The sequence below is a fragment of the Alnus glutinosa genome, chromosome 2 (assembly GCF_958979055.1).
Source record: "Alnus glutinosa chromosome 2, dhAlnGlut1.1, whole genome shotgun sequence".
In the NCBI taxonomy this organism is placed as follows: domain Eukaryota; kingdom Viridiplantae; phylum Streptophyta; class Magnoliopsida; order Fagales; family Betulaceae; genus Alnus; species Alnus glutinosa.
The window spans coordinates 32,389,821-32,450,768 of record NC_084887.1 but is presented as its reverse complement, the minus strand read 5'-3'; the positions used below and the strand labels follow the sequence as shown (position 1 = coordinate 32,450,768).

At 37.0% G+C, this 60,948-nt stretch overlaps 4 protein-coding genes across 4 annotated transcripts; 2 read left to right on the top strand and 2 right to left on the bottom strand.

The window, feature by feature from the left end:
- Positions 1-3,219: 3,219 nt before the first annotated feature.
- Positions 3,220-35,575, top strand: LOC133859533 (auxin transport protein BIG). The gene is made up of 14 exons (XM_062294957.1): positions 3,220-3,611; positions 3,934-4,040; positions 9,356-9,521; positions 9,618-15,703; positions 16,659-17,276; positions 17,413-17,593; positions 19,632-19,863; positions 19,951-24,507; positions 24,591-24,813; positions 29,998-30,399; positions 30,739-30,882; positions 32,051-33,076; positions 33,677-34,180; positions 34,543-35,575. The coding sequence occupies exons 1-14, from the start codon at positions 3,353-3,355 to the stop codon at positions 35,377-35,379; spliced, it is 15,342 nt and encodes a 5,113-aa protein (XP_062150941.1). The 5' UTR covers positions 3,220-3,352; the 3' UTR covers positions 35,380-35,575.
- A 1,313-nt stretch (positions 35,576-36,888) lies between these two features.
- LOC133861055 (uncharacterized) lies at positions 36,889-39,416 on the bottom strand. The gene is made up of 4 exons (XM_062296752.1): positions 39,205-39,416; positions 38,985-39,092; positions 37,525-37,608; positions 36,889-37,295 (listed from the first exon to the last, which is right to left on the bottom strand). The coding sequence occupies exons 1-4, from the start codon at positions 39,336-39,338 to the stop codon at positions 37,064-37,066; spliced, it is 558 nt and encodes a 185-aa protein (XP_062152736.1). The 5' UTR covers positions 39,339-39,416; the 3' UTR covers positions 36,889-37,063.
- Positions 39,417-45,423: 6,007 nt separating this feature from the next.
- LOC133859531 (rhamnogalacturonan I rhamnosyltransferase 1) lies at positions 45,424-49,201 on the top strand. The gene is made up of 8 exons (XM_062294955.1): positions 45,424-46,476; positions 46,793-46,860; positions 47,001-47,089; positions 47,170-47,335; positions 47,419-47,708; positions 47,809-48,013; positions 48,105-48,262; positions 48,609-49,201. Exons 1-8 carry the CDS (start codon positions 46,158-46,160, stop codon positions 48,853-48,855), a joined length of 1,542 nt encoding a protein of 513 aa, XP_062150939.1. The 5' UTR covers positions 45,424-46,157; the 3' UTR covers positions 48,856-49,201.
- Positions 49,202-52,283: 3,082 nt separating this feature from the next.
- On the bottom strand, positions 52,284-58,260 carry LOC133859530 (transcription factor BIM2). The gene is made up of 7 exons (XM_062294954.1): positions 58,048-58,260; positions 57,870-57,966; positions 56,357-56,426; positions 56,154-56,249; positions 54,785-55,218; positions 52,982-53,111; positions 52,284-52,710 (listed from the first exon to the last, which is right to left on the bottom strand). The coding sequence occupies exons 1-7, from the start codon at positions 58,130-58,132 to the stop codon at positions 52,600-52,602; spliced, it is 1,023 nt and encodes a 340-aa protein (XP_062150938.1). The 5' UTR covers positions 58,133-58,260; the 3' UTR covers positions 52,284-52,599.
- Positions 58,261-60,948: the final 2,688 nt, after the last annotated feature.

Sequence of the window (60,948 nt, the reverse complement as noted above, 5' to 3'; positions counted from 1 at the left end):
AACAGAGGAGATGGAAACTCTTGGAGCAAATGTCGCTGAGTATTACCAATTCATTAGTATGCCATGTCATGTCATTCACAAATTTTGGAACTCGTCACAGTTAGCTTTAGAGTTTTACAATTGGGTTGGAGAGAAGAAGAGATTTTCACGCTCACTGGAATCTTGTTGCACTGTAATTCAGTTGTTGGTCGACTCAAAGAGATTTGATGATGCCTTGGAGGTTTTGAGCAGGTATTTTGATAGTGGTTATTAACCGCCTACCATTATCTTTAAAACTGTTAACCGCCATCTTTAGGCGGTTAGTGATTTTTTATAACCGCATTCAAAAGTGGTTATACAGTTAGCGGTTATGGTGTTGTTATAACCACCCTATTTGTACAAGCTTACCCTTAAGCAATTGTGAAGGGCAAGTCACTGCAGCTTGGAGTGGTGATTTTTCTTCTCTTATTCTTCAACGCAATTATCATTTTTCATATAAAGGAAATTGTTTCAGTTATGCAGGTTTGAAACAGACTCTATGGCTGGCTTATAATATATCTTCTTAAAACAGATTGTACATAAAGAAAACAGCTGCAGCTTTGTGCCTTACATGATCAGTGAAGAATGAAGATAAACTGGAATTTAGTAACATTTTGGAGGCAGTAAAGGTAATAGTCTATGATGAATGGGGGGATGACACATTCTATTTTCTCCTTCTCTTTTCATCGATCTAGGCTTTGGGAAACTAGACCCTCTGAAACAATTTTAGAGAAAGTCTCGCAACTTTGGAGCACAATTTATGTTATGGTTGTTTCGACGTAAAATATTTTTGGTATATTTTGGTGTTTGATGTGACCGAAAATAATAGTTAAATCGAAAATATTTTTAGTTTATGCTCCGTTTGTTTCGAAGTAAAATGATTTCTAAAAAATGATTTCAGCATTTTATGGTGTTTAGTAGGGGCGAAAATAATGGTTAACGAAAATTATTTTTAGTTTGCCCGTAAAAATTTATTTAATTTTTATAATTTATGGTTTTAAAAACTGTAAATCGTTTTCCGAAATTAAACACTTTGTCCTTATACGCACGTTTGATATCCGATCGTCGGAATCCAATCAGCGTCGGAGTCTAGCTACATCCGGCCTCTGGAATCTTGCCGGCACCAGCAAGATTTTGGCGATGGTCAGAAGTCTGCTGGATCCTGCCAAAATGGCCAGTATTCGGCTGGATTTGGCCAAAATGGCCGGGATTCGGTTAGATTTGACCGAATCTGTAGGAGTCCGGCCAAACCAACTCGCCAGAATCTGGCAGGGCGACAGGATGTTGCCGGATTCTGGTGGCAGTTGCATTTTTGCTTTCGTATTTTTTTTTCATGCGAGCCAAACGCCGGAAAATATTTTTGAGAAAATCATTTTTTTGAAATGATTTCGTCGAAAATATTTTACGACGGAAATCATTTTACGTCGAAAACAAATTGAGCATTAACCAAAAAAACTTCTTTAGTTTCGGAAAATAGTTTACATTTTTAGAGTAATGCTAGAATCATTGTTTTATTCTCTCAATGTTAATATGGCTTTTAAAATTATCATTTGATTAAATTCAATAATGATTCATTCCAAATTTAATAGTAATTTTAAAAGTTACATTAACATTGGGTGAATAAAAAAATTGTCTTTAACATTACTCATTTTTTTAACATTTGTTTGTAACCTTGAAATAGTATAGAAAACATTTTCTAGCGTTAAGCTCGCACGAAAAATTACCAATTTTTTTTATATGTTCATATAATCATATTGACCAATAAATAACAACTTTCATTTGCAATATATATATATATATATATATATATATATATATATATTACTAACAAAAGTTATCACGGTAAATGCAAAAGAATAACCAAAGCGCTGCAATTAGTACATGCTAAAACTACTCCGCAACGGCTACGTTCACTAACAATAACAACGATACCGTGCCAATAAACTAAGAATAATGCTCTATATCATATTTTTATCTTTCAACAATATTGAGTATTGAACTTTGGAAACAATTTGGGGACAAATTTATCGAGGGCCCAAACGGCCCTTAGACCAGGATGGGCTTGTCCGAGGAAAGGGCCTAAAACCATTGGCCCATCCGGTCCCACACCTAAGCCCAATGACTTTTGGCAGGAATACTTTAGAGGAAGAGCACGATAGGAAATCCCTACCCCAGCCATGTCACTGTAGTAGCTCACTAAATGACAAGGCTACCCTAAAAAAAAAAAGAATATTTGTTGTTTATCTACTACTTACACCCATGCAAATTGTGGGAATTTCGTACCGGCAAAATGTCCTCCAACACTGAGGGGGCACTACATGGGCAGACTGTTAAGGCAAAGAATCTTCCAACACTATAAAGAGAGCGGCAACCACTATAGCAAGTATTCCTTAATTATTTTTCATCACTTTTACGTTCGACTTTCTCTTCCCTATTCATAACTATTTACTGACTTAGGTTAAACATCAGATGTGTCCCCTATCGGCACACCCAACAAGCCATCTCGCTTACCCTTTCTTCATTTTGCGAGCACCCTCAATTGATCTTTTGGCATGCGTTCAACTATACTGACAGGATCTACATACATTTAAAAGAGGTGCTCAAAAAATACTATGTAATGTATGTGGGATTTCTTTAAAATTGATTGGGAAAGCATTATAGTTTTGGGAGTGAAAACTCTAAAAGGGAAAAGGGTTGAGAGTTGTAACATGCAAGGTTGCTTGAAGCTGTTGTGTATCATATTCGGATGCAAAGAAATCATATAATTCTTGGAGGGCAAGTTCGTTCAAAAGAGAATATATTGAAGATCATGATATCATATCATGGGATATGAAGGTTAGAGTTGTTTCCAAAAAAATGTGTTTAAAGATTATGGTTTGAATAGGGTTAAGTATTGGGATAAGATCATAGCTTAATGGATAGTTTATTCATTAAAAAAAAAAAAAAAAGGAAAAAAAGAAAAGAAGAACGAAAACCTCCAACCATGACTCACTGGGGTCTTTTGGTTCTCACTTCCTACATTTACTTTACAGAGGAAAAAAAGGTTCAAAAAGAAAAGAAAAACAAAATCCACCTCAAGAATCACTTTTACTTGCAAGAAAAGCAAAACCCACTTTTTTGTTTTGGAGTATAGGCCCCAAAAGAAAGAAATTCCCTTCCACCGCCTCGACTCATTTTCCATTTTCCTATAACACCCCCCCCCCCCCCCTCCATTCTCCACACTTCCAAACCCACACACAGACATATATTACACACACTCGCTATTTCTCTCGTAATCAAAGCTCGCATGCACTAATCCGTTTCAAAATTCTCACTCTCGATCGTCTCGCTCCTCATGGCGGAGAACGAGAGCCTCTTCTTCGCCAACCTCGCCGATGCTCTCTTCGTCGGCTCCAAGCCCCTCTCGCCCGCCGATCTTCTCCAGAAGCTACGCTCCGAGGACTCCATCAGACCGGCGCTCGAGAAGTTCTACTTGATCCTTAAACGCGGCATCGAGGCCGCCCAGTCGGGGCTCCAATCGTGGAACGAGTCTCAGATTCAAGCTGCTTGTGCGATTGCGTCTGCGATCGCCTCCGCTTCTCGATCTTTGTCATGTAAGTTTCTCTTTTGTCATTTCTCGATAATTGGTTTTGCTTTAGTTGTTGTAGCTGTTTTTGATTTGGTTAGCCTCTCTAGAATGTACTTTTCTTTTCGAGAACGACCGGTATAACGGTTTATAATTCAGGAAGTGAGAAAAGTACTTTAGATGCTACACAGAATCAGTTTCTCTTTTGTAATTTTCATCATATTCCGTTTTTTTGGGCTCTTGCTTTGATTTTCTGAGACAAGGTTATGCTAGTAAAGTGGAAGAACTTTTCATTTGAAGCTTTTTTTTTTTGGTTGCTGTGTTTTTTTCCGGTTTGATTGAATGAATAGTGGAGCAAGCTGAACCATTAATAGTTGCGGTCGTTCAACAATCACTGGAGTTCGCTATATCTTTTTTGGAAAAATCAGAATTCAATGGCGATGATTCAAGTATACAGGTTTGTGTGGCTTATTAGGCAATTCACATGAGAATGAGCTTATAAGTTTTTTATGCTTCTTCTTGTAATATGTCTGTTCTCTTTTAAGATTTTCAATGTTGGCTTTATGTAAAAGTTGTGTAATTAGGCTTTATGTAATAGTTGGCTTTACTTCTGGAAATGGACTATTTAATAAATTGTACATACCTTGAAGTTCGTTTAAAAAATGCTTCTTATATTTGATTTGATGCGAATCATTTTAGTGTATATTTTAGAGGGTTAAGTGACACTTTTATGAACTCTGATATGTATTTATCAATCTGCTATTAATTAATTGACTTTCTAATTCCGTTGTGCCATAAGGTATGTGTTGTGCGGTTTGTCAAGTACTTTGAGGGCTGTGCTCTACTGCCAGTGGTTTTCTGGATTATCGTGCATATTGTCTACTTACATGCATTCATTGCCTCTGATGCTGCATATGGTGAAAAAAACCAAAACAACCTTGTCATTTTTCATGGATTTATTTGGAAACATTTGCACATTAGGCTCATATTTCTTATATAGTAATGAACAGATTGGATAATTTGTGGTTTTCTTTTTCACATCCATAGGCATACATGTTTCCCTTATTATGTAGGATATTATTTCTCATGAAGGTTCATCACAACAATTGGAAAATACAATAATCTCTATATTTGGTGTGGATTTATTCATTAGAATCTCATTCAATATGTTCTCATGGCTTAATTACTTGAAGACCACCATGGGAAACTCATGGTAGAGAGACTTTTGAGATGTCGGTAGCCAACTTGTTCTGAATAGAGATGTTTTGCAATTTGTCAATTATTCACATGATAGTAAGGGCTTTAGTCTTGGTGGCTTTTCCATCAGGTCTAAGGTTCAAATCTTCTTGGGTGTAAACAATTCATTGGGGCTAGCCCGCCAACGAAGCTAAAGTATTACTTGATTCTTGTGGAGGGGGCGCTTTGCCTTGGAGGGGTTCCTCGTCATAAAAATAAAAATAAAAAAAAATTATTGAGCTTGTTTAGCCTTGTACTTTGCTTATTGGCCTAACAATAATAAGTGTTAGAAAGTTGAAAATTGAATCTTATTACCTGTTTTAGTTTCAGAGAAGTGACATTGGTTTCTCATTAGTGTATGAAAATTGTAGTTTTAGTAAGCCGTTTAGGTAAGCTAGTAGTATTTTTTTTTTGGATTCTATGAAGTACTTACATCAGGAATAAAGATTTGCAATATTAGATATTTGTCATGAACCACATCAATAGAGATGCACGTAAATTTTAACATATTCAAATTAAAAAAAAAAAAAAAAGAGGGAAAAAAGAACCACTAGTTATGTCATTGTATCAGCAAAGCTTTTCTCTGTTACACCTTTCTGGGTATTGCAGATTGTAATTCTAATCTTTATTCATATCCTACATTAAGGGGCTCTTAGAATAGTTCCCTGTTATGTTTGTGCTATCCCTACTGAACTACTGAAAGTGGCCTCATGAAGTAAATGTTTTTTAGTTACAATTACAATAGTGTTGGGCATTCACGATTGAGTTTACTTGGTTGTGTGGCTTGCTTGCATGATAGACTTTGGACGGTTTTGTTGTTTCTTAAGTAATTAAGCTATTGTTGTGTGGAGTTAGGCTATGGGTTAGAGGCCAACATTGGGCTCAACTAGGCCTGAATAAAAATACCTTGGGAAATTTGGAGCCCATGGCTCAGCACAACCTGATTATGTTGTTACAGAATTTCCACCTGTTCGAGACAACAGATGTCTAAAATCTCCAAATCAAGTTGCTTTTACAATAACTTAATATTGAGTTTGACTGTAGCCTATTGTGTCGTTCTATAAATTAAGTGACCATGTTTAATCAGAACTATGTATGGAAAGATGATAGCTAGACTTTCAGGACCCTTTACAAACACAGACACTCGCCCTTTTTTTTTTTTTTTGATAAATAATGTCTTATCCTTAAAAAAGCGCAGGGGGGCGCAACCCTAGTACGCATGAAGTATATAAACCCCTAAAAGTAGGAAACAAAAGAGCATGAAATTAAAACTCCGCAAAAGTAACACTACTCAAGCTATGATGAGCAGAGACCCATAAAAATAAAGTATTAAGCATAGTTCGACGCAACTCTAACATCGGGGTTTCTACATCTTCAAAGTGTCGAGCATTTCTCTCATGCCAGACCCCACATCACACATAAAGGAACCTGCTTTCAAATCTGCTTAACTTGACCATGACCCAACGAATTGCCTGAACTACTCAACAAATCTAGTACCCGTCGCGGCATAACCCACTGCACCCCAAACAAAATACGAAAATAGCTCCATATATCCCGTGCGACATTACAGTGAAGTCATAGGTGGTCAATGGATCCCCCACTCTTCTTACACATACAACACCACTACTATATTTTGCTTACGTAGATCGTCATGTGTCGAGATCTTTCCTAAGGCTGTTGTCCACCCAAAAAACGACACCTGCGACGGAGCCTTAACACGCCAAATACTCTTCCAAGGAAATGAAGAACCCTCTTGACTATCTAAAGCTTTATAAAATGACTTCACTTCAAAATACCCTCTCTTAGAGAGGTTCCAAACTTTTTTTTTGATAAGTAATTTAAAATTCAATAAAAAAGCGCAGAGGGGCGCAACCCTAATACACGGGAAGTATACAAGAGAGCCCCTAAACAGGAGGAACAACTAATAAATTAAGAAAGTCTACAAAAGTAGAAACACCTAAGTGGCAAAGATGGGGAGCTATCCATAGAAAGGTTCCAAACTACCCTATAATACTAAACAAAACTAGATGACAAAGCTTTCGCTGAGTATCTCCACACCAACAATCATACCAAAACAGTATATTAAACCCATCCCCCACCTCAAATCACACAAACTTATAAAAAGCATCCCACCCTTTCTGATATGTTTCAACACACTCACACCATAAGTCCCCACAACCTCTGATGAACACCAACCACCCCTCAATCACTGATCTCCATAAAGCCTACCGCTCCAAAGCATACCCCCGCATCCACTTCCCCAATAAAGCTTGATTAAATTGAATCAAATTTTGAACTCCCAAACCACCTACCTCCAGTGGAGTACAAATTGTGTGTCAATTTACTAAATGAAATTTTACCTCATCCCCAATGCCACTCCATAAAAAGTCCCGTTGAAGTCTCTCAAGTCTAAGAGCCACACTCACAGGAACGGGGAACAACGAAAAATAATACGTAGGAATATTGGAGAGAGTAATTTTAATCAGAGTCAACTGACCCTCCTTAGACAAATATAATTTCTTCCAACAAGCTAACCGACGTTTCACTTTGTCAATACTCCATTCCAAATAGAAGTAGCTTTAAAAGACGCTCCCAACGGCAAACCCAAATAAGTTATCGGCAGAGACAACTCGACACCCAAGGATGTGTGCCAAATTATCAACATCTTCCACCTCGCCTATGGGAACAAGTTCTGATTTTCCTAAATTGATCCTCAACCCTTAGGCGGCCTCAAAGCATAAGAAAATACACTGCAAATTTCATACATGTTCTGCCTCTGCACCACAAAAAATTAAAGTGTCATCAACAAACACCTGCAACGTCTATTCCCTTCGTTCTTGCTGAAATTCACAGCAATCTCATAGTCTCTCCAAAGCTTCCATTCATCTTCTATAAATCTTATCCGCTTTATTCTCACCACCTTCCTAGCAAGACAGATCCCTAGTTTGGAAAGATCTCCTGTATGAAATTATGGGTTGGAACCTATTGTATGATGGCTGTAAATAAGAACAATTGGGTGAACTGACTTATAAAAAAAAAAAAAAAAAATTATTGTGTGAACTTGATAATTCCACACTGTAATGTCAATCACATTTTTGGACAGTGGAAAAGCATTTAGGAGTATTTTGAGAAGAGGGATGCTATTGGATAGTTCGACCTGGGGACTACCAACATTGCATACACAAGCACATACTTTGCAAGCAATGCCTGCATCAAACTCAAAATGTATTCGACCCCAGAAACATTTGATTCTTAAGGATATTGAATAGTTTCAGGTAAATGATTTGCATGGGATAAGGTAGCAGCTGTAACAGAAACTGAATAGGCAACAGTCATCCAAGTAGTTTTGTGGGTTCACATTTTATTTTCACTTGATCATTACGTAACTTCAGCCTGGAAGCCTGACTACCGCCATTTTCCCTGAATTTGAGATGTTATTTGTTGACAACACCTTCTAACTTATGCTCAAAGGTCTACCGAATGAGAATTATGTCCACCATATGGGTTATCGGTGGCCATGTATGCCGTGGGCTGCATGGTGCAGCATGTTTTTGGCTGGTTTGCATGGGATCGATATCCACCTTCCAACCGAAACTGGTGCATCAGCCACAACACGCACTAGAAGTGTTTGGAGGTTGGGCACACAAGCACACTGCACGAGACGAGAGAGAGAGAGAGAGAGAGAGAGAGAGAGAGAGAGAGAGAGAGAGAGAGAGAGAGAGAGAGAGAGAGAGAGAGTATCCCTTGGATATATTCTGTTGTTATGTATTTATTTATTTATTTTCATTGCCTGGTGTGTATAAGCTTATATAGAGGATGATATTTAATTTTTGTGTGTGTGTGTGTGTGTGTGTGTGTGTGAGAGAGAGAGAGAGAGAGAGAGAGAGAGAGAGAGAGAGAGAGAGAGAGAGATTATCCCTCGGATATATTCTGTTATGTATTTTTTTTTTCATTGCCTGATGAGAGAGAGAGAGAGAGAGAGAGAGAGAGTATCCCTTGGATATATTCTGTTGTTATGTATTTATTTATTTATTTTCATTGCCTGGTGTGTATAAGCTTATATAGAGGATGATATTTAATTTTTGTGTGTGTGTGTGTGTGTGAGAGAGAGAGAGAGAGAGAGAGAGAGAGAGATTATCCCTCGGATATATTCTGTTATGTATTTTTTTTTTTCATTGCCTGATGTCTATAAGCTTATATAGAGGATGATATTTAATTTCTCTCTCACAGATGATCATTTTCATTGTACTGTTTAAATATATTGTGCAGTTACCTGAGCATGTGTGTATTCGGCGCATAGTCCGGGTCGTATGTCATTTGCTGATTTTTTACTTTCATGTTCGTTTATCTCCTCTAATTAGGGGCTCTTTTGTATACTTCATGTGTACTAGAGTTGCGCCCCTTTGCACTTTTTAATGAAATTATTACTTATCAAAAAAAAAATGTGTGTATCCTTTCTTTTCTTCATTCCTTTTAAATTGCTTAAATGGTGATAATTACTGTTATCTGTGGTCTAATTTTTGTTTATTTTTTCAGAATAAATTGGTACAACTTTTGGAGATAGCATTGGCTGATGGAATGGATAAAGTATCCGACTTATTGCAGCCTTCTTCTGTAAATTGCCTGATAGACTTGTTGCCGATGGTTGCCGATTACTGTGTTGACATTGATTTGCATAATCACAGTAAATGCAGTCTTCAAGGTATCTATTGTTGTCAACTCACGATCTCTTGCGGTCATGTTATCTTGTGATTTACTTTCTATTATTGACATGCTTTTCATACTTTTGTATTAAAAGGGATCAGTTGCTCTGTGGGAGGGAAACCATTGGATCAGCTTCATATGACATTGGCTTCTGAGTGCATACAACCTGATAGGCCAACCTCCGGCTCCAATGCACATGCTTTCCACCAAGATTTGAATAAGTTGATTTTTCTATCCCAGCATTGGGCTATTGCTCATGTGGGATGCATTCCACGTCTGATTTTGCTCTGCAAAGAACTGATTGCAATACCAGATATGTTTGATGAGAAGATGGTAGGTGCAGATTTCAGTAAGAGACTCTCATTCAGTTTGAGGATCTTAAAGTTACTTGGAAGTCTTACTAAGGACATTCCTTATGTTGAATATGATGCTCAACATATGCAAGCGGTTGCTTCCTTTGTGGATGTATTGCCTAGTTTGTTTAGACCTGGATTTGAATTTGTAAATAGCCATGCTGCTGTTGAGGGTAGTTTTGAGAGCTTGATTCTGTTGCTATTGGAAGAGTTTCTTCAGCTTGTCCAGGTTATTTTTTGCAACAGGAGCGTTTATCAGAATATTCAAGCATGTATAGTAGCTTCTATGTTGGACAATTTGGATTCTTCTGTATGGAGATACAACAAGTCTGCTGCTAACGTGAAGCCACCCCTAGCTTTCTTCCCTTGCAGCACTCTTTACATTTTAAAACTCATTCATGATCTCAAGAGACAAACACATAAGGCTCTCAATTGGGAGGAGTTTGAGAAAGGAATTAGTGGCAGTTCTGATTTGCTGATTGATTCCCCTTATTGTCATGTTCATTTCGAGAAGGTTCCGTTACTTAAGAGGTGCACAGTTGAAGAGCTATTTAAAATGATACTCCCCTCATCAAATCAGTGGGTGGACAATCTAATGCATCTCATTTTTTTCCTTCATTCTGAAGGGGTAAAATTAAAGCCTAAAGTGGAGAGATCATCTTCCAGTTGTGCGAAAACTAGTTCCACATCTGAACTTGAAAATTCAGTTTGCAATGAGGATGAAGCCCTTTTCGGCAACCTTTTTTCTGAGAGTGGTCGCTCTGTGGGATCTACAGATGGATATGATCAACCACCTGTTGTTATCAGTTCTAGTTCTGGTCATAGCAACATGCCAATTCAAGCTGCTACAGAAATGTTGAGCTTTCTTGAAGCAAACATATTCTCTCCTGAATGGCTTCCATCTGTTTATGAGGATGGCTGCAAACAGATCAGGAGGGACCATATTGATGTCTTGCTTTCCTTACTTAATTGTCAGGGCTGTTGCTCTGAGGACAGGATTTCTGATAGCAGTGGCAGTTTACATGAAGAGAAGAAAAATGGGAGTATCCATGAACTTTGTTTTGAACTGTTACACAACCTTCTCACACGCCATGCTTTGTCTGATTCCCTTGAAGAGTACCTTGTTGAGAAAATTCTGAATGTTGGAAATGATATATTTGTTTACAATGATCAGACTCTGACCTTACTAGCTCACACTCTTTTCTGTAGGGTGGGTTTGGCTGGTAGCCTGTTCAGAAACCAGATATACAAAGGATTTGTGGGTTTTGTTGTTGAGAAGGCAAAAGCTATTTGTTTTAAATGTCCCAGCCTCAAGGAGCTTCTTGGGACCCTTCCCTCTGTTTTTCATATTGAGATTCTTCTGATGGCATTCCACTTATCTTCTGAAGGAGAGAAGACAACACTGGTAAACTTAATATTTACCTCCCTTAGAACAATTGATGTTCCAACTTCAGGTTTTAACAGCACACAGTTGTCATGCTGGGCTTTAATAGTTTCAAGGTTGATTTTAGTGCTTCGGCATATGATATTTAATCCACATACTTGTCCTTCATCATTACTTCTGGATTTGCGATCCAAGCTGAGGGAAGCCCCCCTTTCTGTATCTCGTCTGCCTAGTATCATGAATGATCATATATCGTCTTGGGCGTCAGTTGTAGTAAATAATTTGGCTGGTGCATATGTTGAAGAGCCTCTGGTCAGTAGCTTGATCAATCAACTGATTGATATTTCAGCCCCTACTACTTCACTATACCGCAATGATCAGGCTATTGATGGCTTATGCTTGAAATGGAATGATATTTTTTCTACCCTCTCAAGGATTCTAGGCTTCTGGAAAGGTAAAAAGGCTGCAGCAATTGAAGATCTTATTGTTGAAAGATATGTCTTTGCGCTTTGTTGGGATTACCCTACCATGGCCACTGCATCAGACAAGCTGCTTCCATTGTGGACTGGCCCCCAGGATCTGGACTTATCTGATATGGTGCAGTTTTTCTTCTTCACCCACTCATTTTTAGGGCAGTGTGGCGCCGTTGGTCGGGGCACTAACTTCCCTGGAGTAGTAGTTGGCCTGCTGCAGCAATTGTCTGCTGTACCCATACCAGAAGAAATCGAGGAACTAGGTTGGGTTTTCTTCAGAAATGGATCATGGCTGTCCCTGTTGCTTTCCATACTTAATGTTGGTATCTGGAGATATTGCATGAAAAATACAATTCCTGGTGCAAGTCCAATAGGGACAGAAAACCTATCTAGGGACAATGAGTATATCACTGTTGCTGAAGGCCTGATTTGCTCCATTGTCGAAGCTGGTCAAGTTGAAATGCTGATCAGGCTGCTGACTTCCATGTTGCACAGATTTTTGCAGACCCATCAGAAAGCTTTCCTAGCTACGCTTGATAGCGGCCTGAACAGTGCTAATATGTTCTCACCTCTATTGCTTCTCAAGCATTCTGGATTTGACAAATGTGTTCAAGATGATCTCCTTGAAAAGGGTTGGACCAATTCTTTGCAGCTGGTGCCTGTTCTTGATCTCTTATTGAAGTTGGATGCTACTGTTGATAAAAGAGCTGTAGGAATTTTATCCAGGGCTTATTGGGAATCTATGTTGCATGGTTTTCCCTTTAATCTACAAAGTCCCAGTGGAATCCTTCTTTCTTGTGTTCTTAGCATAAGAGGGATCATTTACATACTAGATGGGCTGATCAGAATAAAAGATGCAAGAGGAAATATCCTCCTGGAGACTGAGCTACTTGGCCAGATTCTTGATACAGTAATGACTGTCAAGTTTGATAGGATCTTTGAAAGCATTCATGGGAAATGTGAGGCTATTTATCGCAGCTTAAATGTGGGCTTGGAAGGGTCAGATATTTCTATCTTATTTCTAATGAAGCACATGGAAGGTTTTCTAAGGGACATCAATGCCAGAGGAGTAGGTGATAGCACTATTCATGAATTGATAATTACCAAGGCTATTGATACCATAGATAGCCTCAGGAAAGACCCCTCAAAGTCTGTCATTTTCCAATTTTATCTTGGTGCAGATGTGTCGGAACAGTTGAAGGATTTTTGTGGGTTGCAAAGCGGTGATTTGTTGGTTTTGGTTGACTCGCTGGATGACTGTTGCTCTGAATCAGTTAATGTAAAGGTTCTTTCTTTCTTTGTTGATCTCTTATCAGGAGAGTTGTGTCCTGGTCTTAAACAAAAGATACAAAATAAGTTCCTTGGCATGGATTTACTTCTCTTGTCTAAATGGTTGGAGAAAAGGCTTCTAGGTTGCATTGTTGAGGCTTCAGGTGGGGCCAACTGTGCGAAAGGAAGTTCTGTTTCTCTCAGAGAATCAACCATGAATTTTATCCTGTGTCTTGTATCCTCGCCTTCTTTGTTGCAATCGAAAGAACTGCAAAGTCATATTTTTGAAGCTTTGCTAGTTTCACTTGATACTGCATTTTTGCTATTTGATATTCATGTAGCGAAGTCCTACTTTCATCTTGTTGTGCAACTTTCAAGAGGAGAGGCGTCAATGAAATCACTTTTAGAAAGGGCAGTAATGCTGATGGAGAAGCTGGCTGGTGATGAATGTTTGCTTCCAGGGCTGAAGTTTCTGTTTGGTTTTCTTGGAACTGTCTTGATGGATTGTGGATCTGGTAAGAATACCCCAGAAAGATCTACTGGAAAGTCATTGTCTAGCAATACTCTTGGGATGGGATCTGTGGCTTCTAGGCTGGTAGGATCAAGGAGGAATTCTGAGACACTTGTTCTTTCTGCTGATCAAGAAGGGGGATCCACATCTCTTGAATGTGATGCAACCTCTGTGGATGAAGATGAGGATGATGGAACCTCTGATGGTGAGGTGGCTAGCATAGACAAGGATGAGGAAGAGGATAGTAACAGTGAAAGGGCCCTTGCTTCTAAAGTATGCACATTTACATCCAGTGGCAGCAATTTCATGGAGCAGCATTGGTACTTTTGTTATACATGTGATCTGACTGTATCAAAAGGTTGCTGCTCTGTCTGTGCAAAAGTTTGCCATCGTGGTCATCGTGTTGTTTATTCTCGCTCAAGTAGGTTCTTTTGTGATTGTGGAGCTGGGGGTGTTAGGGGTAGTAGTTGTCAGTGCTTGAAGCCTCGCAAATTCACTGGAAGTAGTACTACTCCTGCTCGTGGTTCTAGTAATTTTCAATCTTTCATACCCTTTACCGAGGATGGAGATCAGCTGCCTGACAGTGATTCAGATTTTGATGAAGATATTAATACAGATGGTGATAACTCCCTCGGGCCATCTATTCCAAGAGAGCTTCAAGATAGGATTCCACAGCTACTGGAGGAACTTGACATAGAGGGTCGGGTACTTGACCTCTGCTCCTCATCGTTGCCTTCTATAATTAGCAGAAGAGACTCAAACCTCTCAAAAGATAAGAAAATCAATTTGGGTGAGGATAAAGTGCTTTCTTATGGTGTTGATATCTTGCAATTGAAGAAGGCATACAAAAGCGGGTCATTGGACTTAAAAATAAAGGCAGATTATTCAAATTCCAAGGAACTTAAATCACATTTAGCAAGTGGTTCTCTTGTCAAATCCTTGCTCAGTGTCAGTATTCGAGGTCGACTTGCTGTTGGAGAAGGTGACAAAGTTGCTATCTTTGATGTTGGGCAGTTAATTGGACAAGCCACCATTGCACCTGTGACAGCAGACAAGACGAATGTTAAGCCCCTCTCTAGGAATGCTGTTCGCTTTGAAATTGTCCATCTTGCTTTCAATTCAGTCATAGAGAACTATCTTTCCGTAGCTGGTTATGAAGATTGCCAGGTCCTCACTTTGAACCCTCGTGGCGAAGTGACTGACCGTCTTGCCATTGAACTAGCACTGCAAGGCGCGTATATCAGGCGGGTCGATTGGGTTCCAGGTTCTCAGGTGCAGTTGATGGTGGTTACCAACAGGTTTGTCAAAATATATGACCTATCAAAGGACAACATCAGTCCCATGCACTACTGCACATTGCAAGATGACATTATTGTAGATGCTACCCTATATTTGGCTTCCCAGGGGAGGATGTTTCTTATTGTTCTTTCAGAATGTGGCAGCTTATTTTGGCTAGAGTTGTCAGTGGAAGGTAATGTTGGAGCCACGCCTCTGAAGGAAATTATTCGTGTTCAGGATAAAGAAATTCATGCTAAAGGCTCCTCTTTGTTCTTTTCATCAATGTATAAATTACTTTTCATATCCTATCAAGATGGCACAACCTTGATAGGTCGGCTGAGTACCAATGCAACATCTCTAACTGAGATATCTTCAGTATTTGAGGAGCAAGATGGTGAGCTGCGGCCTGCTGGACTTCATCGGTGGAAGGAGTTTCTGGCTGGCAGCGGATTATTTGTTTGCTTCTCTAGTTTGAAATCAAACTCTGCACTGGCTGTATCCATGGGAGCTCATGAATTAATTGCACAAAACCTTCGGCATGCGGTGAGCTCAACCTCACCCATAGTTGGGGTAAATGCTTACAAGCCTTTATCCAAAGACAAAATCCATTGTCTTGTTCTACATGACGATGGCAGCCTTCAAATATACTCACATGTCCCTGTTGGAGTTGATGCTGGTGCAAATGTGGCATCAGAGAAAGTTAAAAAATTGGGTTCTGGTATCCTCAACAATAAAGCTTATTCTGGTGTAAATCCTGAATTCCCACTTGATTTTTTTGAGAAAGCAGTGTGCATTACAGCAGATGTGAAATTAGGCGGTGATGCCATCAGAAATGGTGATTCTGAAGCAGCAAAGCAGACCTTGGCATCTGAGGACGGCTTTCTAGAAAGCCCCAGCCCTGCAGGATTTAAGGTATTGTTTCTTTACAGTCTATTTATTGTGTTGTCTGTCTGCCCTCTTTCCATCTATGGTTTTGGCATTAGCTTCTTTCTCTCTCTCTCCGTCTGTCTCTCTCTCTTGGTCTGAGGATTTAGTTTTTTTATTGGGTTAATTGCACTTTTCCTCCCTACTATAGGATCATTTACAATGTTTTCCCTGAACTTTAAAACTTGACAATCAACCCCCTAATTTTAGACTATTTTGCAATTAATGTCCTACTGCTCTAATTGGTTTTAACCTTAACGATTAAGGCAGCATATCTCTCTCTCATGAGTAAATCATCCACAGCCCTTGCCAAATGAGAGATATTCCCCTCCCACACAAGACTCAAATATTTGCCTCCTAAATGACTCTCTCTCTCTCTCCACAAAAGACCATGCCCGCTCATACCCTTTGCCAAGGCCCAAGGCCTCTACCATTGATTTGATTAAATTCTCGAGTACCCAATTCCAAAAACATATGTGGTTGGTTATAAATTCCTAATAAGCATCTTGAAATATCTCTCAATTTTCTTATTGACATAATAATGTTGTTTACTTACCAAATAAAAAAAAGTTGGAGGAAGGGATAGAAGCCTCTGTTGAGTTGGCGTCCTAGAACCTCTCTAGTTCCTTTGGAGAACGGGTTGGGGGAAGGGAGATTAGATGGTCAGATTTCAAAGGTTGCTATTAGTTCTTACTTATCAAAAAGAATTGACATATCTACCTAGTACCTGTGTTCTGTACTCTTATTAGTCCTTCATAAGCATGGGCAGTGGCTTAATCATAATTGTATGATGAGGATACAATTATTGGTTTATGTCTGGATCTTGTCCCTTGTCTGCACTGTAACATTTTGGTGGATTTTTAGTGGCATTCTTGTTTGATTTATTTGTATGTCCTCAGTTCTATCTTAAATGTCTCTAATTGTAATGCTCCTGTTGTCACAGATATCTGTCCTCAATTCAAACCCTGATATAGTCATGGTTGGTTTTCGTGTGCATGTGGGTAATACTTCAGCAAACCACATTCCTTCTGAGATTACTATCTTCCAGAGGGTTGTTAAATTAGATGAGGGCATGCGTTCTTGGTATGATATACCATTTACTGTGGCTGAATCACTCCTTGCTGATGAAGAGTTTACAATCACTGTTGGACCAACCTTTAATGGCTCTGCACTGCCAAGAATAGACTCATTCGAAGTATATGGTCGAGCTAAAGATGAGTTTGGTTGGAAAGAGAAAATGGATGCAGTTCTGGATATGGAAGCTCGTGTGCTTGGTTCCAATTCCTCACTTGCAGTATCCGGGAAAAAGCGCCGGTCAATGCAGTCTGCTTCTATTCAGGAGCAGGTCATAGCAGATGGTCTTAAGCTTTTATCTAGATTTTATTCATTGTGTAGGTCGCAAGGATGCTCAAAAGTTGAGGAAGTAAAACTGGAGCTGAGCAAACTCAAGTGCAAGCAGTTACTAGAAACAATATTTGAAAGTGACAGGGAACCCTTGGTGCAGGCTGCTGCTTGCTGTGTCTTGCAGGCTGTATTCCATAAAAAAGAGATATACTATCAAGTATGTACTCAATTCCATTGTATTATGTGTTTATTAGCTTTCCCCCTCCCCCCTCTTTTTGTGAGGCTTGGTGTTAATGTTCTCATATTTATTTGCACATGAGCACCGTTCAATCTAACTGAAGCTTTTCACTTAGGTCAAGGACACCATGCATCTCCTTGGGGTGGTGAAATCAGCCGCTGCACTTTCTTCAAGGCTTGCAGTTGGTAGTACTGCAGGAAGGTGGATTATTGAAGAATTTACAGCCCAGATGCGTGCAGTCTCTAAGATTGCATTGCAGCGTCGGTCTAATTTGGCTACTTTTCTGGAGATGAATGGTATTGTTACATTCCCTAATTCACCATGTGTTAACATGTCTTAGTGTTCCTTTTCTATTTGTTTATGTTCCTGACACTTGAACTAGATATTTGCTAAAAAAAATTCATCACGGTTATGGTATATATTACCTAAATTTAGCATGGGTGCTGAATCCAGTGGTGAGCAGTCATTGGGTTGCTGATCTTAAAAAGGGAAAATTGTGGGACAAGGATTGAAATGGAGAGGAGTCATTTCACGGTTAAGATTTTATTTTGTTTCATCCAATGGTATATACGATGTCATATCATTAAAATTTTTTAAATGATGTGATGATATATTCATCACGTGGCATCCTGTACACCGTTAGATGAAAGAAAATAAATTATGGTGGTGTACTAGTTGTGAAATGGTTTTTGCCTAGTGAAATTGTTTTAGAATGGAGTCAATGAACTCATGTATATTTCTACTAGCTCTTTGCCTTCCCTTTTCAATTTTTCTTGATAGAGAAAGCACTACCACATTGAGCTCAAGGTGCATGACTGCCTTCTAATTAGCATCTTTGCTGTAGATTTTATCTGTCATTTTGAATTGGAATTTCTCGGTGCCTAGTGTTTCAGTTGAATAATATTGGTTGGCTTGCGTGAACGTGTGTTAAGGAGCCTAGTAAAATTATCTTCTTCTTTTTTTTTTTTTTTTAAAAAAAAAAATCCAAAATCTTGCAATGAACTGGCTTTTACTTGTGTGTTCTCTTATGCTTTTTTTGTTCTTTTTTTTCTTTTCTGAAACTAAAAGGACAATTTATTTCATTGTGGGGAATCAGGTTAGGACCCTCTTGTGCATTTTACCATTTTCACTTTAAGACCCCAGTTTTCAATTTGATAGATTCGAGACCCAAGTTTAGGTTCATTCTAAATTCGAAACCTCTAAAAAAATTTCTGTCAAACAGGCAACAAAAATAGATGTAAAAATATAATTATGCTCCTCTAATAAAAAATTTAGAAAAAAACACCTAATGGAGGGGCAGTTGACGATCACCTTCTAACTTAGAGAGGGGGGAGGGGGGTCTCACGGCCACCCTCCTACTAAGGGGGTGGCTTGCGGACGCCTCATGAGTCAGGGGTGGTTGCCCTTAGTTAAGGGGTCTCAGTCAGCCACCCCTCCTGTAAGGAGCTGGTTCTCTTTCTCTTTTTTTTTTTTGGGTTTTTATTAGAGAGGTATTGTATTTTTCACTTCCATTTTTTTTATACCTATTGGACTGGAAAGCTGATGGGTCTCGAATTTAGGATGGGCCTAAACTTTTTTTTTTTGGATAAGTAAAGTATAATCAAAAAGCGCAAAGGGGCGCAACCCTTTTACGAAAGCAAAGGATGGGCCTAAACTGCCTAAACTTAGGTCTCAAATATATCAAATTGAAAAATGGAGTCTTGAAATCAAAATGACAAAAAGCACATGGGGTCCTGACTTGATTTCCCTTTCTCTTAAAATTTCAATCACCTTGTTCATTGCTTTTTTGAACTTTTTGGTGCAAAGATGTTAAACTGGGCAATGATGATGATGTCAATTTGTTGAATTCTATGGCTGCTGCTGATACATGCATCAATTTTGATGGTGGACCATTAGTCCCAAAAACTTCAGTTGTTTAGAAAGTAGATCAACAATATAGATCAAGCATACCACACTAGGGGTCCGCTTGGTACAGATTTTTGAGGGCAAAAACACATTTTAAAATGAAATCATGGGAAATCTGGTGTTTGGCAGCCAAGTTCAAAAGGTCATTTTTGCAAAATTTTTGTCTCTAAAGTGTGTTTTGTTTAGGTGGGGAGGGAGATGGTTTTCCGAAATTAGTTTCTTGTCCAAAGTTTTTAAAAAATTGCTTCTTCACTAGACTATGATGTTTATTCAGTTAAATATGTTGTTTGGAGTTTTGAGGTGGTTATCACTTCCATCTTGTATAATTGATCAATTGGTGCACTATGTTCTAAAGGGTAGAGAAAGCTTTGTTTGTTGATTGGTTTTGGATTGAGTTGATATAAGCTGCTGTTCCTATCATTGATACAGGTTCTGAAGTCGTGGATGGGCTTATGCAAGTCTTATGGGGAATCTTGGAATTAGAGCAGCCTGACACACAAACTATGAACAATATTGTCATATCTTCTGTGGAACTCATTTATTGTTATGCTGAATGCCTAGCTTTACATGGAAAGGATACAGGACGATCTGTGGCACCTGCTGTTGTATTACTCAAGAAACTTATGTTTTTGCCCAATGAGGCAGTTCAGACCTCCAGCAGGTACTTATTCATTTTTGCTGCGTCGTCTGGTGTCTGAATTGTGTTTTGTTTTTCAGCTACTTAGATATCCTTGACTGTCTTTTTCAGCTTAGCCATATCTTCAAGGTTGCTTCAGGTTCCGTTTCCCAAGCAAACCATGTTAGCTACAGATGATGCAGTGGAAAATACAGTATCTGCTCCTATACCTTCTGACACAACTGGTGTAAATACTCAAGTCATGATTGAGGAAGATTCCATCACTTCTTCTGTTCAGTACTGTTGTGATGGTTGCACCACTGTTCCTATACTTAGGCGAAGGTGGCATTGTACTATTTGTCCTGATTTTGATTTATGTGAGGCATGTTATGAAGTATTAGATGCAGATCGGCTTCCTCCACCACACTCTCGAGATCATCCTATGACAGAAATTCCAATTGAAATTGATTCAATAGGAGGAGATGGCCATGAGTTTCACTTCACAGCAGATGATGCAAGTGATACAAGCTTGTTGCCAGTTACTGCAGAAGCCAGTGGTCAGAATTCTGCTCCATCAATCCATGTCTTGGAGCCCAATGAATCTGGAGAGTTTTCTGCTTCAGTGACTGATCCAGTTTCAATTTCTGCTTCGAAACGGGCTGTAAATTCTTTCCTTCTTTCTGAACTTCTTGATCAGCTGAAAGGATGGATGGAGACTACCTCTGGGGTTCGGGCAATCCCTGTTATGCAATTCTTCTACAGACTATCATCTGCTGTGGGTGGACCTTTTATTGACAGTTCAAAGCCCAAAAGCCTGGATCTAGAGAAATTGATTAAATGGTTCTTGGATGAGATTAATCTCAACAAACCTTTTAATGCCAAATCCCGCTCTACTTTTGGGGAAGTTGCAATCCTTGTCTTCATGTTCTTCACATTGATGCTCCGAAACTGGCACCAGCCTGGCAGTGATGGTTCTATTCCAAAATCAGCTGGAACTGTAGAAAAACACGACAAGAGTGTTATTCAGATTCCACCCTCCACTTCAGCTGCTGCTCAATCTTCCCTGGATGATCAGGACAAAGATGATTTCATGTCACAGCTTCTTCGAGCCTGTGATTCTCTTAGGCAACAAAGTTTTATCAACTATCTAATGGACATACTACAGCAGCTTGTGCATGTTTTTAAGTCCCCTTCAGTTAATTATGAAAGTGCACACGGTTTGGGCCCTGGTTCTGGATGTGGGTCTCTACTAACAGTACGTAGGGATTTACCAGCAGGTAATTTCTCTCCTTTCTTTTCAGATTCATATGCTAAAGCCCATCGGACGGACATCTTTATGGACTACCATAGACTACTGTTAGAGAATGCTTTCCGACTGGTATACACCTTGGTGCGACCAGAAAAACAAGACAAGACTGGTGAGAAAGAGAAGGTTTGCAAGGCTTCATATGGTAAGGATTTGAAGCTGGATGGATATCAGGATGTTCTCTGCAGTTACATTAACAATCCTCATACATCTTTTGTAAGAAGATATGCAAGGAGGCTTTTCCTGCATCTTTGTGGAAGCAAAACTCACTACTACAGTGTTAGAGACTCTTGGCAGTTCTCCAGTGAAGTGAAGAAACTCTTTAAACACAGAAACAAATCTGGTGGTTTTCAAAACCCTGTCTCATATGAGAGAAGTGTTAAGATTGTGAAGTGCCTTTCTACTATGGCTGAGGTAGCTGCTGCACGGCCTCGGAACTGGCAGAAATACTGTTTGAGGCATGGAGATGTTTTACCCTTCCTGATGAATGGAATATTTTATTTTGGAGAGGAGTCAGTTGTTCAGACATTAAAACTCTTAAATTTGGCCTTCTATACAGGAAAGGATATTGGCAATTGTTTACAGAAAACTGAAGCAGGGGAGACAGGAATAAGTTCAAACAAATCAGGTACTCAATCCCTGGATTCAAAGAAGAAAAAGAAAGGTGAAGATGGAACTGAATCTGGATCAGAGAAGTCCTGTTTAGATATGGAGCCAGTGTTAGATATCTTCACCGACAAGGGTGGTGATGTCTTGAGGCAGTTCGTAGATAGTTTTCTACTGGAATGGAATTCAAGCTCCGTGCGTGCAGAGGCCAAGTGTGTTCTTTATGGTGTCTGGCATCATGGGAAGCAGTCATTCAAGGAAACCTTGTTAACCGCTCTCCTGCAGAAATTCAAACTCTTGCCAATGTATGGTCAGAATATTGTTGAATACACAGAACTTGTCACATGGTTGCTGGGGAAAGTCCCTGATATTGGCTCCAAGCCACAGAATGCCGAACTTGTGGATCGATGCTTAACCCCTGACATTATTAGATGCATCTTTGAGACACTTCATTCACAAAACGAGCTATTGGCTAATCATCCAAATTCCCGCATATACATCACTTTAAGTGCTTTAGTGGAATTTGATGGGTACTATCTTGAGAGTGAACCTTGTGTGGCCTGCAGCTCACCTGAAGTACCTTACAGCAGGATGAAGCTAGAAAGTCTGAAATCCGAGACGAAGTTTACTGACAATCGAATCATTGTGAAATGCACAGGGAGTTACACCATCCAGACCGTGACCATGAATGTTCATGATGCTCGGAAGTCTAAATCAGTGAAAGTTTTGAACCTGTACTACAATAATCGGCCTGTTGCTGACTTATCAGAATTGAAAAATAATTGGTCACTGTGGAAGCGTGCAAAGAGTTGTCATCTTGCTTTCAATCAGAATGAGCTAAAAGTAGAGTTCCCCATTCCAATCACTGCTTGCAACTTCATGATCGAGCTTGATTCTTTCTATGAAAACCTACAGGCCTTATCCCTTGAACCCTTGCAATGCCCACGTTGCAGTCGACCTGTCACTGATAAGCATGGGATATGTGGCAATTGCCATGAGAATGCGTATCAATGTAGGCAATGCCGCAATATCAATTATGAGAATCTGGATTCTTTTCTATGCAATGAGTGTGGGTACAGCAAATATGGCCGTTTTGAGTTCAATTTCATGGCAAAGCCAAGTTTCACATTTGATAACATGGAGAATGATGAAGATATGAAGAGGGGTTTATCAGCTATAGAATCTGAATCAGAAAATGCTCATAGGCGATATCAGCAACTCTTGGGCTTCAAGAAGCCCTTGCTTAAGATTGTGTCAAGCATTGGTGAGAATGAGATGGACTCGCAACAGAAAGACTCTGTGCAGCAAATGATGGTCTCTCTGCCCGGACCTTCATGCAAGATAAACCGTAAAATTGCTCTTCTCGGTGTCCTGTATGGTGAGAAGTGTAAAGCAGCTTTTGATTCTGTTAGTAAAAGTGTTCAGACACTGCAAGGGTTACGTCGGGTTTTGATGAGTTATTTGCACCAGAAAAATTCTGATAATGGAGTTGCTGCTTCAAGATTTGTGGTGTCCAGGTCTCCGAATAATTGTTATGGCTGTGCAACTACATTTGTGACACAGTGCCTTGAAGTATTACAGGTGCTATCGAAGAATGCGAGTTCCAAGAAACAACTTGTTGCATCTGGCATCTTATCTGAGTTGTTTGAAAATAACATTCATCAAGGTCCTAAAACTGCCCGTGTCCAAGCCAGGGCAGTACTTTGTGCTTTCTCTGAGGGTGATGTAAATGCGGTGACTGAGTTGAACGGTCTCATACAGAAGAAAGTCATGTATTGCCTTGAACATCATCGCTCGATGGACATTGCTCTGGCTACGCGTGAGGAGTTGTTATTGCTTTCAGAAGTGTGTTCTCTGGCTGATGAGTTCTGGGAATCAAGATTACGTGTTGTTTTTCAACTGTTATTTTCTTCTATTAAATTGGGTGCCAAACATCCTGCGATATCTGAGCATGTAATTCTTCCTTGTCTGAGGATTATATCTCAGGCATGTACTCCTCCAAAACCTGATACAGCAGACAAAGAGCAAGGTAGTGGAAAATCTGCTCCTGCTTTGCAGACAAAGGATGAAAGTAACCCTAATGTATCTGGGTCTGTGAGTGGTGTTTTCAGTGGGAGCAAGTCTCAGCCAGAGTCACTGGAAAGGAACTGGGATGCTTCCCATAAGACTCAGGATATCCAATTACTGAGCTATTCTGAGTGGGAGAAGGGAGCAACTTATCTTGATTTTGTTAGAAGGCAATACAAGGTGTCTCAGGCAGTCAAAGGTGCGGGCCAAAGGTCTCGGCCCCAAAAACATGATTATCTGGCTCTTAAATATGCACTAAGGTGGAAACGACGTGCTTGTAAGATGGCTAAGGGTGACTTATCAGCATTTGAACTCGGGTCATGGGTTACAGAACTTGTTTTGAGTGCTTGCTCACAATCAATAAGGTCAGAAATGTGCATGCTGATGAGCTTGCTATGTGCCCAGAGTGCATCGAGAAGATATCGATTGTTGAACTTACTAGTGTCTCTGTTGCCGGCAACACTGTCTGCTGGGGAAAGTGCTGCTGAGTATTTTGAGTTGCTCTTCAAGATGATAGAGTCAGAAGATGCCCGTCTGTTTTTGACCGTGCGTGGATGCGTACGTACAATATGTAAATTAGTTACCCAAGAAGTGGGTAATATAGAGTCTCTGGAAAGGAGCCTGCATATTGACATTTCACAAGGATTTATTCTTCACAAGCTTATAGAGCTCCTTGCAAAATTTTTAGAGGTTCCCAATATTAGATCCAGGTATATCATCTTCCATACAGTTTTTGTTTTTGCTAAACTCGTTTCCTTCTTTAATATCTAATAAAAATTGATCTTGGTGCCAGATTCATGCAAGACAATCTGCTCTCTGAAATCCTTGAAGCGCTTATTGTCATTCGTGGCTTGATAGTGCAGAAAACAAAGTTGATTAGTGATTGCAACCGGCTTTTAAAAGATCTTTTAGACAGCCTTCTGCTTGAAAGTAATGAAAACAAACGACAGTTCATCCGGGCCTGTATATGTGGTTTGCAAAACCACAGAGAGGAGCGAAAAGGACGAACTTGTTTGGTATGGATGACATACTTATTCTATACTCCGTTTATTTTGTTCCTTTTAGCTACTGCTGTATTATTACAAGCTCATAACCGGCGCTGTGCGCGAAATTCTTCATTATAATTTAATTTCAAAATTTAAAAACATATTCGTCGTACTTTTCATTATAGGTTAAAAAAGGCATGTAAAAAAAACTATCACACATCTTTCAATAAAAAGACATTAAAGGTTAAGACCCTTAATTTTATTTTAATCCATTAAAAAAAACTTGTTAAAACTTTGTTCCCATATGTGTAGTTTATAATGAAATGAAGTATAAAGAAAAAAAATAGCAAGAATAAAATCTAAATTCTGATTATTAAAGCATTAATAGAAATTTAAACTTGTTAAAACTTTGTTCCCATATGTGTAGTTTATAATGAAAATAAGTATAAAGAAAAAAAAAATAGCAAGAATAAAATCTAAATTTTGATTATTAAAGCATTAATTTGTGATGATGTTTGTGTGATACCTATTAAATTTCAATACAAATAAAACTAATAAAATTCTGAACATTAAAAAAGTAATACAAAGCAAAATAAACAGAACTTTTTTTTTTTTTTTTTAATGAATACAAAATCTTTCACTGAACATTTAATGCAATCAAATAAATCCTCTCACATCACATTCAATGCTTAATCAAATAAATTTTTGCCTTATTTTGCTTTCAAAAGCAAAGAAAACACTTCCAAAAAAAAAATATAAGTGAATCATACAAACGAAAAAAAAAATACCATTAAACATTCAAATGAATTAAAAAAACAAGTCCCTTTATCTTATTTTTAGTTTAAAATGAAAAGGACTATAAAGGAAAAAAAGCAAGAAGAAAACTTGTAGATTATGATTATCAAAACATTAATAAAAAATTAGCAGGAGTCTCTAATATTTTTGGTGTGATACTATTACATTTTGATACAAATAAAACCCATATAATTATGGACATTTTAAAAAAATACATAGCAAACTAAACAAAATATTTTTTTATGAATATAAAATAAAACAAAATCTTTTGTTAAACATTTAACGCAATCAAATAAACCTTACAATAGGTTCAATGCTTAATATCTCTTGAATGTTCGAAAGTATTTATGATCATTTTACGCACAACAATCAAATAAATTTCTGCCTTGTTTTGTTTTCAGAAGCAAAAAAAAAAAAACTTTCAACAAATGCTTGAAAATCGAGTAAATCATACAAACAAAAACAAAAATAATGTTTTTACTTATGGAGACTTTTTAAAATTATTCTATGTTCGTCCCTTTTAGGGATTTTCTTGTATACTTCTCGTGTATAAGGGTTGCACCCCTCTGCGCTTATTTTTATAAATTGCAATTACTTATTAATATATATATATATATATATATATATATATATATATATATATATATAGTTTAATTCATATTATTTTTTTATATTTTTTTGATAAGTAAGAAAGATTTTATTAAAAAAGCGTAAGGCGCCCCTAAGTACACAGGGAGTATACACATGAACAACCAAACCAGCCCACAAAAAAAAACCTAAACAAACCCACAACGACCTAAGCTCTTAAACCTGAAATGCACAAGGAGCACTCAAAGCTATAGCACGTGAGCCTTTCCTTTCCTCCGCCTAGAGGGCACGCTTGCATCACGTAGGAACAACCTAGCTTGCCCGCAAAAAGAAACCCAAACAAACCCACAAGGACCTCAGCCCTTAAACTCGAAATCCACAATGAGCACTCAATTCTACAGCACCTGAGGCTTTCCTTCACCTAGAGGGCACATTTGTATTGTCGTAGTTAATGGAGCTTTTCAGATTCAACATCTCTCTCCTCCCTTTGATCTTAAGACGCACACTCTTTTTAACTCGATGGAAATCCTCTTCAATGGCATCCAAAATTGAGAAGGACGGATCTTCATCCTCAACACCATCCGACACCCAATCCAAGGGCATGTCGAGAGGACAGACACTCAAGGAGTAAGGGGAGTTTCCATCCTACCCAACCCAAACCTCATCGCCTTGATCCCACACCATAATCTCCCCAGACAGGCCAAAACCTACCAGCCAATTCTGAGATTGGATCAAGCCGTCCGACCTGAAATTCACACCCTTTTCAACGATTGGAGAGGCGCAACCACCCAAAGGGGAGGGACCACTCGAGAGAAAGAAGCCTCGCCGAAGAAAGCTAGACGAAGGAGACTTACCGACCACTCCCCCACCTGTCTTCGGCGAGGACTGGACCACGATCCCTCCCAAAGCCTAAGAAGAAGCACCCAAAGACGGCGTCGTCGGAGCATTGAGAGCTATCACAACCTCGTCAAACAAAGAAGAATCCATCTGAGCACCTTTGCCTACCTTCGATCTCCGGTGATATCTCGGCACCGATTTGGACTCGAACGAGTAGATGGGGGTCCCACACTCTGACATTACCCAAAGAGAAAAGCTGAGTCTTTCTCCCAACGCAGCCGCCCTGAAAGCAGAGGCATTGAAGGAATTTGACCCAACTTCAGATAAGTCAAGTGCCGGAGAAAACCCCTTAGAATCCAAATCCGAGCACCCAAAGGGGACACTCACTTTTTCTAGAGGTGGAGCATAGGCAGACGAGGCTATCGCAGAAGGGGACCCAGAAAACGCCGAAACAGGACCAGAGATCGTCGGCAACGACATACCTAGAAACACAGAGGCTTGCACGGGAGAGGAGGTGTACATAGAGGAATCCGGAGCAAAAGAATATGATCGAGACCCTGCCGGCAACAGAAGAGAATGCGCAACTTCTATCGCCCATTTTGCAAATCCCTCGGAAACAATCGAAGAGAGATCAGCAGGCAACGGTGTGTTCAAAGCAAGAGTCGGTGCCTTTAGGAGGAAAGCACAGTGGCCTCGCAGGAGCATCTTCAGCACCTTTAGGCATCTTAGAACTTATCGGAACAAACAACCTGCCACCCATGTCAACCGCCGTCATCACCTCCGGCTGTTGAAGACTTGATGCAGACCCAGAACCCAATGAGAGCTCAAAACTTGCTTCAGGATCCAGAGGGAGCCCTTGACCCGTAACCTCAGTCCACTTCTTAGATTTGGGCTTCGTCATAACCCGGCCCAGACAGAAACCTTTAAAATTGAAAGTGGGTTTTAGACCCAGCCCTAAAGCAAACGAACAACCCATATAAATTAGAACATGTTAGAATCTTTGTTCCCATATAAGTAATTTATAATAAAAAAAGAATAGCAAAAAGAAAACATGGTTTAATCTAATTATCAAAGCATTAATAAAAAATTAGCAAGAATTAATGATATTGTTGGTGTGATATCTAGTAGATTTAAGTACAAATAAAACCCTTATAATATAGAACAAACTAAACAAAATATTTTTTTATGAATACAAAATAAAACAAAATCTTTCATTAAACATTTAACGCAATCAAATAAATCTCCACATCATGTTTAATGCTTAATATCTCTTTGGTGTTTTGAAAGTATTTATATTCTTTTTATGCACAACAATCAAATAAATTTTTGCCTTGCTATGCTTTCAAAAGTAGAAAAACACTTTAAAAAAATGGCTGAAAATTTAGTAAATTGCATAAACGAAAAAAATAAATAAATAAATTATTCCGGTAAAACATAAGAGCCTTTATCTTAGTTTAATCCATATACATCAAAACATGCTTAAATCTTTGTTCCTATAGGTATACATGGTTTGAAATGAAAAGTATAAAGAAAGAAACTAGCAAGAAAGATACATGATTTAATCTAATTATCTAAGCATTAATACAAAATTAGTTGGAATCTCTTAGTGTGATACCTATTATATTTCAATGCAAATAAAACGCAAATAATTCTGAACATTAGAAAAAAAAAAATACAGAGAAAAATAAAACAATTTTTTTAATGAAAATTTATTCTCATAGGTATACATGGTTGAAAACGGAAAGTATAAAGAAAAAAAAATTGCAAGAAGATTATTTGGATTCTAATTATAATAGTGAATAGAACACAAAGATACAAAAAAAGCAACAAAGTTTTTGATTAAATAGAAACCCCAGACTGAATCAACGCCAAATTCAACCTCCACAAATCAAAACAAAACAAAAAAAAAAATTGAAAAAGAAAAAAGAAAGCAAAGTCCTTAAAAATAAAATAAAATTATGTACTTCGACACTCTGTTCTTCTCTTGAATGTCACTGCTGAATGCTCTTGATTTCAGAATTCAAAATCTTTCAAACCCTAAAGAGAGAGAGAGAGGTAGAAATAACAAATATAAGAGAGTAATGACTTTTCAGCTTACTTGTACGGTTTCTTTCTTTACTGTTTTGTTATACGTTGAGGAATTACTAATGTCTTATTTTTTAAAAATTAATGCATGCAATACCTATATGGTCAATTATAGATAGTTAATGTAGTATGTTTTAAATTTTAAATTTTGTCTTTGTATAGTTTTGGAGAGTAGTAGATTCTGAAACCATAATATGGTAAATTAAAATTTTGAACTTGATAAAATACCATATAAATTTTGGAGAAAAAAAAAAAATCTTGCCACCTAGAATTGATGTATGCAATACCTATTTGGTCGAATATGGGTAGTTAATGTAGTATGTTTTTAATTTTAATTTTAAAAAAAAAAAAAAAAAAAAACTCATTGCTCATGCTATAATGACACTTAATGCTATACTGCGAAAAAGTCATTTTTTGGGTCTCTTGAAGATTCACATCCATGACATTTTCATTAAAACACAATAAATTTATTAAAATCATTACAAAACCGGTTCAACTTTTAAAATTCACCGGTTTTTTTACTTAAAAGACCGGTTCAATATTTAAAAATTATGGGTTCACGCCATGTGTCATAATTCTATGCTAACTCTAAGTTAGAACTCTGCTTATATATATATATATATATGATTTTTTAACATCTTCCGTAAGATATAGAAAATTTTGAAATCATTGAAGTACTAATATGTCTGTTTCCGATCTATTTGAACTTAATTTTGAGACTCGTTTTGCGCCCTACCTCAATTCAGATAAATAACTTCTTGGATGAATGATGGATAATCGAATAGATCATACAACTTTAGTGTTTGGTACTTTTTTATTATTTGTTTTATTTATGAGTATGTAGCTTAAGTGTTTGTATCATGTTGATGTGATTTCCCATTTCTGAATTATTTTCACCTGCATGTGCAGTTTATCTTAGAGCAGCTCTGCAATCTGATCTGCCCATCCAAACCAGAGCCTATGTATCTGTTGGTTCTTAACAAGGCACACACGCAGGAAGAGTTCATCAGGGGATCAATGACTAAGAATCCTTATTCCAGTGCTGAGATTGGTCCATTGATGCGTGATGTTAAGAATAAAATTTGCCATCAGTTGGATCTGTTGGGTCTTCTTGAAGATGATTATGGCATGGAGTTGCTAGTTGCTGGGAATATCATCTCTCTTGATTTGAGCATTGCTCAAGTTTATGAGCTAGTATGGAGAAAGTCAAGTCAATCTTCAAGCTCTTTGGCTAACACTACCTTGTTATCTCCTAGTGCTGCTACTTCAGCCAAAGATTGTCCACCTATGACTGTGACTTACCGTCTTCAGGTTTGTTGATACTATCTTTTAATTTATGATTCTCAGCACATAGCTTGGTTTATCAACAAGTGTGGTCCCAAAGAACAAAAGAACTCCCTTTTTACCTTTTATCTGTGTATTGGTTTGCTGTGTACGGTTTCTGCCCATGGAATCTGTGTCTTGAGATCCATCCAATGCATTTTTTGTTCACATCTACCATTCGTGCTTTGTAAAATGATCACGATATTTTGATGTTCAGAAGCTTTTACTAAATTTATTGCTGAAGGATTGTGTGTGAGGATAGTGGATGCTAAATGTTCGTGTCTGTTATTGTTCTAGTAACATTTATGTTAGTGATATTATTGGCAGGGATTAGATGGTGAAGCAACTGAACCTATGATTAAAGAATTGGAGGAAGATAGAGAAGAGTCACAAGATCCGGAGGTTGAGTTTGCCATAGCAGCTGCAGTTCGTGATTATGATGGCCTTGAAATTATTTTGGGCATGATCCAGGTGCGTAGGCAGCTTCTTTACTGTCTTAAGTTTACTCTAAAATTATATTATCTTGAAATGATGAAAATTTTATTATGTTGAAATTCAACAATATATTAACAAGGTCATTTTTGTTTGGGCACACTATGGAATTTTTGGCTGAAGATTATGAGATAAATTATTGCATTATTACTGCCCATAGCAATGTTGGTTGGTTAAATTTTTTTTTTTTAATTTTATTTTAAAAAAGGCTGGATAATGCGGAACTAAAGAGAAGGCTCCAAGGTGCATGGACATTGTATAAGCATTTAACCTCTAATAGATAATTATTTATCTATGAAATGAAATGTTTGTCAAAATGGTATCACAAAGTAAATCCACCATAGTCTTCGTTTTGTAAATTTATATATTTATAAATAGAAATTGTACGTGGAAAATAGTTTGTATTATCTTAAAAGAAGCAAAGGTTCTTTTCTTAATAATAAGAATTTCCAAGACGAACTATTATAGGGGATTTATTGAAACCATTGAATTTGGAATATGGTAAAGTAGCTCCTGGTTGGGGAACTACTCCTTTGATGGTTATCACAATGGCTCTATTTGCGATATTCCTATCTATTATTTTGAAGATTGATAATTCTTCCATTTTAGTGGACGGAATTTCAATGAATTAGATTCACAAGAACTACTAAATAGCTTTTCAATACAAAACAAAGTTAAGTATTTAGGTCGTTTTCAGCCCATTCTATTTTTTGGTAGTATTTCACCGTATGGAAGGTGCAATTTGCATGACTTTCTGATAGGAATATAGACTCAATACTTACCAAAAAGAACATAAATAAATTCCAGTCAACAAATTTCCTAGGTTGCTGTTTTTTTTTTTCTTTGAATTGTATTCTTTCAAGTTGTGGTAATGCCATGTTATAAACACATATTTACATATATTAATATAGCAGGTCTGCACTCGGTTAGATGAATGTTTATTGTGTGCTTCTAGTCATTCTCTTATCAGATTCCAATAGCCACTTGCCATTTGACCTGACCATATTGTAGCTTGTAAAAGTGGATTAAATATCTTTCTTCGCAATTTTGTTCCACTTCAGTTGCCTTTAAATGCTTTTCTTTGTTATGTAAGAGAAGACCATTCCTGACTGCTATCAAGGCATCTGACTTTTATATAAATGTTCAGCGTTTGCGAGATGATTTTAAGTCCAATCAAGAGCAGTTGGTTGCAGTTCTTAATCTCCTCATGCTTTGTTGCAAAATAAGAGAGAACAGGCGTGCTGCGTTGAGACTAGGAGCTTTAGGTCTACTTCTTGAAACAGCAAGGCGTGCCTTCTCTGTGGAGGCCATGGAGCCAGCTGAAGGAATACTTTTGATAGTGGAAAGTCTGACGTTGGAAGCAAACGAAAGCGACAACATTAGCATTACTCAGAGTGCTCTTACTGTCACTAGCGAAGAAACTGGCACAGGTGAACAGGCTAAGAAAATAGTTCTCATGTTCCTGGAAAGGCTGTCACATCCTTTAGGCCTTAAGAAATCAAACAAACAGCAGAGGAACACTGAGATGGTTGCACGAATCCTGCCCTACTTGACATATGGTGAACCTGCCGCAATGGATGCACTTGTCCAGCATTTTAGTCCTTACTTGCAAGACTGGGGTGAATTTGACCGGTTGCAGCAACAACACCAAGACAATCCTAAAGATGAGAGCACTGCTCAGCAAGCTGCCAAGCAGAGGTTTACCCTCGAAAATTTTGTTAGAGTTTCAGAGTCGCTTAAGACAAGCTCCTGTGGAGAGAGACTAAAGGACATTATCCTAGAAAAGGGTATTACTGGTGTTGCAATCAGACATCTGACCAATAGTTTCGCAGTTGCAGGGCAGGCTGGCTTTAAATCCAGCCCAGAATGGGCAATGGGTTTAAAACTGCCTTCTGTACCACTTATATTGTCTATGCTGAAGGGCTTGTCAATGGGGCATTTGGCCACCCAAAGGTGTATTGATGAGGGTGGAATCTTACCGCTGCTTCATGCTCTGGAAGGAGTCCCTGGAGAAAATGAAGTTGGGGCAAGGGCTGAAAACTTGTTAGACACACTATCTAATAAGGAGGGAAAAGGAGATGGGTTTTTGGAGGAGAAGGTGCATAGGTTGCGGAATGCAACAAGGGATGAAATGAGGCGTCGAGCTTTGAGGAAGAGAGAGGAGTTGCTTCAGGTACTTTCCCATTGAACCCACTGCATAACTTCTGCTTTTATATGTATATTCGCTGAATTCAATAGCTTTTGTTTATTAATATTCAGTGGCCTGGGTGCTTATAGGAATGTATCCTGGGTGCTTTAATTTTGTTGTAAACCATTTTTGGAATTTTACTTTCTTTGTCTCAGATTGATTGGTTTGTGTGTCTTCTTATATTATTTGTATGGCCTTTTAAGTTTTGCCGTTTTGGGAAATAATTGTTCTCTGATGCATGCTTATACATTTAAACGATAAAATAGATGATGAGTATCTAGTTTGGAGAGATGAGGTCTGATTAGGTTTGGTTACTGAAGCTCTAATTGAAGTTTATATACATTTCTTACTACGGATTGTTGAAAATCTCTCTCAAACCCCCCCTCCTTTTTCTCTTCTCTTTCCCCCCAATCCCCCATGCATGATTAGTCTTTTCCTTTTTTATGTTTCCCTCCACAGTTTCCCTAGTATTGAGCCATTTGAAGCCAAAAAGACATTAAATTGCATCATGATGCAGCGTTGTCGTTTCCAATAAAATGAAGTAATAGTGTTGAAAACTAATAATCTTTTTGATAATTGGAACAGGGGCTTGGAATGCGACGGGAACTAGCTTCAGATGGCGGTGAGCGAATTGTTGTTGCTCGGCCAGTCCTTGAAGGTCTGGAAGACATGGAGGAGGAGGAAGATGGGTTGGCATGCATGGTTTGCCGAGAAGGCTACAGTTTGAGGCCTACTGACTTGCTGGGTGTTTACTCATACAGCAAGCGGGTGAACCTAGGTGTTAGCCCTTCAGGAAGTTCACGTGGGGAGTACGTTTACACAACTGTCAGCTACTTCAATATCATTCATTTCCAATGTCATCAGGAAGCCAAACGAGCAGATGCTGCTCTGAAGAATCCTAAGAAAGAGTGGGACGGTGCAACCCTTAGGAATAATGAATCCCTTTGCAATTCCTTATTCCCTGTGAGAGGTCCTTCTGTTCCTCTACCACAGTATATTCGCTTTGTTGACCAGTTCTGGGACAACCTCAATGCTCTTGGACGTGCTGATGGAAGCAGGCTCCGGCTGTTGACATATGACATTGTTCTGGTACATCACTATCCTTTGCTTGTCTCTTACCCCTTTTCTCTACTTTATTATGTTTATGTTGTGTTTGGATTGCAATTAAAAGCCTGCACCCACAATTGCTAACTGAGATAGAGTTCTGCGTTTGAGTACTCTTTTAAAGTACATACAAGTACCCACAAGTTTAAATATGGATCATATCTAAGATTCTCTTGATACAAAGTAAGCTGAAATAAATTTTTATTTTTAGTATTACTATATTTTTATGGATGTAAATAATGAATTAAGAAGGTACTATATTTTTATGGATGTAAATATGGTGTGGTTCTGTAACTTGAATTTTCTACATGTATTTACTAGATTTTCATTGATTTTCTGTCATGTAGATGCTAGCTCGATTTGCAACAGGGGCGTCATTCAGTGCAGAAAGCAGAGGTGGAGGAAGCGAGAGCAACTCCAGATTTCTTCCTTTCATGTTCCAAATGGCTCATCACCTTCTTGATCAGGGAAGCCCCTCTCAGCGTCGGAGCATGGCCAAAACTGTCTCAGCATATTTAACCTCTTCCTCCATGGATTCCCGGCCCCCTACTCCATCTGGAACACAACCTTCTGTGGGGACTGAAGAAACTGTCCAATTCATGATGGTGAATTCACTCCTGTCGGAGTCTTATGAATCCTGGTTGCAGCATCGATGTGCCTTCTTGCAGCGTGGAGTTTATCATCAATACATGCAGCACACTCATGGCCGGTCAGCATCTCGAGGCTCATCCAGTTCAACAGCCATGGTCAGAACGGACCCCGGAAGCCCTAGCAGAAGCCCTAGTACTGAGTCGGAGAGTCCTGATGATGTATTATCTATCATTAAACCAATGCTTGTCTATACTGGTTTGATCGAGCAGCTGCAGCGTTTCTTCAAAGTAAAAAAATCAGCAAATGGAGCGTCTGTTAGAGCAGAAGGAACTTCTGTAGCCTCTGAAGGGGAAGGCGAGAGTGGAAGCTTGGAAGGCTGGGAGGTGGTGATGAAAGAGAAACTACTGAATGTAAAGGAGATGGTAGGTTTTTCCAAGGAGTTGCTGGCATGGCTCGATGATATGAATTCTGCAAGTGATGTGCAGGAGGCCTTTGACATCATCGGTGTTTTAGCTGATGTGTTATCATCTGGTGAGTTTAAGCAGTGCGAGGACTTTGTCCATTCTGCAATTAATGCGGCGGGGAAAAGCTAAAGGTCATACTAAATCAGGGGCATTTTATGTGTTTTACCAACTTCCCCCATTTTGATACGTCATAATTACACTAATGCCTGTTCTATCCTCTTGAGTGAAGGGGTGAGACTTTAAAAAATCATGTCTAGTTTCAGTCTGTATAACATGTATTGCTCCTTATTAATGAAAATGAAATTGTTTTCCCCCCAAAAAAACTGTCCTCAATTGAATGAATTTTCACTTTAGGTTGATTTGGTATATGTAATTATGGCCAAAATAAATATTTGTCCTAAAATGATCACCAAATACATTTGAAAATATGATTTTTTTTAACATATAAACAACATCTTCAGCAAGCAATATACATGATGATCAGTAATCATAAAAAAAAAAAAAAAAGGAAGAAAAATTTCCACCAAATATTGCCTCATTAGCCACATGTGAAGACAATAATTGACAAACCATTCTCTGGAGGATTTCTGAGAACGAGAGAAGTTTTAAGAGCACTCAAGTCAAAATGGTTTATGTAAATTTTTATGCAAAATAGCTAATCAAAACCTACTTTTACGAACTTAGCTAACCACCTTTCAAGACCTTATTTTAACAGCTTATCTAAACTCCTCTATTTTGTTAAAATAATAAATTTTAAAATATTTTATTCATTTTAATTAAAAACTTATCTCTACCAAAAAAACAAAAAATAAAACTCTTATCACTAGCAGTATAATCACCGCCTTATTCTCCATTATCACCAACACAGTATCACCGAAAAAGCGTCACAAGAAACCAAATAACAATCATGAATCACAGGATTTAAGAAGAATGGGTCAATTTTTTAGTATTGAAGAAGTTATGAGCCAAATATCACTTCAAACTAAAAAACTGTGAAAAAAAAAGTTGTATTCTGCTTTGATGAAATAAACTACCAGTGCATTGACTTTATATATAAGAAATAAACCCCTCCATTTTCCCTTACAGCATTGTATTTTTTTTTACTATCATTTTGACATTTTTCCTACGATCATATTTTACAATTATTATTTCGTTAAAACGATCATTTTTCTAACACAATAATTTTTTAACGGTCATTTTTCTAACTGTCATTAAAGTTCACTACTATTCTGCACCATGCTATAGAAAGAATTGCAATCTTTGAACTGTTTATACTATAGTGACCAAGTTCAACTAAAACTAATATCATCAATGAAATTGAAAAAAGTTGTTAATGCAATATGAGTTTTTTCTTTTTTTCTTTCTTAGCTTTTTTTTTTTTTTTTTTTTTAAGTAAAAAATAACAACTAAACAATTATAATCGCAAGCAACCGTGAGAAAGAAAAAAGAAAAAAGAAATAAAATAAAATAAAGGGAAAGAGAGAGGAGAGAGGCCCATAAGAATATTAAAAAAAAAAATGCATTTGTAAATATTGTAACTTCACATGTGATTATTAGCAATTCGTATGTTCAATTCACATGTGAAGTTACACTATTCACAAATCCAAAGACAATTCTATTTTGATTTTTAGTAGATAATGGGACGGATAACTTCTGTGATTTTGCTTAGCTATTCTAGCTACAAGTGAGAAATACATAATCCATTGGGAATGCTCTAATCCCCATCTTTGCTACATTATATATGAATCAATATAAAACCATTCACTTCATCCACCCAAAAGGAGAAGGGAAAAAAACGAAACAGAGAATACGCTCAGGTCATCGCATCATAGTCGTCCAACTGATCATTGTATTGCAGCACCTTTCTCTTGATCTTGGATGAATCTACCCACGTAACGAAGTCTTCCATATTCCTCGTTACAAGGAATGCTGGGTCGGTAACTGTCTCTGGACCCACTCGTATATGTCCCTGCTCTATGTATGTGACAGCTTCTTTCAAGTGTTCACAAAACTTCAACCGCACCAAAACAGTTGAGAGCCTGCGTCTGCAAGGAGGACAAATGCACAGAATAAATGTCCCTTATCTATACCAATGAAGGAAGAGGCTTTGCACCGACATGAAAAGCAATATTTTTTATTTTTTATTTTTTTTTAAAAGATTTGCTATATATTCATTGTGGTGCATAAAATATGCAACGTTTTGCTTCTTTGAGAGAGTTGTCCTGTTAGAGCACTGTAAGAAAGAGAGATTTATTTGTGAAGGTTTTGCTTTACCTACAGAAGGATGACACGGTTATGCGTTCACAAACTTTTAAAGCATCAATATTTTGCTTCGATGGTATTACACCCATGTTGTACCTGTCATTGACAAAAACACACAGTAAATATACATAACTCTTCAATAATGAATGACAGTTGAAATGACAACAGTATTACCGTCCAAATAAGGATTTAGTTTTCACTGCTCTCTTACATACCATACCCTTGGAACAAGCATAAAAATAGTCTACAAGACCCGAAATATTCATATGGGAGTTCAATAACTTTTTCGTTTTTTTAAGATTGCTAAGTTATACACCAACACAGTGGGTTTTGAACCCACAACCACACCCTCCATTCTCTTCTTACGGGGGAAGAGTCTTCATTTTGGCTAGAGCTCATTCGCAAATTAGAGTTCAAAATGAAAGCCTCAATCTAGCCACATGGCAATGGAATCACATCCTGATCTGTCATCTATAGACAATGGCTGTCAGTCCCTAAGAGTTTCTAGGCTAAATATGCCATATATCAACACATATCAGTTTTAAAGACCCCAGTTCCATTGCCTCAAAATCTGTGATGAAGTAAAGAAGGTATTTTAAAAATTGGAGGAAAGATCTTGCTTAGACGGCTCAAGACACCTGCATTAGAAACGGGAAGATCAAGATTCCTATAAACATTGCGGGTAGGTGACCATTCTGCCTTATGACCTGAAGCTGCATGGTGCAGAAAATGTATGAAAAATCCCCAGAAGATGACAGAATAGAAGTTGATCGCCCAGCTAAAGAGATGCCTTCATAGATGTTGAGTAAGTAGCCTTTCAACAGAGAATTTTTAAATAAGAAGTTCTAGACACATTCCCTTCAACTAAACACAAAAAAATTCCAAGTACATTTGCACTTACTGATCACAAGAATAGGATTTGCAAACTTTTACTCTGCAAATTGGGGATCCACAGACCCCCAACCTAGTGGACAAAGCCTTTGACCATTAAAAAATTTCCCGGGGGATAATTATAAGTATTTATGTAAACACGGGATGTTGAAGCACATATAACTATTTAAAATCAACAACTTCACAACTGTTCTAATTCTTCTTCTTTCTTTTTTTTTTGGTGAACAAATTACGTCAATAAATTCGCAGTGATTAGGCTAATCAACTGCTCAAACTTATAAGTGGGAAACGTATAAAACTTCTTTCTGGGCAACTTAACCAACGATGTGGGCTACAAGATGCAAACTTATATATCAAAATATTCCAAAAATATGGGTTAATTTTGATATGGGGCCAAATCAGGAATTTGGATCCTCTCCATTTGATTCTCTCCATTTAGCACCTTCCAATGGCTAATATACTTAAACAAAACTTAAAATCTTAAAAATTATCAACATTGCTATTATCATTTTCTTTTCTTGGTTCTTTTTCCCTTACTTACTGGTAGAGCTTAAAAAAAAAAAAAAAACGAACAAACTCACAGCTTTTCGAGCAGCATATCAGTCATTTGAATCCGAAAAGGTTCTTTCGAGTCCATCCTCATCAAAATGCTCACTAGCTTCTGCACCATTCGGCACAAACCCGCATACCTATTCCCAAAAACAAAAATTAAAGAACTAGCTGAAAACCATGAAATAAGCAAAGAACAATTTGTGGGTTTTGAATAGAAAAGTGAGAACTTCAAAAAAGAAAGGAGGGTACTTCTTGTAATCGTCACGGCCAGTGACATGGTAGCGTTGCATAACAAAGGCCTCTCTGTGACCATGTTCATTCTTCCACTCCAAAAAATCAACCTTCTTCAGTAGCTTCTTCTCATGAAATTTTAGCTTCCTCATGCTGTCCAACACAATTTTTTCTAAAACCCTAGGAGGAGGTAAATGCTTTTAGATGTCAAAACAATACCTTTTGTTTCGCTGAGATTCTGACAATAATGGGTTTCGTTTTTTTTTTTTTTTACTATTTGAAGTGGGGTTGAGATAGAGGCCCATGGGCCATGGCAGCCCGGTGCAAGAATGTAAGGTATGTCTTCAATTTCCTACTGGGATTGGGCCTGGCCGGTTTTACTGATTGGGCTCGGATAAGCATGCGAATTACAATATCAATTCGTATTCGCATATCAAATTTGAATCATGTCAATGCATGATTATAACATTATATACGTCAAATCTAACCCATCAATTTTATATTGAGTTCATGTAGAGTTTACAAGTTGTGCTAAAAATTGTCAAACTTAAATATCATGTCTGGTTTAGGCCGTATCGAGACATTAGTATAAAACTATATAAATCAATTCTAACCCGATTCACTTAATTAAACGGGTCAGATCTTCAACCTTAATCCATTAATCTTGTATTAAATTCGTATCAAATTTATAATTCGTGTAAAAAAATTACGAGCTAGATAATAATGTGAATACAGTTTCTGTATGCCATGGGATGCGTATTTGGTTATAAGTTGTATGAATGGCGAGGCGACATTACCCTATCCATCACCTAATTGAATATGATGCTACGAAAGCCAGGGTGGTACGTCTCCGCTCTCGCTGCGATATCATATCATATCAGATGTGCAATACATGAGTGGATGAATATTTACGATGACAGCTGTGACCTGTGACAGAACATGGGATTTCCCCGTCAACAGAGGAATACCCTCACCGCCAGGGCAGACTGCCCATGTGACAGTTAAGAGGCCCTGCAAAATTTTCGCTAGACTTTACTATTTTTGTGTCCTTTGTCTCAGGCTTTTGATTGGTCGATCCCGTGATACTACCACAAAAATGCCTTCTTGGCTTTGGCTGTGCTATTTTTATGGATTCGCTTGTCATTTATCACATTACTTATAAATAATTAAATTTATTTTTCAAATTTTACTGTTTAATAAATTATCATTCTTATAAGTTCGGGTGTGGAGTTCAAAGGCGAAATTTATTCAAAATAAATAAGTGAAGCTTTTTCCCCCAGTATTACCTGCCACTTTTTTCCAACGCCTCTGCCCCAGTGCCCGCCATCAAAAGTTGCTTGATAAATGCTCTAAAGCTGCCTAAAAGAAAGGCAGAATGAGGGCTTTAGAATTTAGATAATCTTAAAAGCCATACCCAAAGCTGTGTCTCACATGCATGCCATGGCCCCCAAAAGTCTTGAAAATAGAATTTAAACCCCTTTTAGCTTGTACACACTCCACAATCAAGCCTTCCCAACAAAAAAAAAATTAAAATTAAAATAGCATTTGACCCCCCATTATTCTGTGAAAATAGATAATGGATCTCCAATCCAAACGAAACTTTTCTATTAATCACTTAATTCTCCAAATACACAATTGAGTGGATATATTGTTCTTAATTAGTAATTAACATACTCAACTTAAAGCTTGCATATTGAACCTGTTCTTAAAAGTAATTTCCTGATCTAATTATTTCAATGGAAATGAATAGATAAAAACATTTAACTAGTAATTAGTACACCTGATAAAAAAAAAAAAAATTAAGAGAAACTTTTCTTTATATTAATTAGACATATCTCTTATCAAATTCCTATCAACCACACCAAAAGAACTTGCACCTTTTTTTTTTCTTTTTTTTTTTTTGATTTAGCATTTGGTCCCCCCTTTTTTTTTTTAAGTAGACTACTATACGACTGTTATACAACTAAAATGACGTGACAGTGAAAATCCACCTTTAAAACCGCAAAGACTTTGTAAAAAGAAAATTAATAGTTAACTTTCGATACCACGTCATTCTAGTTGTATAACAATCGTATAGAAGTCTACTAATTAAATAACATTACTTTTACCTCTATCATATTTGGATAAGTTTGATTTCAACTATGCTCATATATATGGGCTTTAAGAACTATACTTGTCAGAAAGAATCTTGATTGGCTGAAATTTTCTTTGCCCAATAAAAGTTAAGATATTGTAAACTTGACCTCGTGACTCGTATCTTTGATAAACATGTCAATAAAATCAAGGCTAATGATTCTCCGTGAGCTCATATTGCCTTTATTGGCTTTTTTAAGTGGCATTAGTCTTCCGTAATTGTAGAACACCCCTTTCCTTTCACATTCTATTTCAAGATGCAAATTGTACGTTCCAAAACCACTTCCATCTAATAGCTACTTCCAGGACTACAGAAAATAAGTAAGATTGGTGTGTTAAACGATGCTTGAAATTAGGGCCGGCAATTCGTCTTCGTGTTTGTGTGTCGGGTTTAAGTCGTCGTGTCGAGGCATCGTTAATTTCGCATTGAATTTGTAAACAGTGTCAAAAAATTGTCGGTCCTATTTAAACCATAGCCTACCCACCAGAATTAACGGCTAAAAATCACAACGCCAAAAGCATACCCAACTTCTTAAAATCACTAATTAAGACCCATGAATTAGGCTAATTTTCTAAGCAAATAATGATATGTAGAGCTAGCTACTTTGACAAACAAACACAAGTTGTGTGCAATATTAATTAAACCTCTTAACTTTAATTCATGCCTCTATAAAGTTTTTGCAGTGTTGCCGGCCGTTGGCTGGATAGAAATCCGTACTTCTGCTCATTATTCTACCTCTTAATAGTTAGAGTCTAATTTTTTATGCACAATTAATGTATTTCAATTATTGATGGGATCATAAAGATGGAGAATGAGAGGTAAAAAGTGAAGTACAATCAGATACATTTAATAGGAATATATCACAATCGAAATCCACCCAACAGACACATATAGAGAGTCGATAGACAAGAGAGATCGAGCTGTAAAAATGGTGATGCTTTTCTGATATCTTTCATGGTTGTTGTGGATGTGAACTTGAAACAGTATTGCTTATCTTTTCACGACATAAATAGCTTATCTCTGTATCGCTCTCAAATGGAAATATCATCTTCCTCAATGGAATATGCTTTCCTTCAATTTTTTTCTCTCATTTTTTTTGTCTTTAACCCTAGTGATCATATCATGAAACAGGTTCAAGTTAATTATGGCATATTATTTATTACGTAATAGGACAAATCAGTGGAAGGTGCACGAGTTTAATTACAGTAAACCTCCAATAATTCATATTCCATAACTTAATAAATGAAATTTAAACAAACGAGTTGGTTCCAAGGCTTTTAATTAATTCATATTCTCTTGTATTAATTTCTTACTTCATACTATTTTGAAATACTCTCTTCTATTTTTATAGACTAGAATATATTACATGCTTAACAAAAATAATTTTAAATCTATATTTTGTTTAATGAAGTTTTATATAAATGAGAAATTAGCTTATAATCTACAGCATACAAATTTATAGAAATAAAACGAGTAGAGTTAGAACCCAAAAGGTCTCTTCCCTTCAAAAATTGGCCTCAATTTTTTTTTTTTTTTGACATGTCCACACAAGAAGGGTTGGAGGGATTCGAACTAGTGATCTCCGCTTCATGAGGCGTGATTCCCAATCGATTAAGCTACCTATCAGGAAAAATTGGCCTCAAATTTAATTTTTCCTTTTGGGTTTAACCAGATACTTTAGAGTTACATATATTAACTTTTTTAAAAAAAGAAGAAGGTAGATGGGCTATTTCGATAAACATATGTTTGTGAATGAATACTATTATATACTATATTTTTATCTTATAATAATAATGTGGCAATACTTTGTCATTATTATTATTATTATTATTATTATAATGAAGGCCATGAGAGGGGTTCTTTGTCGGTTGATGCTAAGTGCCACCGTTTATGAAATTTGGAAGGCTCGTAATGCTATTCGGCATGGAGGACAGATCAAAACTGAAGAACAGATATTGAAATTTATGATCTGGGAAGTCCAGTATAGAGTTTCGGGGAAGAGAAATTTTAAGAAGAATCTGGAAAATATTAGTTTGTGTTTGAACTGGAACATTGATGTTAATGTTTTGGTTTAATCAGGTTGTTAGTTGGTAGATGAGTTTACAGAGGTTTCCTCTGTTTTGTTTGTGGTTTAATTGGTTTTGTCGGTGTTTGTACAGTACTATTCTTTTTGTTAATATCAATTTCTACTTATTCATAAAAAAAAAAATAATAATAATAATAATAATGTGGCAATTTTAACTTCTAACTAATCTTTGGATTTTTTTATTTTTTTTTTTTCATTCTCCTACACATCTCTTGTTCATCTCCATACAAGAGATGTGCAAATCCATCATCGAATTTGTGAAACTCAAACTAATTCTACATGTACATTAAGTGTCCATAAAAAAATGATGTGATTTTTAAAATTACCATTTGATCAATCACACACCTAAATGCCTAATGGTGATTTAAAAAGCCATCTCATTTTTTATGGACACTAAATAGACACTTAATATACCTATAGAATTACTCATGAAACTCACATGTAGATCTCATAGATTCAATGGTTGATTTAAAAAAGAGATGGACAAGAGATATACGTGTTGAAGAATGAAACCAAACCTTTTTTTTTTTTTTTTTTTTTAAATAACTGATTCAAGGGTTGTTGAGACTATCACGTTAGCATTGTAAGATAATCGTAAGATAAAAATGAAGTATGTTTCTACATGAGATATGATACTTTTAAAAAATTTATACAATTCTTGTACAACTCCAACAACTTTTTTTAAAATCAATCATTGCATATATAAAAAAAGAGATCTAATAGTTAGTTTGAAAGAAAAAAAAAAAAAATGTTAGAGTTGTATAGAAATCGTAAACGTACTATAACTCAATGTTGCATACTACATCTCAATTCCATCGAGATATGATACGTTTACAACTTTTTTTTAAACTAATCATTGAATCTGTTTTTCTACGTGTGAGCTATACATATTCAATAGTTAATTTCTTAAGAAAGTTGTTAAGGTTGTATAAGAGCTGTAAACGTATTATATTTCCATTCCAGCACCATCATATTGAGTTGATATATATGACGGTGTTTATCGATTTTTTTTAAAATAATGACTGATATAAAGATTTATGAATATTATCTTATCAACTCAGTAAGATAAAAATGGGAGAAATATAGTACGTAGCACAACTCTACTAGTTTAGGAATACCTTTTCCCATTCCGTCCCAGTGTACTCCCTGTGTAACTCCTATTTAATCATGCATTTATAGTTCTACACATTTATGCAGCAATTACACTGTGCCCACTTCGAAAGGCCCTCATTTTTAGTCACTCCTACTTTTGTTTATGGGCTGTTGGATTAAGACAATTGGAGCCATCAAAAGCCATTGATTGCAGCATGAAATTGTTATAAATGGGTGAAGACTCATTGGGCACTAGAGATCGATGTAAGAATCTAAGATATGGACAAAGCAACCAAAACAAAAATAAAAATAAAAATAAAAAAATTTGACATTATTGTATCAGTCCAGTAGAGTTGTTAATAGGACAATTGCATTGAATGAACTTTCTTCAATTAATCTATTAAATTTACATATATTTAGTGGAAAGTTTGTCTTATTAATATAATATATATATACTTATAATTAATATTATTTATTTTTCCCAAGCTGTCAAACATATGAATCATTGAAGGGTTAACTGTAGTAATTACTATTTATTAAAGAAATATGATTTTGTACTAAAATTGTTTTTTTCTCAAATGCTGGTAAAAGATAAGTAATAAATAAAATTACTTGGTAATAGATGTATGATCTACATCTACCTAATTCTCACCTTCTCACATTAATTAGAAGACAAAAGGTTTCAGTAATTGGATAAAAAAAGATTAGAATATTATCAACATTTGGATCAGTTTATATTTGAGAAAACAATGTAGACCTTATCTAACAAAGTCCTTATATTTTGATTGGGGAAAAAAAAAAAAAAAAAAAAATTCTGCCTAGGATTGCCAAAATTTATTTATTATTGTATATGATAAATGCAATTATTACCCATTTCTATAAAAGGAATTAATCACCAAGCCTAAAGAAAAAAGAAGAAAAAAAAAGGTGAAAAAAGAAAAGTGGAAAAAAGAAATTACTTTGCCAAATATGGTACGGTTATAACCTTTACGTCTATTCTTCTCATAGATACACACGCTTAGCGCCTTAATTACAGGCTTTTGGGTTTCAGTTCTGGAGGTTTGAAACCTTTAGGACTTTATCTCTCTTCCCTCAACAACCTACGACCCAGTTCTCCGGTGAATATCCCCGGGATCTGGGCGACAAATCATCGCCGGGAAGTGTTTGGGATTATATAAGGTTAAGCGCCGGAAATTAGTTTCTTAGTGAAGTTTTAGTCGACACAAAAAACGTGTTCCTTTTATGTTTAAAAATCTTTTCTGGGTTTGGTTCAGATATTAAAAATCAGTGTGGTGGAACAGTGCTATAGGATGGTGACAGAATTAGGTGCTTTTAAGGTTAAGTTTATGGTTATATAAGAGTTGGGTTTGGTTATTTTAGTGCCAGAAGTTTTAAAAAATCGAGGAAGGTCTAGACTTTCAAGAAGCATTGGTTATTTATGAGCACCTCGTGCGATGCGAAGATAACATTTACTGTGTGCTTAGAATAATCTTTATTTAAGACAGTTAATTAGACCAGAAATTTGAGTGCATGTTCTCACCACTGTGAAAGTTAATTTTCAATGAATTTAAGGTTGCTGTAGCATTGACTCGTATAACAAGTTTGTGGGAGTTATTGATTAAGTTTGAAGTGGAGGGAAGTAGCATTAGCGTTACAACAATGTGTAAAGTGGAGGGTTATGATGAGAAGTGCGGTTATAGGGAGGAGTGCGAAGTGGGATTCAAGTTTTTGAGTGAAGTTCAGGTTGGAAAATCGAAGAGTTTTATGGTTTTGAGGCCTCGAATGAAGCTGTTCGTCATTCGTGGGATAACAATTATGTTGCTTTGTGCTTGTTTTGTTCAGCTAATGGCTCTGGGAGAGACGTGGGGGCCAAGAGTGTTAAAGGGTTGGCCTTCTTGTTTCAGTCATTCTGAATTGCCTCTGCCCCTTGAATTTCCTTATGCTGCTCCAATCAAAGCTGCTTCTTCCCCACCAAAAAGTGAGTTTTTTCGGCTTCTTCAGTATAATCTCATCAGTTTCTTTCTTTACTTTTATCACTTCCAGAAAAATCCATTCATTTGCCATTGGACACAAGTTTTGATCTACTGCTGAATAAAAGTTGCAGTTTTAGTTCTCTCTCTAATGATTGTTGTGTGGAGTTTCCCCCTTTCGTCAATTAAATAACTTATTTCTGTGAGGCAATTTTCTAGTTGATTCCGCTTTATGTAAATCGTTTTTTTCCTTCGGATGAAAATGTTGGGATTTGTTAATCTCATCTATCAGTTCTGAATTTGATGAGTCTTAATTGTTTGCAGGGGTATATAAGAACAATGGTTATCTAATGGTTTCCTGCAATGGAGGACTAAACCAAATGCGAGCAGCAGTGAGTTGTCTGCTACTTTCATTGCTATCAGTATTAGTGTTAAATTGCTTTTCTCTGAGCTGCATCTCATAGGCCGGTAGGCATGCAGTTTCTTGTTTGTCCGCTGTTGTTTGTGTCTCACTTCTGGATCTTCTCTACAGATATGCGACATGGTTACAATTGCCAGATACTTGAATGTCACACTTATTGTTCCAGAGCTGGACAAAGCCTCTTTTTGGGCTGATCCAAGGTAGATTTCATTCGAGACATGCACAAATTTTGTCTTCATGAATGTCTAGAATATTTTTCATGACATATTTGATGTTGCAGTGACTTCCATGACATATTTGATGTTGATCATTTTATCGCGTCGTTGAAAGACGAAGTTCGCATATTGAAGGCATTACCACCAAGGCTCAAGAGAAGAGTTGAACAGAGAACATTATATTCATTGGCACCCATTAGTTGGTCTAACATGTCCTACTACCTTAATCAGGTTGGCTCCTGAATTCTTAATTCTGCCATCAACGTTTTGCTTGCACTAATTCAACTAATCTTCTAAAAAATCTCTGTTAACAGATTCTTCCTCTGGTGAAAAAGCACAAAGTTGTACATTTAAACAGAACTGATGCTCGGCTGGCTAATAATAGACTACCTCTTGAGATTCAGAAACTGCGCTGCCGAGTAAACTTCAATGGCTTGAGGTTTACTTCCCAGATAGAGGAATTGGGTAGAAGAGTTGTCAGGATTTTGAGGGAGAAGGGACCTTTCCTGGTCCTTCATCTCAGATATGAAATGGACATGTTGGCTTTCTCTGGCTGTACTCATGGCTGCAGCAGTGATGAGGTGGAAGAACTCACAAGAATGAGGTTACTCTCTTTTCTTTTCTTTTATCATTTTTTTCCTGTCAAATCTTTATTCAGTCCAAAATTTCACATTTATTAATTGTGGCAAACAACACATAATTAGATATGCCTACCCTTGGTGGAAGGAGAAAGTTATAAACTCCACCATGAAAAGGCTAGAAGGTTTGTGCCCTTTGACACCCGAGGAAACTGCATTAGTATTGAGTGCGCTTGGAATTGATCGTAACGTTCAAATTTATATTGCTGCCGGAGAAATATATGGTGGGGAAAAGAGGATGGCAAGTTTGGCAGCAGCTTTTCCTAATTTGGTCAGTATATGAAGCAGCTAGCAGAAGCAACCTTCAATATTTTTTTTACTTCGAGATGCCATAGCAATTTGTTTTGAACTTTACTCCACAGGTCAGAAAAGATACTCTACTGGATCCCTCGGACTTGAGCTTTATCAAGAACCACTCATCCCAAATGGCAGCACTGGATTATCTTGTTTCCCTGGAGAGTGATATTTTTGTTCCTACATATGATGGGAACATGGCTAAGGTCGTTGAAGGCCATCGCAGGTAATATTTTACTGCCAATTGTGTAGCTATTATATGTGTTTTATATTTTTGTCCCCAGCATATATTCTTAACGACCTGTTTTTAGTTCAGAGCTGAGCATTCTTTGCACACACAAATCAAGTTTCATGTCTATGAAATCGAATCACTTTTTGAGACCCCGGATTCTGTTTTATCATCAATCCAATCACCATTCACGTTTTTTCTTTTTCTTATCAATGAATAGATCTCTTTACTTGTATGACTTAGATGTCTCCTATTTCTCAAAAAAGTAATTGGATTGATGGGATTGAGTCTTTTTTTCCCATTATATCATATTATTTTTTTCTGAATTATTTATCATTTTCAGGTTTTTAGGATTCAAAAAGACTATTCAGTTGGACAAAAAGCATCTGGTTGGCTTAATAGATCAATACAATAATGGGTCATTCAGCTGGGATGACTTCTCTTCTGTTGTGAAGGAAGCTCATGCCACTCGGATGGGAAGCCCAAAGAAACGAATTATAATAGCAGATAGACCAAAGGAAGAAGATTATTTCTATGCCAACCCATATGAGTGTCTGCAATTGTTAGATGAACCATGGAGAAGCACATGATGTCTTTCTTCATGTTTGCACCCAGTTCTAGTTTTCTACTTAATAACAGATGGGTTATCTTAATTCTTTCACAGTGGTTTAAATACAAAGAATTTGGAGTGGACTTTGGAAATGCGTTTCCAGGGATATTATAATATTTCACAATTTTGAATAATAAGATTCTTGTACATATCGAAGACCCTTCCATTTTTGGGGCTGATATTAAATCAGCTAAAGCTAAATTGTAAAGAGAAGTGGAGATTTTTCTGCATGGGGGGTTTTTGGAATGGTTACAACCATCCCTCCCCAGATATGTTCTTGTACATTTGTTAGCTGTCAATTTTTAATAAAAGATTCAGCTTCTATACTCTCCTAGCATGTCCTTGAACACAACTCTTTCTCTTTGTCTTGTATGCTATCAGTATGGATGGATTAACTATCATATATATGAGGTGCATGATGCTAATCAGGAAAGAAAATGAACCATTTCATGACAAATTAAAGAGATTAATCGCCACCATTCAAACATGAGTGGTTGTAGACTTCTTGTAGAGTAAGAAGACCTAATCAGCAACTACAACGTCTGACTATTAAGGACTTTGTTCCATGATTTAAGCATATAACATGTACTAACACTCAAATTAGGCTAAGGTTGGGGAATAAGCAAACACATCATCTGGAAGACATCTGGATTTTGAAAGCTATATCTGCTTTTTCTCAAAAAGAAGAAAAAGGGGAAAAAAATAATAACAAGAAGGAAAACATAGCTACTGTTCCTGATCATCATTTCCAAGGCATTGTAATGGTACGGTTTGGGAAACTAATACGTTTGATAATGGTTTTGAAAAGTGTTTTTTAGCTTTGGTTTGAAAAAGTATTTTGATATGATATAAATGTGACAATTTTTTTTTTGGTGGAGTCCACATTTGAAAAGTGTTTTGCGTTTTGCATTGTTTGTTAATGGTTTTGGTTTTAAAAACTTAAAAGTGTTTTTAAAACCGCTACCAAACAAAACTTTAATCAATTGATGTTGTAGTAAGGAGTTTTGGGTATCTTTTTCAACATTTAGTTATCACTCGTCAGTGCATAAAAGTATGTTTATTCCGTTTGATTTATTAATTCCGTTCTTCCACGACTAAATGATGAATTGATTGTACACAACAATGATATTGCCCAATTGATACTCCAGATTTTTGAGAGCGTTCTAGTTTCTATCTTTTATTCATATCATCAAAAATAACCAAAAAGCATCTTTAGCTTACACTTTTTTATCAAGAGAGACAAAAAGAAAATGTCGTCTAGGGAGATGATGTGATGACTAATCCAAAAGAGCCAAAATATATGTTTGTGGGTGATGATCCACCGGAAAAACTCTTAGGTTTGGCCATACATTATTGAAAACATAATCGCCTGAGGAGGTATTGGGTGGCTGTTGAGCACTTCAAACACAAAACCAGTGTCAAAGAAGTAGGTGAGTAAAGTTTCAGTGAAGTCATTAGTGGGATTTCCATCTTGATTAAAGATAAGATAGTTGCTCTCAATTTTATTGTAATTCAACTTCTTAATGATGAAGAGTGTTTGATCACCAACATAGAATTAATGTTTAACTTGTATAAATTGTATTAAGAAAATGATCGTGAAGAGCATTTAGTCTGGTGGAAGCCAGATGTCGATCCTAGAAGACATCAAGCATACAAACAAAGGCTGTTAGAATTAAATTGCCAACTCCTTTGTAAACAAGTCTAACAACTTCACAATTATGACCAATTGCGACTTTGAAAAAGAAAGTGGGGTGGGAGTCACCGCACCCAAAATACTTGACCATATTTCACAAGTCACACAACCTAGAAATTTTCTATTCTTCACCCAAAGAAAAACTAGTTTGTCTCCAAGTTCTTCCGCTCCAAATCCACCATAGCCATATGTTTCTGTTTTCACTTCAGTTTATTATCTCCAAGTTTCTCTATCCATTGAAAACAAGTTTCTCTATCCATTGACACCGCAACCTAACCAGTACAAAACAAAGGAAAACCAAATAAAATTGGAAATGAACAGAAACCCAATCCAATAACTTCTTAGCACAAAGGCCAAGAGAAGGCCACAATAAATAGTGGTTTTATAGTTGTAGCCGAACAGATGGGCATCAGCGAGGCTACAAGTGACAAAATTCAAAACGTATTGGGGTGTTAGAGGAGCCCGGCTGCTCATAAATTCGGTTCGACTCGACGTGCTTAAGCTCGATTCGGTCTTTATTCGAAAAATAAATAAGTCATTCGTGAACACAATAATCTGTTCGTATATTAAATGAGACATATTCGTATAAACTCGGCTCGGCTTAGACAAAGCTCGTGAGCTCGGCTTGTATAAGTTCGACTCGACTCATTCGGCTCGAATCGTTAATTTGCTCATGTATATATATGAAAGTTTTATAAATATAGGATTCTATAATTATAGTGTATAAATATTAACATAGTAAACATAACACATGTAACACTACAAACGTTCAATTTAGAATGTGAAATATAGATCAAAGTTAAAATTGTACTGAATTTGAATTTTTTTCTTTTTTGAAATAAAAATTATTATAAAACTCCAATCGAGCAGTTCGATTGGAGGCTCGGCTTGTTAAGCTAGCCAAGTTCAAGCCAAATTCAAACTCAAATAGGCTCTTAACAAGCTGCATCCGAACAACCCTTCAAAACTCGGCTTAAGCCAAGGTAGAGCCCATATTCTATGTATTGGAGCCAAATCCGGCAGCCCCAAACTCGACTCATCACGATTCAAATACAACCCTAAAAACGATTATCTAAGGAGGTTTGATCGCAACAACAAAGATAAATGCTTGTACTAGTGGACCAAGATAGACAAGTATCCTATTTATTTCATTTGAAATTGATAATATCTATTTCATTGTCAAAAGTTTAAAGTTAGTGCATTTAACGATGTATATAATGCTCCATTATTTAATTTTTTTTTTTTTTTTAAAGACGAGCCAATATTGTGAGCACAAAAAATTTGCTCTCCTGTGGATCTTGATGCTCTCCAGCTGCTGAGGGAGTTGAGAAGACCAAGGGTGTTAGAAACAACAGAGGATACTTATAAAATAAAAAATAAAAACAACAGGGGAGATTCTCCAATCTGTCGTGAGATGATTGTTTTGGAGGCCAAATATTACAGCGAGGGAATTCCCTTCTAGGATAATACTATCATACTTGAATTCAATGGCAGTGTTAACAGCAAGAAGGGCTGCATTGGCTTCTCCTTCATTCGGTTCACAAAAGGGTACCAAAAGTGGCTTTTGCAAAGAGGATTGAACCATCTGAGCTAGTACCAACAGCAACAAAGGCAGAAAGAGAATCTCTAATGGCAACATCGAAGTTTTGATGACACAGAAAAGAGTAGTTTGTTTTCACACAAAACAGAGCAACACAACGCGAGAATCGCGTTCGAAAGATAAAATCAGCTTCTCATTATATATGAATGGAATCATCGATCTGAATTTGAGGTACAAAGAAAATAATATAATATTACACACTTCTCTAGGGGATAGTCCATGCAACCGGGCAAATCAAAGAACAGCAACATTTACAATTGATCTGGGCCTAGTTGTCTGCGGACTATGACATGGCAAAAATGAACACCAACCCCCACTCCTCAGGGCCCGCCCCAAAAATAACCCCTCCACCCCTCAGGAAAAAAAGAAAAAGAAAAAGAGGAACAAAATTAAAATTAGAGAGAGAAAAAAATGGAGACCAGAATAATACATTAGCTTTCTTCTGTTCTGAGCCTCTTATGAGCCAGATCAGACTCATGGCTGCAGCTACCAACTGAAGTATGTGCAATCACTTGGCAATTCAAAGACTGTTTCTCATGGTCCTGAAGGAACAAAAGTTATCATTGTTATCAATATACGAAAGAAGACAAGTTATCATTCTAGCACAAGAAAGAAAGGAGTCAGCATCTATGACCCAAGAAAATGGGGAAAAAAGAATATCGCCGACCAATGTCATAAGAAGTCCATTTGGAAAAACGGGGGCATCAATGCAACAGATATTCCCATTAGATTTATTTAAGAATTAAGAACCATTTTCATAGCAACAGTAGATAGCAGAGGTAGTAAGAAAGGGATCTCTAATTAAAAACAAACCTTTGAATCAGATGCTATACCGATCAGTCCACTATTTGCAGGTTTACCAACATTGATTTGCACTGAAATGCTGGCTTTTGACAAATCAACACCCGAAGATTGCAGTGCTCGGGTCAGAGAATTCAGTATCCTGTTCAACACCAAAAACCACTCAGCAACAGCATACATAATTCCATTTATACGCATACCAAATTATAGCAGTCCTTGCCAAAGAGTGTCTTGAGAATACAAAGTTGGAGATATACAGGGGGATAAAAAACAATACCCTTTCAAAAATAACATTGGTCTATCCTCTTGGGATAAAATCCTAACATCTAAATATTATTCTCTAATAGAAACCCTCCTTATTGGAGCTAGTACCCGTGTAACCACAGGTACTTTTCCAAATTTTCCACTGGATTTGGTTTCAGACCTTCGAGCTAGGACAAGCATGCTTCTACGTATAATCCAGCAAGCATAAGCTACAAGACACACTGTGCAGTTAACAAAGTCACTATAGAGATGCACAAGAAATTCATAAAAACATAGGGGTGTTTGGCAAAGTTTTAAAAACTCTTTTCAGTTTCAAACACCGAAAAACACTTCTTCAGACAATAATTACCACAGCTTTTTTTCTTTTTTCTTTTTTAAAAAAACAATTTTTTATAAGTAAAGCAAATTCATTAAAAGTGAAAGGAGCGCATCTTAAGTATACAGGATCTAAACAAGATAAAAACACCCATCAAGATCAAGAATGAGGAAGAAGAGCACATAAATCAACAAATTCAGATATTGAGAGGGGCGCGTTAACAGAGTTCCACTCAAAGAGTGATTCAAGAAACCACAGTTGCAGCTTCAAACTCGTCTTCTTGCAATCTTCGAAACTTCGAGCATTCATTTCTCTCCAGATGAATCACATAGAATGAGAAGGGATTACATTCCAAATAATGTTAAAATCATTCTGACATAACCTTCCTTTCCAGCACGCCAAGAGCTCCACCACCCATCTAGGCATAACTCACTCTACTCCAAACATATGAAAAACCAAATTCTACAACTCTCTCACAATATCACAATGAAGGAGGCAATCAAGTGTTTTTCCTCTCTTTTTACACATACAACACTAATCCATCACTATGATGTGACGCTTGCAGAGATTATCTATAGTGAGAATTTTTCCTAAGGATGTTATTCATTTTTAAAAAAAAAAAGATGATGTTGTCCAAGTAAAAAAAGTCAACCTCAAAGGAGCCTTAAACATCCAAATGCTATTCCAAGGAAAAGAGGAGTCAACATTGGGACGAAACCTTTCTCAGTTTTAAAAATATGTTTTTTTTCTTTCTTTTCCTTTATGTTTTGAGAACACTTCTCAGTTTTTTGCTTTTTAGAAACACTTTCAGTTTACCAAAGAAATTTTCTTCTATAAATCCCACAGGCAACACTTTTTCAAATGTGTCTCTCATAAATACACTTATCAATTTCCTTTCTCTTTTTTTTTTGATAAGTAAAAAAAGTTTTATTAAAAAGCGTAAGACACCCTTTAGTACACCGGTAGTATCAGAAGCAACTAAAAGATAGCCCAAAGAAGAGCCCAAACAAACCCAAAAAAAAAAACCCAAAGGAGCCCAAACAAACCCTACAAGAACTCTTTCAAAAACCAGAACCGAAAACTCTTTTCAAAAACTTTACCAAACATGCCCGTAAGTTCTTCACAAAAGACGTTCTATACACTCTTGAAAATGGCAGATATAAAGGAATTTATACCAAGCAAATGTCATTAAATAAATTAAGAGGAAAAAGAAAGGAAAAAAGAATAATGCTCACTCTTGAGAATAGGCACTTGAGGTGCTATCTGATCCACTATGAACAGCCAGCTCCTCCTGTTCATGCAGCGTATTAATTGGAACAGTATGCTCAGTTGCATACGGTCTAGCATACCACCATTGGGACTGGGTCTGGGCAGGCGTGTTTTCAGCATCAGAAACGGATTCCTGCAAAGAATTGGTGGGCATTCCACCCCTATCAACTGGATCGAACATGTTTGGCTTCATTTGCACGTTCAAAGGAACAGCTGGAACAGCTGACCCAGTGGGCTGATCCGACGCTTTAAAAACGGCAGTTGTGCCCAATTCAGATTCTGGAGAGCTCTGTGCTTTTGTGAGAACGGCTGGGGGGGAAACATTATTCTCAATGCCAAAACCATTCTTTATAACTTGTGAATGATCCGTAAAATTTTCTGCAGGGCCATGATGATTTCTCTGTTGCAAGCAAATGCAAGACATCATAAATAAATTTCCTTTTAACACACTGGCAATCAACAAGCCCCAAAAGTCTAATAGTATTTATCATATTTGCAATACATGACTTCATTATAGAGAAAGAACATCCATGCTTGTGTTGTTTTTGTTTCCCAGGGCATCATCTACAGATTATCCATTCACGCAAAGAGCATCAAGTACAAGACTACCTTTCTCCTCAAATAGTAGAGTACGCATATCAGTTCCCAAGGAACAAACACCACATGAAATCCATAAAGACACACACCACTATATTTGAATGAGCATGTATTTCCACACGAGCAACAGCCAACAAACATATCTCTGCGCTCATGCAAATTTGCAGGTAAAAAAATACATGAATCCCCAACCGGCCAAGTTCTAAATTCAGTTTGGCTTGTCACATAATTATGGAGAACAAATCTTCAACTTTCGGGAAGGAAAATCAATTACTGTAATATGTGGACATCTCCATTGATCCTTTGGGATACTATAAACCAAGAATCACACCAAGCCTTTTTTATTTTCTGGATGGGGTTGGGGGGTGGGGGGGGGACTAAAAATAGCATGTCTTTGGTGAATCTAAAAAGTTAAGAAACAAGGAGGGGGGGGAGGGGTCAACAACAAAGCTATAAACATTAATTTTCATAGGCGAATAACTCTAAAAATCAACATTTCATACAACAATAACATATAGCAACAATCACATATTAATGAAACAAATTAATTCGTAAACAGCATTTGCACTGGAAAATAGAAGGTGTGACTTGAATTTAGCATGCAGCTGCAAACACTTATTCTGGTTGAAATTTTGTCACATAAGAAATCAAAACATCCTCTTAGATACAAAACCTGAAGCCCATCTACGCATTAATGTGCAAAAACAGAGACACACATGTCCACCATCAGAGTTTTACCCATGGTATCAATTTTTTTGGCTCCTTACTCCACTCATGGTATTGTCCTTCGTACATATTCAACTTTTCCTGTAAAAATTGAATGTACTCTATAACCTGCATATAAATATGAGTCACTTATCAAAAAAAAAAGTCAATTTTGAGTCATAGGAATTAATTTCCAAAATAAAATGATAAAAACAGGACATTATCAATTGACATACCTCCAACAAGAATGAAGCCTTATCTCTTTTTTGATCATTTTGCGGTATGAGATCTCTCAAAATCTGAAATCTGCTTCAGCAACAAGCTTTTCAGGTAAGCAAAGAATTATTGCCAAGGCTATTGATTAGGAGGAGAGATTACCATGCCAAAAGAGAACACAAAAGGAAAACAGTAAAGAAATTCAATGTTCAAAGACTAGCAACAGTATCATGAGAATACAAACAAAAAAGGGAAAAAAATCAAAGAGGGATTGAGATTAAGCACAAGATGACACTAAAAGTAAAAGCTCAAGCACAACACTGACATCGAATAAACACGGAATTTAGGAGATATTATCATGGCAAAAGAGAACACAAAAAGAAAATAGTAAAGAAATTCAATGTTCACAGACTAACAGCAGTATCATGAGAATACAAAGAAGAAGAGGGAAAAATCAAAGAGGGATTGAGATTAAGCACAAGATGGTGATTCCGCCTATATCTTTTACAAATATAACACTAAAATTCAAAGCTCAAGCACAACACTGACATTGAATAAACACGGAATTAAATTTGGTGTCTTTGCCAACCACTTAAAAGTTCAAATTTGTGCTGCCACTATGAAACCAAATAGAGAGATTTGGCCACAGCTCCAAAATTTTGAAGTAGGAGTGTCTGAAATTCATTGAAGAAAAAAAATACAGAAAAACCACTTTAATCTTGGATTATTTTACTCAACCACCCCAAACTTCCTTTAGCTACAAGAAGCACCCAGAGTTTCAGCCGTGGAACTTTGTCCTCCCCCTCTTTTTAGTCAGTGACATAAAAATCATTGATAAACATACAAATCATAAGCATCATCAAGAAACATACATCTTATAGAACATGCACCTCATATAACTGTTTTATCTTTTTACTCGTTTTAATTATTGTGCCACTGTGATGAACACTACTACCTTCTCTATTCTCATACAAGTCTGGAAAAGAAAAAGGAAGAAACGGAAATTATTTCATTTGTCAATGCGAAAACGCAGCTGTTTTCCATTAAACTGCTTGATGAACCGTCTATACACGGGTCAAGTGCCACTTTAGACCTTTCGGGGGCTATTTGTATCAAACCCACATTAAATTTTTTTTTTTAAAAAAAAATACTACAAGTGACCTAAATTCAGGCTGCTTTCTACAATTATCCAAAGAGGAAAGCCAAAAAAAAAAAAACCTTTTCTGACCTTCTTCTGAAATCCCACTTATAATTCAAACGAAGAACTCACAAATTCAGTGAAAATTAGCTAGCAATCAGTTCAAAGCAGCTAACTGCATTCCAATCGGTTAAATCCAGCGGCAATTATGAACTTCTATTCATCTATATGTTCACAGTAATTTTTTTCCGAACCGCAGTTCAACAACAGTCCAGAATTTTCCACATAGCAAGCGAATTCAAAAGCACAAGGAAGCAAACCAACACAATCATTTCCAGCTACCACGCACAAATCACAGAAAACAAACTAAATTATGAAAATAAAACTAATCTTGCCTCTCGTTAATCTTGCTCCTCCTTCGCTGCTCCGTCTCCGAATGCTTGGACCGATGTGCCGTCGTCCTCTGCTCCCTGCTATTCCCATCCACTCTCACTGCCGAGCGCACCAAAACAATTCAAAACCCAAAACAACAAATACACCAAAAGCAACAAAAACAGAAACAGAAAGTGGTACCGTTGAGGGACGAGGAGGTGTGTCTGGCAACGACGTCATCGAACTCGTCGTCGTCAGAATCATGGCTCTTAGCTGACTTCACCATCTCTCTCTGTCTCTCTTTCGGAATGTACACCTGGACACAGAGGAGAACGAAGCCCTAGCTAGTTTCCAACCGATTTGACATTTACGTTCACTATTATTTTAGGGGCTTGTTATTTGCAAAGTGCACAACAGGACAGAACACTCTATCATGGGATTTGATTTCAAGACAACGCCTCCTCACATATGAGTGGGTCTCACACACTGAGTCTCACCTCATGTGAAGGGGTATTGTACAGTTGTTATGGTGGTGTTGTAAATTTATTATTTTTCCTCCTCATATAGGGGTGGGTCCTAATGTGTGAGGCTCACCCCCACGTGAGAGGGTGTCATACTCTTGTTGTGCATCTGAAGTGTAAATAGCATTTTCTATTATTTGATGAAAAAAATATATATATATATGCTTCAGACACGTGTCTTTTAATTAGATATCAAATATATATATATCCAATCATGAAGAGACACGTGTCTCATTTAATTTGAAAAAATAATACACATCAAATAAGGTAATAGTTGGGAGTGGCCCGCGTGGTCATTTCATCGGTAAGTGATTTCCTTACAACCTCTTTCACACAATCCAAACACATTAGATGGGACTCATGTATGTGGATTCCACGTGTAGGTCGTACTTAATATGTCTAGGGATTGTGTGGGAGTTATAAATGAATCATTATTTTATCTCATCTCAGTGTCAAGGCAATCGTGCTATGGTCCAAATGGCCACCCCACCTTTGATTTTTATTTTTTTTTAATTATATATATATATATATATACACACACACACATTTCCTATAAAAAAGTGTGTTTTTTAAAACATAAAATTGTGACATTTTAGAGTGGCATAGCTAAATATGCCAAGGATTTTCATAGGAAGACTCATATTATACTAAAGCTTTTATTGTTGAAAATTTAGAAGTAAACGTGGCCTTAATGATCACATGAAAGGTTGAATGAGCACGCATTATATTAATTGATAAATGAAGATGATATGTGCATTGAGTATATAAGTAGGCTCAATGGACTTCTTTGGTAGTTTAGAAATCTCCAAATTAAATGTATAGTTAACATAGTTACTTAAAAGTCTATCAGGGACGTCCTATATATCACTAATGTCTAAACAAAATAAATAAATAAAGTGAGGAAATAGAAGAGGAGGTGCTCTTCTAGAATTTCATGAAGTTTAAAGTGTGAAGGCAAATTTTGCTCTCTTAAAGGTTTATTTTACCTGCAAGAATCAAGATGGCTCAAAGGTATATATTTAATTTGAACTATTTGCTACAATTTATAGTATTTTTAAGCGAAAGATCTTTGATTGCTTGGCACTTAAACGTTATTAATTATTATTCTTCTCTACTTTTTTCAAAAATAAATAATATTTTATTCAACTTTTTTAAAATTTTATTTCACAAAGTTAAACTTTGAAATTAACACAATGAATTAGAATTAAATTCGAATTTCAGAAAATTCAATTCCCAAACAAACCATAATACATAGATATTTATGCCTACAACAAGTGAAACTATAAAATGTAAATGGAATTTAAAAATAAAAAATAATAAAAACTTAACGCCCTTTAACAAATTAGGTCTACATAATATTACATCTAATGGATCATATGGTTTGCAATAGCAATTTTGAGCTTCATCCTTCCATTCTTCTCTTCCTTTTGTCGGGCGAAAATGGACGGCAGCTGCTGCAGCGTGCGTCCATCTAAATGAAGCCCAAACGAGAGGTACCCACGGAATACCCATATATATTTCGTGGGTACCGATAATACCAGCACTAATGCACTGAATTCCATCATAACACCGCAATTGAGTGAGAATAGTACAAAGCCAGCCCAGATTGTTCTTGGAAACTAACCAAATCGTACTTTATGGGCAGAAGAGAAATGCTTAGCTGCAGCTAGCATTGCAGCCTCTGGTCCAGAGCATGAACACTTCGATTTACTAGCCCTTGAAGACGGATGGAAACCGAAACACGACCAAAATGGTCCTAAAAACAACATGCACCAGCTGCCCGTGTTCTTCTTTCCGTCTTTCATTTGTTCTAGCCTGTTTTTCCTTCCTTTTGCCAAGTACAAGAAGATGAAGAAAGCTTGCTTAGTACACGTACAAAAAGACACAATTGGACTAGGAAAACAGCAGTATGCACAGCATATATGTGTGAGGGGTGGTTTGCTTAATTGGTTTTATTGCTCCATCGGCTATCTTAGAGCAATATATAGATGAGGTCTCTTGGACTCCAAGCTTGAAGCTTGTAGTGGAGGGACCGTACGTATGGGCGGCTATCAGCGGAAAGAACTTTCTCGTTTTGATTATGCCATGACTTGTTGACCAAGTTTTCCTCCCATGGTTTCTCAGCAGTTTCTCTGCTTCAATTCTGAACTTGCTGTTTTCCCACCGCATTCGCATAATGGATGATAAGTTTGACCAACGTTGATAGGGTGGGTGTACAAGTGGGCTATTATTAATCATCTAATCGCTAACTTTATATTCGCTTTTATATACGGATAGAAAAAAAAATGCTAACTGCCTAAGACGGGACAATTAGCAATTTTAAGTGTAAACAAACGTGATTAATAATCACTAATCACTATCCTTATATATTATATATATATATATATATATATATATACATATAAAATGATAATATACTATACAAAATGACTTTGTTTCGTGCGTTTGAAATAGAGTTTTTGTATAACTAAAAAGACAACAACCCAAATTAATTACCCAATCATCTTATAAATAACAAAAACTAATGATATGGTATGTTGATTTTTTATATGTTAGGCGAAAGTCCTATATATATATATTC

Excerpts from the sequence above, each read along its gene's own strand:
- LOC133859531 (XM_062294955.1), top strand. The coding sequence starts at position 46,158 with ATGTGTAAAGTGGAGGGTTATGATGAGAAGTGCGGTTATAGGGAGGAG. Across the intron at positions 46,861-47,000 it reads TAAACCAAATGCGAGCAGCA|ATATGCGACATGGTTACAAT; the intron begins GTGAGTTGTCTG and ends TCTTCTCTACAG. Across the intron at positions 48,263-48,608 it reads GTCGTTGAAGGCCATCGCAG|GTTTTTAGGATTCAAAAAGA; the intron begins GTAATATTTTAC and ends TATCATTTTCAG.
- LOC133861055 (XM_062296752.1), bottom strand. The coding sequence starts at position 39,338 with ATGAGGAAGCTAAAATTTCATGAGAAGAAGCTACTGAAGAAGGTTGAT. Across the intron at positions 39,093-39,204 it reads GGCCGTGACGATTACAAGAA|GTATGCGGGTTTGTGCCGAA; the intron begins GTACCCTCCTTT and ends TTTTGGGAATAG. Across the intron at positions 37,296-37,524 it reads ACCGTGTCATCCTTCTGTAG|ACGCAGGCTCTCAACTGTTT; the intron begins GTAAAGCAAAAC and ends TCCTCCTTGCAG.
- LOC133859530 (XM_062294954.1), bottom strand. The coding sequence starts at position 58,132 with ATGGTGAAGTCAGCTAAGAGCCATGATTCTGACGACGACGAGTTCGAT. Across the intron at positions 56,250-56,356 it reads AGGCTTCATTCTTGTTGGAG|GTTATAGAGTACATTCAATT; the intron begins GTATGTCAATTG and ends ATTTATATGCAG. Across the intron at positions 53,112-54,784 it reads TCAAGTGCCTATTCTCAAGA|GATACTGAATTCTCTGACCC; the intron begins GTGAGCATTATT and ends GGTGTTGAACAG.
- LOC133859533 (XM_062294957.1), top strand. The coding sequence starts at position 3,353 with ATGGCGGAGAACGAGAGCCTCTTCTTCGCCAACCTCGCCGATGCTCTC. Across the intron at positions 4,041-9,355 it reads GCGATGATTCAAGTATACAG|AATAAATTGGTACAACTTTT; the intron begins GTTTGTGTGGCT and ends TTATTTTTTCAG. Across the intron at positions 33,077-33,676 it reads AGAGAGAGGAGTTGCTTCAG|GGGCTTGGAATGCGACGGGA; the intron begins GTACTTTCCCAT and ends TAATTGGAACAG.